We start from the raw sequence: 72,089 nt of genomic DNA on the forward strand, positions 1-72,089 counted from the left end.
GGGTATGGGCTCCCTCTCCTAGCTTGGGGCTCAAGTTAGATCAGTCATCGGCGAGCCATTCTTACAAGCTCAGAACCTCAGGAAGTTTCCTGTTTACTTTTTTCTTTCTTGCGGCCTAGAGAGCAGAAAGCAGGCAAATACCACACCCAAAAAGTGGAAGAGTGACTAGACGGAAAGAACCTGGACACACGGTAAAGCTCCCGGCCACCCACCACTAATCATATGTGTATGTGTGTGTGTGTGTGTGTGTGTGTGTGTGTGTGTATGTATATATGTGTGTGTGTGTCTATGTATATATATGTGTGTGTGCATGTATGTAAATGTGTGTGTGTGTATGTGTGTGTGTAAGGAATAAGCTAGAAATTTTCATAAATTATTCTACTTTGGGATCTCTATACCCTATTGAGGACTCCTAGTAATGAAGAATATGGAACCTGAACCCTGACAAGATTCCCAGTGGTGGGACTGGGACACCAACACAGTCACAAAACCTTCAACCCACAACCTGTCCTGCCTGCAAGAGGTGCTGGGACAATGGCAGCTCAGAGCAATGAGATAGCATGAACCTGGACTCAGGCAAAGCTTCCTGCCACCCATTACCATGTTGTCCAATCTGGCTTGGCAGTTGCTATGGCACCCAGGATAGACTTACTCGAGCTCCCTCTGCCTCTGCCTCTGAAGTACTGAGATTACTGACACGCACATGACTAGCTATGCAGGGCTTCTTTCAACAGCACCTGTCTGATTTTCCTAATGGTGTCTCTGATTTTTATGAAAGACCAAGAGCTAGGAAACAATGGGAGAGAAGGCAGCACCTGTTTGAGAGGGTGACTCCCTCCGAGGAGAGTGACTGATTCACTTTTTGTGTGACGTTAGGTTCCTCCCCAAGAATAATTCGCTGTCAGAAAACTCAGGAGGGAGTTTCCTGTCTCAGGAGCACTGCAGAGGTAATGACATGTGATCTTCACCCTGCCACAGGGCTCTGTGGAGAATCAGTGAGACCATGTGTGTGGACATGCCCTGTGAATGGTTAGCTAGGCCTTGGCACAGATGACCGTGGTCCTGTCCCCCTGGCGCCTTCTTACCATTACAGATCCACGTAGTGCTGGTTTGGCTGCTAGTCACAGCCCTTTCTCAGGACCAAATTAATGAGAAACCAAGCCAGGTTTGGCCAGTGGAGGCTTCATTTTCTCGGTCATGGTGAATTGTCCAAGGAACAACCACAGGACCCACACAAGCTGGGCCAGTGAGAGTTCTTTCTTAGGAAGAACTCTAGGCCTTTTCTCCCCTGATTGGCGAATCAGGATGAAGTCAGCCAAGAGGTCCTTACAGCAATGGGATGTGAACAGAGGAAGAAGAATTCAGAGATGAAGAGGGCTCCTCTGATGTCTATGGCCGAGACCTGCTCAACCTCTGTCCTCCAGACACAGGAGTGCATTATATTTGCTCTGTGAGCACAGTTCCCTTTTTGCAAACTGATCCGAGTTAGGCATTAGTCACATGAAAAAAAAAAAAAGATTTCTAATTAAATAATGTAACTAACATACGATTATCCAAGAGATTCCTTCAATATGAGGTTGGAAAGTCAGGGTGATGCTACTTAAACCCGTTTAATCAAGAATGGACTTTCTGGCCCGAGAGCACAGCTGGCTGGGTAAACCTGAAGATCTCAGACCAGATCCCTGTACCCATGAGAAAATATCATTGCTGGGGGAAGGAGGGGTGGGGCTGAAACAGACATACATAGGGGCATGCACACCCCCACACATGGGCATGCACAGCCACCCCCAATACACACATACACACATAAACACACATTAAACACAAAGAAACAAAGGGAAAAGCTGGCCTTTCTTAGTAAGAAAATGTTCTCTTTGAATAACCGTATGATTTCATAGGAACGCAGTAGTGAAAACAGGTCAAATGAAATCAACCAGCTAGTAAGTACAGCTTTTGCCACTCCTGTGGTCACTAGAATTACAGTTTTTCCCATAATGCAAGTGTTCCCTCCTCACAGAACAGGCCTCCCTCTGCTGGATACTTCTGATTCTTAGAAATGTATGTCAATCTGACCTCTGTACCCATTTCCTTGGTCTCTGTTTTTCTTTTTCTTTTTTATTTTGCTTTATTGATATAAATTTATCAGTCTCTTTTTTTCAATCTTTCCGAAAACATAGGACATTGCCCTGCCACACACGCCGCCACCCTGCACCCTCCTTCTAAGCAGATCACTCCTTGGATAGGGCCCGAGTCTTTTCTTCTCTTTGCCAAGGTAACAAAGCTGCTCTTAACTTTCTGTGTGCACCCACCAATGAGATCACTTCTCTCGTCAACCATGAACCACATCACAGCTGCACTCTATTCTGCCAGGGAGGGGCAGACTACACCAGCCAGCAACCTCTGCACCCAGCACAGATGCCACCTAAGTGCACTTCTTTTTAAGGACTGTTTCTATAGTAGAGACTCATGCAGGGGGGGATGCAAATAAAACTGCACCTTACCTATCATGAAGCACTGTGGACATGTATCTCACCTGTGTGACTTACTATTATTATTGTTATTATTATTATTACTACTATTATTATTACTACTGGTTTTGGTTGTTTCATTTAACCTAATGTACCAGCATAACATTTCAACACAGAGTCAGAATAGAATTGTGAACAAATAGCACGGGCTTTTCAGTACCAAGTTCTGGGGCTCTTGAAAACACAGTGGTTTTCAACTCAGATGTGTTCTTTTGCAGCCAGGGCACCTCAGCCTCTGTCACTCAGACCTGCTCACTTTGGTCCCATGGGGAAGATAAAGTGGGGCAGCCGTGATTTCTCATTGTGCCATGTGGCTTGCTTTTTGAAACCAGTGGTGGTTGTCCTATTGATCTGGCCGTTATCTTGATCTTGTCATTATCTTGATTATATTGAACTTGGTCTGTTATCTTGTGGTTTTTAAGATACTGAGTCTGTCAACACATATATTAGTTCACAAATCAGAAAGGCTTGCGCCGCTGACTTGGTTAAAACATTGGACAGACCAAGGCTATCTAGGAGAAAGGCCAAGGGCTTTTCACTGGGTGAGCTGAATCCGCCTGTAGAACCTCTGTTTGAGTGACAGTTGTCTATCATATTCCAAGATAAAGTTGCTGACCTCCAGAGCTGACCTAGTTAAGTACCAGTTACTATAGCCCTTGCATTGGAGAAAGCGCTAGACCCATGGGTATGTTAGACCAATGGGTATATGGTAGGCTCATTTGCAGGTGTTAGAGTCACACAGAGGTGAGAGAGCACAGTGGCTCTGGTGGCTGGCAGATGGGTGCTTAAGAAAGCTGCAGGAAGCAGTCTCAGACAATCCACCCTGAATCTGCCCCAGAAGTCCTCATAAGCCACCTTTGCTAGATCTGTCTACTGTGAGTGCATGTACACAGTACTCAACTCCCGGTGAGACATTATATAAGCAACAACCTGCAAAGACAGCCCCTCTGCTCCAGGAACCAGGAACAACATATGCTCATGAACCAAGACTCTTGGAGATCTCTCCAGACCTCTCCTAGAGATACCGAGCCCCTGAGCTTGGGTAAGCTCAAACTGGAAATCTAGAGTGTGTTGGGCTCTGCATATCTTAAAAGGACAGTGACTGTCCTGACAGTTCTATCAACTTGACACATTCCAGATTCATCTGAGAGGAACGCCTTGGTGAAGGAATTACCCAGATCAAATTGTGCTGCGAACATGTCTGTCAGAACTGTCTTGATTGTTAATTGTTATGGGAGGACCCAGCCCACTGCAGGCAGCACCATTCTCTGGGCAAGGAGATCCTGACCTATGTAAGAACGCTAGCTAAGCATGAAAGACAGAACCAGGAAGCCACATTCCTCCATGGTGTCTACAAGTTTTTGCTTTCCCAACTTTCCTCAGTTATTTCCTATAACCTATCAGCTGAAATAATCTATTTCTTCCCCTAAGGTGCTTTTGGACAGAGTGTTTAATGAGAGCAACAGAAAAGAAACTAGGGCCGTGCCTGAGGGTCTGCAAGAGGCAGGTCGTTGACCAAGGAATCAAGATGCCAGGAGCCCTGGGCATGTACTGGTAAGAGCCCAGGGAAGCTGGAGAGGCCTTCCAAGGAAATTTTCCAACATTGGACTTTGGATTCTGCTCAGAAACCTTGCAGATTAAATATCTGCATTCGGAATGGTACACATCTCAGCTGCTGAAAGACGGGACTGCCAACTCAGTGACTTCAAATATTAGAAACTCACCTGCCGTCTTTATGTATTTGCAGAGTCACCACGCCCTCCTAGGCCCTGACGAGAGGGAGAGCTAGTCCTTGTTCCTGTCTATCTGCTGGTGCCTGCTGCCCATCCTTGACGTTCCTCACTTGTAAACCCATCCATCCGGTCTCCGTGTATGTCTTCACGTTGCCTTCTCCTTCCCTATGTGTCTTCCCCACCTCCACGCCGTTCTGTTAGAAGGACACATTGTATGGCTCTCGAGTAACCCACAATGATTTCAACCAAGATTCTTAGCATAATTACGCCAATAAAAGCCCTTTCTTCAATAAAGATCATTCACAAATTCCAAGGGTTTGGATGTATCTCTCTCTCTCTCTCTCTCTCTCTCTCAGGATTATGATTCAACCCATTCTAGCTTTCATATGCTACTGCCAAATCCCCCCATCTTGACGCCATTCTAACAGGAGTGAGGGGGGAGAATACAGGGATGACCTTGACCTCTGAAACATTACAAGTCATTTTGTAGGATCCTGTCTTTCCGACTGAGAACATAGAATTCAAAATCCCACTAGTATATCAGCCATTTGGAATATTGTAAATGCCTTACTAGCTTAGCTATCTACATAAGCTACACTCATGAATGCTAACTCCTCAAAACTAATGTTGTCACCTTATTGAGGAGAAAACCGGGGCTAATTTGATCCAGATTCCCACCTAGCTCATGGGCCGCAGAATTAGAACCCAAGTTCAGGTTGCCTCCAGGAAGTCTGAGCTTTCCCACCACACTGTAAAAGGAATGGAGCTGGGCTGAGGCTATTGCTTACTTAGATGCTTGCTTAGCATCCATGGGCCTGGGTTTGACCCCTACCATAGAGAAACAACAACAAAAGACAAAGGAAGCGATGGTGTTCGCCTTTGCTCATTCCTGTCCTGACTTCTACGTCATTTTTAGTCCTTAACTGTAGGACCCCATGCTCTTCAGTGCCTCTGCCTGGCCCCACACCTGAGACTGTGTGGGCTGGCCCCTCTTCGCTCTCCTAGCTGCCTCGTCTCCTAAGCTGATGAATTATGCTAATGGACCAAAATACTTCAAACACAGCAAATTCCCAATTCTATTTTAAATTTGGAGGAGGTGATGCTTTAATGGAAAATGAATACAAAGTCTATTTAATGAACAGGCTGGCCAGAAGACAAGCCACTTTTATCATTATGAAACATTAATGGAGTAAGCACTATCTTGGAGGCCCTGAGCCTGGAAACCCACAGGAGGGGACCGTATAATCGCTTCCCTGGTGCCGTGGTGCAGAGCCTGTAGCTGAGAGCTGGTGGAATACAGCTCAAGTTCTTGCTCTGAGACCCTGAGCATCTAACCAGCTGATCTTAGCTGGGCATTCCAGATGATTCTCCTAAGACTATGATGGACCCTATGGTAGTTTGAAGGTGGTTGGTCCCCATAATCTCATAAGGAGAGACACGATCAGGAGGTATGGCTTTGTTGAAGTGGGTGTGGCCTTGTTGAAGGAAGTGTCTCATTGTAGGGGCGGGCTTTGAGATTTTCTATGCTCAGGATACTACTCAGTGTCTCAGTCCACTTCCTGTTGCCTGCAAGATGTAGGACTCTCGATTATTGCTCCGGCACCACATCTGTCTGCTTGCCATTGCTCCAGCACCACATCTGTCTACATGCCATTGCTCCAGCACCACATCTGTCTACATGCCATCAAGCTCCCAATCATGATGATGATGGACCAAACCTCTGAAACTGTAAGCAAGCCCCCTCAATTAAACATTTTCCTCATATCTTTATTTTTTATTAAATAATTTTTTTCATTTATTTCACATCCTGGCCAAAATTTCCCCTCCCCCCTCCCCTCCCATTCTATCCTCCAACTCCCATCTGCCCCCCAATTCACTCCTCCTCTGTTTCTGTTCAGAAAGAGGCAGGCCTCCTATGGGTGTCAACAAAGCATGACATAGCAAGTTGAGGTGGAACTATGCTCCTCCCTTATCTGCATTCATAGCAGCTCACAGACTCTGGACCGACAGCTAAGAATCCTGCATGAGACCAACCTAGGCCCTCTATTTATGTGTGACAGTTGTGTAGCTTGGTCTATTTGTGAGATTCCTAGCAGCTAGAGCTGACTTTTGAGCACCTATTCTACATACTGGATTGCCTCACTCAGCCTTAACACAAATGTTTTCCTTATAAGAGTTACATGGTCATGGTGTAGAAATCTCTAACTAAGACAGCCCTGGACAGGTACTAGGAATTTGATTTTTTTTTTAAGCCACCTCTTTTCCCTCCCAGGGATCTTAAATTCTATCCAGGGAAGTAGAGTACTAACATGAACTGACTTGAAGTTAACTATTGCTCCAGTAGCTTCAACCTCCTGACCTTTGTAAGAATCACATGCTTTGGGAATTCAAGTAAAAGCCTGTAGGCACAGAGGAGAGTACAGGGTTCAAGAGAGCAGGAGGCAGGCAAGGGAAGCAGAAATGAGAGGGTACACACAAGGCAAGAGCAGGTAGTAAGTCTGTGTGGCCAGGTGGATGGAGTCAAGCACACATGGGCCTGGAGAGCAAGAGAGGGAGAAAGAGAGAGAGAGAGAGACAGACAGAGAGAGAGAGAGAGAGAGAGAGAGAGAGACAGAGAGAGACAGAGAGAGACAGAGAGAGACAGAGAGAGACAGAGAGAGCGGGTGTGTGCCTCTTCTCTCTGGGTGGCTTCACATCTATTCCGCACTCTCTCAAAACATGGGTATTTTTAGTTTGCTTAGTGTTTTGAGACAGGGTCTCTGTCTACAGCCCACACTGGCCTCCTGCTGCGTGTGTCACTGTGCTTGGTTTACAAATGTGTTGTCAGTTACAAAAATGATTTGCACTTGCAAAAAGCTGAACCAATGAAAAGCATTTCTTCGTAAAACATGGATCTGTGGCAAGAGATGCTAGCAGTTTAAGAGGACTTGCTACCGTTCCAGAGGACCAGACTTTACTTCCCAGCACCCACGTCAGTGGCTTACAACCATCTGTAACCCCAGTTCAGGGGGATCTATGCCTCTGGTCTCTGTAGGCACCTGTAATCACCTGTATGTGTATGTGCATGCCGGTGCTTGTACATACACATGTTTTTAAAAACAAGTCTTTACAGTTATTTGTAAAGTATAAGTAACTTGTCTCTTGTACTGTCTCCGTACCCCTGGAAAGTAATAAATAATGTTAACTATTAGGGTCACTACAACTCTAAGGTTTTTTCTTTGTGTTTTGGTTTTGGTTGTGTGTGTGTGTGTGTGTTTGAGACAAGATCTTTCCGCATAGCCCTAGCTGGCTTGGAACTTTCTATGCAGTCCACGATGGCCTTGAACTTGTGATATTTCTGCTTTAGCCTCCTTAATGCTAGGATTACAGACATGTACCACTGTACTTGGCTCATAGATCTATAATAAGCATATACAAAGAGTTAATAAATATATGATAAAGATATACATCTATTTAATAAGACAACTACTTAACCATACCCAAAATTTTTGTAAGAGTCTCAAAAACCAAAACCCATCCCAGAAAACAAACTGACTTTCTTTCCACGCCTTTGTCTCCTCTGTATCAAATGAGTTTTTAATGTTAAATCAATGCTTTGATTGTAAAACAGTGGCTTACCTTAAGAACTGTCCTGTGACTGTCCTTGTGGCTTTTGCTTTTTCACTCTGAATCTGTCACGGCACACGTCTCACACGGGTAGGTACAGATCTGACTTGTTTGAAGGCACTCTATGGTCGTACATAGCATGAATAGATTGTGATGTATGTGACTTGCTCTCAATAATCTGCCTTCAATGCCTATTTATTAGCAATGCTGCATTACCTTCATGGAGCCAGCAAATACAAACTGAGTAGATACTCTGGACTCAGCCCCAAGGTCTCTGTCTTAGAGACACAAAAATGGCAGTGGGGAGGACCATGGTCCAGCCAGTGTGGTGGTGCACATCTGTAATGCCGGTGCCTGGGAGGCTGAGGCAGAAGAATCCCAAGTCTGAGGCTAACCTGGATCATACAATAAGTTAAAAATCAGCTGAAACTAGGGAAAGTGGCCTATTTTGAAACAAAAAGTGTACTTTTGTTTGCTTTTGTTTTGAAACAAGATCCAATATGTAACTCAGGCTGCCCAGACTGGCACCGCAATCCTCCTGCCTCAGCTTCCCAATGCTGGAAAGTCTGGTATAACTGATTCTACACTTTCAACCTTCAAGTTCTCTCTGTGATTCTCAATTACCAGCTGTTGAAGGACTTAATGGGAATATATTCTCACAGTTCTAAAAGTCATTGGTGTAAACTGAGGTCATCCTTCTCTCTCTAACGCCTTTAGGGACAATGATCCTTTGCTTCAGGAGAGGGAAATGCTGTAACTGTTAACTGTTCTTTCTTCTAGCTTCTAGCATTGTGGCTTCCGCCCTGTTTGAGTTTTGTCAACTTAACACACACCTAGACATACCTAGGAAGAAGAAACTTTAACCGAGAAAAGGCCTCCAATCATTTGCCAGTAAGGAAATATGTAGGGAATTTTCTTGACGAATGATGGATATGGGAGGGGCCAATCCAATGTGGGTGGGGCCACCCCAGGCAGGTGGTCCTGGAGTGTTTATCAAAGGTGGCTGAGCAAGCCATTGGGATCAAGCCAGTCAGCAGTGCTCCTCCATGACTTCTGCTTCAGTTTCTGCCTCCAGGTTTAGGCTTTGAGTTCCTGCCCTGACTTCCTTTGTTCATGGACTATGATGTGAAAGTAAATCCTTTCCTCTCCAAGTTGCTTTTAGTCACGGTGTTTTATCACAACAGAAGAAACCTAAGACAGATTCAACCCTAAATTCAGGCTGATACGTTCTTGAGATGTTTAATTTAATTACATCTTGGAGTACTTCTTTGTTCCCAAAGAAGGCCACAGTCTTGGATTCTGAGGGTTCAAAGCTGGGCATATCTTTTGGAGGGAACACAATTACATCCACTAGCCTCCATAAACCCTGGACAGATGGCAGAGCCCATCATAGAAGGGGCTGTACACATTTCATAGTGTTGAAGCAGGGGTTTTCCACCAGGCAGGAGCAAGACGCTCAAAGCCCTATCAGCCCAACTTGGCAGTTAAAAGTCAGATCCTTACAGGGCATTCCGAACACCCACATTCTAGATTTCTGGGTATTTTCCAGGCCTCTTCATCAGTTTTCTCAGGAGAAAGGGTTGATGATTTCAGTGTCTAAAAAAAGGGCCCCCAGATTGCTGCAATGTCACAAATAATGCTCAAGGATGCTGCCAGGGGGAGTACGAAATAGTACAGCCTTTATGGCAACTTTTAAAAAATTTAAGCCCACATCAGGTAGCCGGTACCATGTCTGCACGCCGCCATGCTCCCTGTCAGGATGATAATGGACTGAACCTCTGAAACTGTAAGTGAGCCACCCCAACTAATTCGTTTTATAAGACTTGCCGTGGCCATGGGATGTTGACCCAGGTTTCTGTCCCACCAGGTCCCACATCCATTTAGTCCCAAATAAACACACAGAGGCCTACATTCATTATAAACTGATTGGCCTACTAACTCAGGCTTCTTATTAACTAATTTTTACATCTTACAGTAACTCATAATTCTTGTCTTTTTGTTGGCCACGTGGCTTGGTACCTTTTATGGCAAGGCAGTCACATCTTGTTTGCTCTGTGTCTGGCTTCCTCTCTATCTGGGTGACAATTTGCAGACTGAAATTTCCCTCTTCCCAGAATTCTCATTGCCCCACTTCTTCCTGCCTGGTCACCCCGCCTATACTTCCTGCCTGGCGACTGGCCAATCAACGTTTATTTAAAATACAAGGGACAGGGTACAGGCCATTGTCCTACAGCAATGGGGTCTCGTCACAGCAATAAAAACCCTAAGTAAGACACTGACTCTCTTATAGTCCTGGTAGTTAGGGGCCCAAAACGATTCACTAGGTAGCATAAGGGAGTCGACAGAGCTGTGTTCCTTCTAGAGGATCTAGGGATGAATCAATTTCTCTGATATTTATCTCTCTTCTCTCTGTCTCTACCTGCGTGCCTGCCCCTCCTTCCCTCCCTCTCCCCTCTGTGTGTGTGTGTGTGTGTGTGTGTGTGTGTGTGTATGTATATACGTATATATACATACACATGTATATGTGTGTATACACACACATATGTATATACATACATATATACAGTCTCATGTTGCTTAAGCCTACCTCAACCTCGATAAACTGCTGAAGCTGGCTTTGATCTCCTGATCCTTCAGACTCCTAGATGCTGGGATTATGGGGATGAAACATCACATTCAACTGCAGTCTTTTAGCTTTTAAGCAGTGATTCTTAACCTGTGATTCTCAACTTTGGGGGGAATCAAATGACCCTCTAACGGAGTCACATATCAGATATCCTGCTTCTCAGATATTTACATTACAATCATAAGAGTGGAAAAAGCAATTATAAAGTAGTAATGAAAATTACTTTATGGTTGGGGGTCACCCCAGCATGAGGAATTGTATGAAAGGGTCACAGCACTAGGAAGGTTGAGGACAAGTCTTTTAAAGGATACCTGCATTCTTTGGCTTCTAGTCTCCCCTCCATCTTCAAAGCTGGGCCTGTGACACCTTCAAATATTTCTATCTTACACTTCTGCCTCCTCACGAGAACATTCTGTCAGCACAGTTTTTCATGTACCATACTTTCCCCACTAACCTGCTATGCGTCCTAAATCAGGAAGCTTCCATAAGTATATGAGCCTGGTTCTGGGCTCCCTATTCTTTTCTTCTAATTACTTACTGCCTCGCAATAATCTCTAAGTGTGCTGCATGGACCAGCTGTGCCAGTATTAGCTCATTAGAAATGCAGCCTCAAGCCCAGACCCAGGCTTTCTTAATCAGGATCTGTGATTAATAGGGTTCCCATGGGGCTCCGATGAACACGGAGTCTGAGAAGCCTGGTTTACCCAGTGCTTTTGTATTTATTTATTATGTATGTTCTGCCTGCATGGATGCCTGCAGGCTGGAAGAGGGCACCCAATCTCATTACAGTTGGTTGTGAGCCACCATGTGGGTGCTGGGAATTGAACTCATGTTTGAAAGACCAGCCAGTGCTCTTAACCACTGAGCCATCTCTCCAGCCCCGCTTTTGAACTCTTAATAACTATGGTTTCCTATCAAGTACTGAGGTGCCCTGTGCTAAGCCTACACTTGCTCTTTCTACAAAAATCACAGAGCTTCATTTGAGAAGAGCTGGGACTTATAAGAATCTAAGTCAATACATCAACTTCTTTCACTTCTTCATTTAGTTTTGCCTTTTATGCTTTTTAATAAATTCTGAGTTTTTTCTTTCCTAAATATCTAATATATGTCTTTCTTGTGGATTTTATTCCAAGAAGCTCACAGGTGCTGCTTTATTATCATTCTAATTATTGCAAGCATACTGGAATGCAATATTGTCTGCATATTTATCTAGCAACCAGGGAGAATATTTGCATTAGTGTTCATAATATTTATATACATTCCCTCTACATTTTGTGTTGGTAATAATATTTCCTATAAATAATGGTAGTTTTCTTTCATGTTATCTTGACCTTTTCTTGTGTTAATGCACTACATAAACTTGGTAAAGACCATGGTAAAGACACAATCACAGTCTTGATCCTAAATGAAAGGCAAAGTGAATATAAATTCCTCAACACTTAGATATTTGTAGTTGATTTTTTTTTGATAGATATGCTTTACAAGATTAAGGAACTGGTTTTTCCCCTCTAGCTTGCCAAGTTTTGTAGGAAGACATGGATATCAAATTGTATGATGTGCTTTCTCTTCTGTCAGTGACTCTTCTCACTGTTCTGACAAGACAGCTGAAGGGGGATGGAGGCCTGGTTTGTCTCATGGTTTGAGGGTATGCCCCATCATGGCGGAGAAGGCATGGCAGCAGGTCACACTGAGCAGTCAGGGAGGAGGGGCGGGAGGAAAGTTCAGCTCCCTTCACCCTTTTTATTCAGTCTGGAACCCCAGCCTGTGGAACAGTGCTGCCCACATTCGGTGGATCTTCCTGCTTCAGTTAAGGCTTCCTGGAAACACCCTAATAGACACACCCAGAGGGGTTTCCATGGTGATTCTAAATCCCATCACTTTTGACAATGAAGATTGACGGTCGCAATCCCAGCCTTGTCAGCTTGACCTCCAAACACACAACGCCATCAGAGCATTCATTCCATCCCTTGCCTCAAAGTCCTGTTTTCACCTCCTCTTGTTCCATCTCTAAAAGTTTCATAGCTTTTAGAAGTCCAGATACTTTTGAGACTCGAGAAAAATTCTTAACTTTGAGAGCCTGCAAAATTAAGAAAAACAAACAACGAAACAAGTCATATACTTCTAATGAAAAATGGCAGAGTTCACATTTCCATTGCAAAAGAGGGGAACACAGGCATAGCTAGCAAAGATTGGACCAAACACAACAGGGCAAATACCAAATCCTGTAGACCCATGTCCGCTATCTGTGGCTTATGATGGAATTCTCTGGGCTCCAAAGAACTTGAACAGCCTTGCCCCTTCAGCTCTACTACCTATAAAATGTTGAGTCCTCTCTCCTGGGCTGACTCCACTCAAGGCTGTAGCTTTCCCTGGCAAATGTCACATTGCTCTGGCATCTCTGAACTCGTGGGGTGCCCACTACAACTTAGAGTTCACTTTCACCAATTTGTACACTATATTCTTAGGGATTCCTGGAAGAGACGTCACCCCTGCCAACACATTGCCTGGTCTGAACAATTTTCTGGACCCTTGGCATAAGACTCCAGGTGCTTTTTACCCTTGCAACTTTAACGTCTGAAAAAAAAAATGCCATGCTGGTGATGTGTCAAGTTCTACTGCCAGCTGAGACAGCCTGGCCCTCTTCGATGGCGGTCGCAGTGGTTTCTGTATAACTGGGTGACTGAATCTATAAAAACACTTTCCTAGGTGCTTGCTTTCAGGTGGGGAACCCCTTTTTCTAAAACATTTCGGCTCCAGACTCTCTCAGATGACTGCATAGTCACAGCTGGAGCCCAGGTGTTAAAGGCATGCACACCAGCTGATGTAGATTGGGGAAGTGATTGAACCAAGAGGTCCATGACTTCATCACAGTTCATTGATGAGATAGAAATCTGATGACATCATAGACATATGTAGATACTTAGAAGGGGGAGGTAGGGTGGAGGAACGCTTCAGATTCAAAGTATAACAGTTCAGAGACGTTCAGATGTCACGTAAACTGCGGTCTTCCGATCCTATTCGTTGGGCAACAATTACATTCCAGATACCGTGATAGACATAAAGACTTAAAAACTAAGTAAGAATCTGAGTGTGGTGACACAAAACTATAACGTAAGCATTTGGAAGGCTGAGACAAGAGGATCATCTGGTCTGCAAAGCAAGTTTCAGACTAGCCTAGATTGAAGAATAAGATTTTCGTGGCCCTAGAATCTGGTATTGTTATTTGATAAATGATTGTGCTGTCAAACTGACTCCTAAATATGTTTATACCCATGGATTTGGACTGCTCTCAGCCTCGGTCAGAGAAATGTCCCCATCCACAGTGGGCAGCAGTCAACAGAAAGAGATGCATGACCAACTAGTCAGAGCACTGAGAGTAAGAGACTAAACTCTCTACCCTAAACGGTATGCAAGGCTCAGGAAATGTAGCAGAGGAGGCGGGAAGAACACAGCAATCAGAGGAGGGGGAGGTGTGCTGTAAAATGCTTTCTTCTGCACACGGCCTGGCTGATGAGTTCATGGACTTACAGTCACTGTGGTCACCTGCGCAAGATAAAGCCAGCCAAATTCCCAGCACAGAAGGGATTGATGGTCTCTAGGCCCCACCCCTTTACTGAAGAGCTATTGGCTGTGGACAGTTGCCAGGGAGGAAGACTCATTCTTTTATGAGATGTGGCCGCTGGTAGGTTTCCCATGTTCCGGTGGATGCCCACATTCACGCTCACGTGGGCAGTGCAAACTGCACAAGATTGATTATCAAAAAACAAACAACTCTCTGCCCCTGCTGCCACACCACAGAGCCTGGGTCCCAGGAGGGACCACGGTGTGAAGCTTGACTCACAGGACCTGTGGACATAAAGTCTGTGCGGAACGAGCTGGTGTCTGTGGAGGATCTGAAAAGTTTGAAGGGAAATTTCAGTCTGAGCAGGCAGCTGACTCTGTCTCCAAGAACAAACAGTTTGAGTATGCACGGTGCCTGATATGATGTTATTACAAAGATGGCATCAGCAGAGGAACCACACTGCTGGAGGAGCTGGTGCCCACTGTGGGAAGAGGAACAGGGGTTGTCTTCTTCCTGGCAGTGGACAACAACAGGCTTGGAGAAGATGCTGCAGACTGAGCCCCAGAACCACCAGGGGAACTGGCATGTCTCATTGACAAGACCATGAAGACACGTGGACCAGTAGACATGGCCATCATTGACAGATGGTCATCATGGTGGCATGGCCCTCAATGTGGCTAGTCAGTTGGATTCATTGGACTAGATGTATTCAAGTTCAATCCTGAAGTCGGCCTCACATTCTGTCTACCTAGAAGCACGTGAGAATCTATGGGAGACACAGGAAGAGCATCCCGTGCATCCTTATTAACCCCTTTCCTCTTCTCCCCCAACCTTGTCACCATCCTCTACATCCTCCATGACCTTCAGCTTCCCATCCCTTGAGACCTATTGTTTAGTCCTAAGTCCTGTATTTGAGATGAATGTGAATGAAGTTGGGTTGAGCCTTAGGGTGGGCCATGACTTTGGTGGGATGCTAGAGGGAAGGTAGGGCAGCTGGCAGGGGAGGGGAGTAGTGTGAGCATTTTTCATCATGTGCATGTAAGTGCTTCTCAAATATAGAGAAAGGACGACTGAACACCTTGTCTCTGAACAGCACCAACAAATAATAGCAGTGATTATAAAAATTGTGCAAGATTGAGCCCCTCGCTGTGAGTATGAGCTCTGTGCAATACATAAAAGTCCTGGGGAAGATTAGCTTTCCACAGGCGACTGAACCCGGATAAATTACGGAAATTCGATGAACTTCAATTGCCTGACTTGCAAAATTAATATAAAATATTCTAATGGATTTTGCAGTGATTAAGAGGCCACTAGGTATTTCTGCTTGAAAAATAAAAATGTCTCCTCACATAAAAAAGAACTCCTGATAGGCCTTGGGTGGGTACTTCAGTGAACAATGTACCCAAGGATTCTGTTTTCTTTTTGCATCTCTGCTCTCAGGTTAGTTGCCCCTGCTGTAGTTGAGATGCAAAGCAACCCAGCCACCTTCTGTGTTGGACTCTTGGACCCCGGGTGCTGGCATCGTTTGGAGAGCTTGCTGAAGCAGGTCACTGGGGGCAGGCCTGGAAGGTATAGCCACTTTTGGTTCAAGTCCAAGTATTCTGTGACTTTTCTGACACTGCCGTGGATGGAGCCGTTCTCATAGTGTCTTCCCCTCCTGATGTACCCAAACCTCTGAAAACCTCAGTCATTATAAGCTTTTCTTCCCTTCAATTCTGTCAGCTGGTTTGTCAGCAGTAGGAAAATAACTAACACCCCCCCCAGCAGCCTAATGGCCACAATGCCTGTCATCCAGACCCTTGCAAGAAGTATTCCTCCTCTCCCACCCATTAGGCTTCCCTTCCGCGTTGGCCAGAATTGTATTACAAGTCCATGTCTAAACTAATCACTCCAAGAGAAACGCAATTACAGTAATTGATTTCCACCCCTCCAGAGCGTTCCCGGAGCCTCAGAAGGAGACGGTCGTATACCTGTCCCATTTAGGGCTGAAACCAATCATTCTGAGAAATGGAATTAGAGTAATTGCTTTAGTTTGAGTGGGATGGAGCTTTCCATGAGTTCCTAGGGAAAGCCATCGACAGTCACACAAAATTAGGGCTCTTCCGGTCACAGAGAGGAAATGGATAGCTTGGTAGGGAACAGTCGCATCTGCACAGGGCCACTGCCAAACTAAGAGCTTATTTACAGATAGGGCCCAAAAGGGTGTCTGGTACATAGCAAGCCGTGAAGTAAATATGAGCTACAAATATTTCACAATGAAGCTACAAATGCAAGCCGTTTTTAACATGTATTTTTCTATTGGTGTCCAATGACAGATGCCACCATTCTAAGACATGCATGGGAGCTTCAAGGAGGAGCCAGCCCCTAGCTGGTATGAAGAAAGGAATGGAAAGGTATGGGGGGAGGCAGGAATGGGATGCTTCTATAAAAGACATGGTCTTCACTTGAGTATTGAACAAAAGGGGTCACCTAAGACAGAATGTAAGTATGGGCATGGCACTAGAGGTTGACCAATGCCAATCCTCTGGGCACCTGAAATTTCTGAATAAAGATGGGAGAGGAGGGAGAACCACACACCTGGGTGTCCCAAGCTCCCAAAAGTAGTGAGATACCAGAACACTGCATCTTAGGCACATCAATTCATCTTATGCACATGCTGGAGTTCACTATCTTACTGGGAAGGAATCAGCAAGGTGATAAAACAGTGTGCTGGCTCAGAGGAAGATAATACAGTTGGGGAGTGGGTATGGAGATGCTGTTGATGGGGTGTGCTGATATGTGCCTGTAATCTCTTACTTGGAAGACAGAGGCAGGAGGATTGGGAATTCAAAATCATCCTTGGCTACATAGAGAATTTGGGGACAGCCTAGGCTACATGAGACCCTGTCTCAAAACAAAATAAAAGTTCTGTTCCTATGTAGCCAGCTTTCCTTGTGGATACTGGGGTATCCAGGGCCTTATGCAAAAATGTTAGGCAAGGGCTCTACCATCAATCTACCCGCCGCAACCCCAGCTACATGGAGCCAGTTCTTAAAGTGAGGAAGACTATAAAGATTAGTTTACAAAGTTATAACTGGAAGTTCCTGTTGATTGTACCAGAGGAAGGTAGGATTGAAGTAGGATGGTAGACGCTGTCAGACACAGTGACCACCAGTGAAACCGAGGGAAAAAGGGGAAAAGAGAAAATGAATTATGCATGGTGGCTCATAGCTACAATCTCAGCACTCAGGAGGCCAAGGCAGGAAGATCGTAACTGTGAGACAGCTTGGGATGCAGGGTAAGTGGTTGACTCCAAAAACAAAAGAAAGGAGAGCGAGGGAAAGGAAAGCTAGTGTGTGCTGTGCTTGTCGTGTAGCCCTGGGGCCTGAGTTGGGTCCCTAGCACGGAAGTTTAAAAAAAAAAAAAAGCAGGCCATGGGCATGTAGATATAATCCCAAAGCTGAGGAGGCTGAGACAGGCAGATCCCTGGGGCTCTCTGCAGCCTAGCCTAACTTGTGAGCTTCAAGTCTCAGTGAGATATCCTGTCTCAAAAAAAAAAAACACAAAAAATGATAAGGTTGAGCTAGCAAGTCAGTTGGGTGAGCACAGGTGCTCTCTGCACAAGTCTGACACAAGAGTTTGATCCCCAGAAACCAAGTAAAGATGGAAGACGAGAACCAACCAACCCCACAAAGTGGTCTTTGGACCTCCATACATATGCCATGGCACCCAGGCACCCATATGCATGTATGTTTTACACACACACACACACACACACACACACACACACACACACACACCACACACCATGCTGGGAGAAAGAAGAGGAAGAAAGGGAGGAAGACATACTGAGTAATATGAGTAATGAAAAGAACTCGTTTCTGTCCAGGTTTGGAGACCAGCACACATCTCTAGTAGCTGTGGGAACCAGCCAGCAGGTATATAGGAGCGCCAACTGCCCAGGGCATACTGTGAGGGAAGGTCACTCTAAGGAAGCCACGTCTCTTGTTCCATTCAAGCCATGAGGCTGGGAATGTGGACTCTCAGCTGGGTTTTACACTTTTGTTTGACCACTGAACCTAAAGGCAGGTGGCAGTAAGCCTCCAGATGGGGGAAGGGAGGAAAGCAATTTATTTTAAAAATTGCAGGGTATCATGGTCTATCCTAGGTCTTAGACTCTGAGGTTCTCAACAAGTCTGCTTTAGAGGCTGAACAACCCTTTCATAGGGGTCACATATTATATAGTTACATTACAATTTATAACAGTGAGTCAGGCAGTGGTGATGCACACCCTTAATCCCAGCACTCAGGAGGCAGAGGCAGTTGGATCTCTTTGAGTTTAAAGCCAGCCTAGTCTACAGAGAGATTTCCAGGACAGCCAGGGCTACACAGAGAAACACTGTATCGGAAAAACAAACAAAACAACTCATAAGGAAAGCAAAACTACTGATGGAGAAGAGTGTGTCTTTTAAATCCAACACAGTGTAAACTTTATGCTCTGATGGTAATAAACTGAGCAAAGTATAGGGATTTGGAACAATTGGGCAAATGGATCTACACTCTTGTTCACGTCCCTCAAGTCTTGTACTGGACAATAGTCTTGAGTTCCAGACTTGTGGATAGGCAACGAGGGGGTATTCCAGGCTGATTGGCAAGGAATAAGTATGCCTGCTTCAAGGAGGCACCTGATGTGAATCTTGCCTGGCTTCTGGACTGACGTGGTACTGCTTGACTCGAATGGATGTTGCCCCAGATACTAGCTGCACAATGTTGGGTGCCTCCTGTTTTGCCAAGCCAGGAGGATTGTCCTCTACCCAAACTGTAGGAAATTCCTGGATCAGCAACTTTTCCCATTCTCCCTCCAGGGAGTGGATTGGATTTTGGAGGAGCAGATATCTCTCACTTATTGGGCAGGTTACAGTTACAGCCTTAGCAGGGCCTCCCAATTGCCAACTAGGAGAGTCTCCTGGGAATGATATTGTTCTCCTGGACCTTGTCCAAGAGGTCCCGCCCCAGTAAAGGGTAGGGACATTCAGGAATAACAATAAAAGAATGACTCCATGTCCTAGGTTAACAGTCCAGTCAGTGGTCCATTTGTATTCTTTGACATCTCCTGTGCCCCCTGTACTTCCATTGTTTGGTTGGTACAGATCCCAGGGGTTCCTGTAATAATGAATGAACAGCCCCTATGTCCACCAGAAATTTTATAGGTTTCCCCCTATGGTTACCATAGGCTCCTGGAGGTGAGTCTGAAGGAGCCTCAGCTTCACTAAGCCTCCATAACTTGGATTGGGTTGGGTTTAGGGGCTTCGTGTTACCGGTGTGAACATTCATTTTTCCAAAGACCCATTTCTTTGCAGTAGGCACATTGGTCTTTTGTAAAGGTCTCCTCTTCTTATCATGGTGTACTTGGGCAGAGTTGAGAGTGGCTGGGGCTTGTAGTGCATGGTGACATATCCCATCTTCTTTACCATAAAATCTTCTGTGCTATCTCTGCCATCAAATACTTTCTGGGCTATCTCTAATAGTTCTGACCTGTGGTTTTTTTTTTTCTGCAAACCCATTCATCTTTTGTATCTTTCTACATATGTTAAAGGCTGACTAGGTAACAAAGGCCAGGTTAATCACCTTGAGAGCTGCCAGGTCCACTGGGATTATAGGAGCATATAACCTATAGGAATCCAGGAGGTGCTCCAAGAAAACTGTAGGCAATTCATCTAGGCCCAGTTTCACATCTGTTACCTTAGACACCTTAGGTAGGTTAGCGGGCTTTCAAAATGCCTGTATCATCTCTTCTAGATGAACCTTGTGGTGTTCACATAGTGACCTCCTACCTCTCTCTGTGCTGTAGTCCCATCGGGGTCTCCTTTGCAGAGCACAGTCAATCACCTCTGCCCTCTGGCCATCAACCATTGAGACTAATCCAGGGAGAGCTTCTGTTTCTTTCATGAGAATCCATTCCCTTTCCTTGGTAGTGAAGATGGAATGGAGAATTTACTGACAGTCGTCCCATATGGGGAGATGGTTGAAAAAGATAGAATCAATTAGAGAAGTTAAGGCTTCAGGGCTAGTGTTGAAAGGGTTGTTCTGGCTCTTCCAATTGTAGAGAACAGTGGTGGGAAAAGGGACAGACAGGTAATGATTGTCGGGAAACAGCTGTAGGCAAGCAAGGACTGAAGGCGGTGCCACCCCAGCACCAGAATCAGACTCCCTGGAGGGTGTGGGGAGGAGAAGAAAATGCAGAGGGAAGTAGGTAAGACCTAGCAGGAGAAGATAGGTGGAGGTAGGGAAGAACTAGATAGTAGGGTATGGGTAAATGTGGACAGGGGGGCAGAGTGAGGTCTTGGTGGTGGGGACTAGGGTGGCAAAGGTGGAGGTTGAGGTGACGAAGGAAGAAGAGGATGAAGATGGTTACATGGAGGGAGGAGGGATGCTTCCTTCTGTAAGTTCTGCAGAATGGTCTTCAAAGGGGCTTATTGGTCACTACTACAGGCCCTTGAAAGGCCTGTATGTTGATAACTAAGGCTTGGCCACCTTGCCCATTGTGAACCATACAGGCTTTGATGAAGGGGTGGGGGTAGGTTGGAAATTGCTTCAGCCTAAAGAAAGACGTATCCAATCTGATCCGGCTGGCCAGGTTTACTGAGGATGACATTAACCACTGCCCTGGCTCTCTGAGAATCAGAAGTACCCTTGGAGGGCCAGTCAGCATGAGTGTGTGCCACTCAGTTTCACAGAATGTTGGGAGGTGACGCTTGATGATAGGATAATTATCCTCCTTAATTATAGGTGAGTAAAATCTATCAAAATTCTTTCAGACACAGGTTAGAGGATGGTTAGGTGTGTTAGTTTTATTACCCATGCTGTCTATCTGTTCAGTCATCCCAAGCCCAAAATAAACCAGTAAACACCGAAAGTAGGAATGGCAGAAGGAGGACAATAAAAATGAAGCCTAAGATAAGATCTAAATAGGACATAAAATCAGGCCAGGAACCTCAGGTGGGCAGTGCAATGTCTCACTTTCGGTCCTGGGTGGGAGAATATTGTGGTCCTATCAAACCCCTTCCACATTCTAGGTAGGGATCCCACAAAACAGAACGAGACTGTAACTCTCCAGCAAGCCTCCGTAGACACTTGGTGCTTTTCTCAGCACAAACGTTCACCCTGATAGTCCTCTAACTGAAGGTAGCCCCAGAGCCTTGGAAAATCTTAAGGCACATACCACCTGAGCCAGTCCCCATGCCCCTAGAGTTCCAGAGCAAAGATCTGGGTTTAGAATTTGGACGAGCGATCTGAATCTCACTGGGGCCTCCAGAAGATGTTCATTCTAATGGTGAGACTCAGATCACAATCACAGCTTGAGTCAAATTTGAAGCAAACTTAATTTTTTATTGGGGTGCACCCAAAGCTAGACCGGGACTGACTCCTAAGTAGGGTTAAAGAGAGCAGCTCCAAATTCATCCCGGAGGCCCCTTTTAAGGAGTAAAATCACAAATAGCTTTACAGAAGGGAGACAATGGGACAAAAAGAATATTAAAAAAAAACTTTAAAAATATTATCACTAACCATGTGGTTAGGGAGGGGTGAGGGAAGATCAGGGAGGGTAAGGGTATTCTCCAAAATAAATCAAGGTCATGGTTTTGGGAAGGTCAGTCTCCAGGAAACAGAGAGCAACTCAACTCTCGCAGTAAGTACAAACTTTTTTTTTTAATGCAGCATAATGGCTCCCACCTTCAAATGGAGCCAGGCAGGTTCCCCAGAGGAACTGCATTAAAGAGTTTCAGCATTAGGAAGGTTGAGAACTACTGCTCTGACTTGTAGAAAGAAGACAATCCAAGGTAAGAGCCATGCCTCATGGTACAAGCAACACATCCATGCTTTTATATTTTATGCATATGGATGATTTGTCTACATGTACATCTGCACACTAGAAGAAGGTATCAGATCCCATTATAGACAGTTGTGAGCCCCTATATGAATGCTGGGAATTGAACTCAGGACCTCTGGAAGAGCAGCCAGTACCCTTAACCACTAAGCCATCTCTCCAATACTCTCTGTGCTTTTAAATGCCCAAGTGAAAAAGACTGATGTGCACACACTTGTGTTAATAATACCTTTGCTAATGTTGTCTTTTATTATTTGGTTAGTTACAGACAGATTCTCAATAGTTCAGGCTTCCTTATACCCATATCTTACAGTGACCTTGAACTCTTGATCCTCCTCCCTCAACTTAGTACTGGGGTTTACAGGTAGGCATCCTCAACATCTGGGCTTGGCAAATAGCAATTCTACCTGAACTGGTTTTGTCAAGTCCTAAGCAGGACTTTGCCTGTTCCTGTCAGGACCAGTGACTACCACCTCCCCCTGTGCTCCTCAGCTCCAATCGCCCTCTAAGGGTAGTAACCACGAGAAAGGGCCTGGGTTTCAACAGTATCCGCCTCACATGCTCTGTACTCTAGGCAGCATGGGCAGCACCTTTTGAACTTTCTCCAAAAAGAGGCATCCTGCCAAGACAGAATGTTCTGACCTGCTCCACCCAGAAGATAAAAACCACAAACGTGTTTGCGAGAAGCAGCAAGCAAGGGAGGAAGGTAAATAAGTTTGCGCAGGAGGTGGCTACACGTTGAGAAGGAAGTACAGGGGCTGGCTGCCCTGTGTGGGGCTGTGTGCCTCTGTTCCCACCTTGGGGACATGTCTTTTGAAGTGTCTTATCCCCTGGTGCCAGCCCCCGGTTGCTCCTGGAGGACACCTTCCTTTATATGGAACACTCACGTGGCAGAACTCCATCAGCAAGGCCTTAATGCCTAGCCAAAGGTCACAGTGCAAAGGAAGGCAAGAGAATGAACTATTGGAGTCAGAAGGTACTAACGCCTTGTCCCAAGGTCCTCCGACCCACTGCTGTGCCCTTCTTCCCATCTCATCCTTGGTCAATGCCAAATCCACCCTGCCCTACCCCCAGCCCAAACACTGCACACTGTTTCTCTCTTGGGCTTATCTCCCTGCACTGCCTGGAAACTCTACAATGCACTCTGGGACAGGAGCTCCTCCAGAGCACCATAGTATCTATAGAAAACATTGCCATCATGGAGGGGCTATTGATCATCTGCCACCCCCCAGCACCCACCATCCTGTGACCTTCTCAGAGACAAGGACCCAGTCTCACAATGTTTGTGTTTGCCCATCAATTCCATTCCTAGTTATTTGCCTCCCCCAACACAATAGTAACTTCTTACATTAAATCTCTATACAAACGTTGATGGCATTTTGTCCACAGCAGCAATTCAAATAGCTGAACCATGATACAACCACAGAATGAAATACTACTTAGCAAGGAAAAGGAAGGGACTCCTGAATGTGTCTGATAACCTTGATAAGTCTCTTTGAATTATCAAGTGGAGGACCAGACTGAAATAGCTCTGTGATTCCATTTGTGAGTCTTCCGGAACAAGTAGCGCTAGTGGGTTAGAAGGCAGATAAAGGTTACTGTTATGATGGTCTCTGCATATTAGTGTCAAAACTCTAAGAGAGGAAAACTTACCTGCCTGGAAAAATTTGAGGGGGGGTAAGAGGAAGAAGAAGAGGAGGAGGAGGAAGAGGAGGAGGAAGAGGAGGAGGAGGAGGAGGAGGAGGAGGAGGAGGAGGAGGAGGAGAAGGAGAAGGAGAAGGAGAAGGAGAAGAAGAAGAAGAAGAAGAAGAAGAAGAAGAAGAAGAAGAAGAAGAAGAAGAAGAAGAAGAAGAAGAAGAAGAAGAAGAAGAAAAGAAAGAGAAAGAGAAGGTAGCATACTAGTTGATAACTAATCAAAACACGAATAAACCTCACAGCAGAGGCACAGCAGAGGGAGATGATGTCATTCACTTCACAATGCCCAATGTTTGCCTCAGAGGTCCTGGGAGGCAGGAGGAGCCCGGTTCACTAGATGGCTAACCAGGTGGTCAAATGACTTGCTGCTACTGTAGCGCTGGTGGGTGACACAGCGATTCTGATTCCTGCTCTTTTCTCTTCCAATGTCATTATGCTGTCTGGGAATCTTCAGCCTGTGGATAAAGGCAAACAACAAAACACTGGGGTCTGGCTTTCTTCAGTGCCTCGGGCAGAAAGGCTGCCCGTCTCCTCCCTGGAGACTACAAGGTGACTCAAACTGCAGGAGGGGGCCAGTCTGGCTGTGGGGAAAGAAAAGCAAACAGACTCAAAGGCTTCCAGAAATCAGCCCCCGTGTGGCTCACCAACAGCACCTTCCTTGGCCAGGGGTCATGGCCATGACGGGGATCCAGTGTGGAGAGCTCCAAGCCTGAACACAAAGCAGAGAAAATAGGATAGAGACCTTTCTCAAAAAAGAAAGGACTGGAAGAAGACAGGAATGCTAACTACCTCCTTCCTTATCCAGCCATGTCTGAGGCTCTGCTTCTGTTAGAGGAGCCAAACATTTAAACTACAGGGCAGTCAGCATGAAGTGTCTTCAATCCGGTTAGGTTGTGGCTACTCACTCCAGTGCTGGAACAAAGCTATCCCAGCATCCTTATTTGTAGGGAGAAGATAAACTTCTATGAACCCAAGTTAATTTGACAAGGACACCCAACCAAATAGTGGTGAAAACAGCACTCTGCCCTGCCACCTGCATCCATGGCCCCTGTCACCTGCATCCAGGGTCACTGCCACCTGCATCCAGGGCCCCTGCCACCTGCATCCAGGGCCCCTGCCACCTGCATCCAGGGCCCCTGCCACCTGCATCCAGGGTCCCGGCCACCTGCATCCATGGCCCCTGCCACCTGCATCCAGAGTCCCCTGCCACCTGCATCCAGGGCCCCGGCTACCTGCTCGGCCACCTGCATCCAGGGTCCCGGCCACCTGCATCCATGGCCCCGGCCACCTGCACTCAAGGCCCCTGCCACCTGCTCAGCCACCTGCATCCAGGGTCCCGGCCACCTGCATCCATGGCCCCGGCCACCTGCACTCAAGGCCCCTGCCACCTGCATCCAGGGCCCCTGCCACCTGCATCCAGGTTCCCTGCCACCTGCATCCAGGGCCCCTGCCACCTGCATCCAGGGTCCCTATCACCTGCATCCAGGGTCCCTACCACCTGCATCCAGGGTCCATAGTCGTCTCTGAATTCTCATTTCTCTCCAGCTCTCTTTCTTTCCCACCTGCCTGGCCTTTAGCAAGCCCACAGCCCCAAGGGAGGAATCCTGAGCCTGAGGCCCAGGACAACCAGGGCATGGATGCTTAGGGGAGTGCTACCAAGTACTTCCCCATTATTCATACATCAGTTCATAAAGAAGTAAGGGCCGCCTCACCCTGAACAAAAACAAAACAAGAAGCAAAAGCAACCAAACTCAAACACCCACTTCTCTTGAACTAGCTACCCCAGCTCCTAATACCAACCCTTTAGCCCTACTCTTTCGGATCACGGGGTGTAGCACGGACAATAAAAACCCAGGGACAGAAATTGGGGTTTCACCTGAAAACCAAAAGAGCAAAGCCCTCAAGCCACTAGAAAAATCTTACCTCTACCAACGCTGGGTGACTGCACACTAAGCACTAAGACACTTTCTCCTCCCATTTTGTATGTCCTCCAGTCTGGGATTAAAGGTACATGGCGATTCCCTAGGACTGGGATTAAAGGTGAGAGCCACCATCACCCGGATTTGTTTCTACTTTGAGTTTGTGTAGCCCGGGGGTGGTCTTGAACTCACAGAGACCCATCTGATTCTGTCTCCCAAATCCTGGGATTAAAGATGTGTGACACCATTGCTTGACCTCTAATGGCTTTAGCTTTGCCTCTGGTCTTCAGGCAAGATTTATTTATCAAAATACAAACAATATACCACTACACCAGGGACTCTCTCTGGTCACACTACTCAAGAACCTGGTAGCACATCCTTCTCTGATCTAATTTACTGGGGTTGTGCCCTGGGCCTCTCCAAAGGAGAGACTTCATTTTCAAACAGTCCTCCGGTGTGGACCCCAGTAAGGCTTTGTAGAAGGGGGCAGCTGTGTTAGGGGACAGGAACGACTTTCAATAGGGCAGGGTGTGGCTGAGCAGAACAAAATACAACACTTTCTTCAGAGGAAGGATTTTACCTTCTCAGAGATAGGTTGTTAACCACGAACGATGCTAACCTCTCCATTACTCAGGCCGCTTCCTGGGTGGCACATTTCCTCTAGTTCACTGTTTTCCACCTCACCTCACCCCGAATAACCCTGTCACTAACCCCCCTGAAGGCCAGGGTGGGGCCACCCTGTTCTTCCAGGCACTCCAGCGGCTGGGGCCTAATTACCAGCCAGGAGGTGCCTGTATCCCCAGCTGGAGGCCAGCTGCTGGGGAGAGGAATATTAAGACATTTCCCATTCTTCCGAGCCCTTGTTAGTTCTTCCTGGTGGTGATTAGCCAGTTATTTTTAGCTCCATCTAAGCTCCCTGGTTAGTATTCAGGGCCGCTTTAGACAGGTCCGGGGCGCACTCCTCTCGTCAATGCTTTGTTTCCATTCAGTCCCTGCAGCAGAGGATAAATTAACTGGAGGTCCATTCTGCTGCTCCCTGGGTGCTTGCTTCTCCTGCTGTCCTCAAAGCACTGGCTTGGATCCAAAAGGCCAGCAACAAAGGCTCACTGGAGGGATCTGGGAAATGAGCAATTTGAAGGCCCATTTGAGGAGATGGACAGAGCCCCCCACGGAGGGAAGAAGTCAAGGTTTCCATACGGCTGTGACTAGCTGGTTCTGAGACACCAGGCAAGTGATGTGCTTTCACTGAGATGGAATTGATGTGTCTGGGCCAACTGGCCCATTAATCCCTTTCAGGACCAAGATGCTATAGAATTTGTAAGTCTAAAGCAGAAAGAAGCCCTGCATGAGGGAGGCAGCTCAGCCTGTGGGAGACCATCTTGAAACAGCTGTGGCACCTTTTCATCTCTTCTTGAATTCATGTGGCTTCCAGTTCTGCCCCCAAAGTCATCCAGAAACAAAGCGCCTATTCTTTGTCCCTATCCCCCTCCCTCCCTTCCCCGGGGGTGGGGGATGGTTAAGGAAAAAACACACAAGCAACCTGTCTCTAGTTGAACTCCCACAGGTGCTGAACACGCAGAGGCAGCCCCAAAGCATACTGGGAGATAGAACCACCACAGCACAGCCTGGATAAGGTGGTAATATATAATATATGCATCACTGAGAGTTGCCTTGCTTTTGTTTTGTTATTGAGACAGGGTCTATGTAGCCATGTAGCCCCAGCTGGTCTAGAACTCTCTAGATAGATCAGAATGGTCTTGAACCTACAGAGATCTGCTTGTCTTTGCCTCCTGAGTGCTAGGATTGGTTGGGTGAGCCACCACACCTGGCTAAACCTTGTTTTTATTTTTGTTTTTGTTTTGTTTTAAATATTTCTATCTCTTGCATGTGTATGTGTCTCTATGATCCTATGTGTCATGGTCTGTCCTGTCTCTTTAAGAGACAAGCCCCGCCCACTCCCCACCCCCAGACAAGTGGATCTTCCTTCTACTTCCAGCCTGAGCTCCTTACTTGCTCTCAGTCTCTCTCTCTCTCTCTCTCTCTCTCTCTCTCTCTCTCTCTCTCTCTCTCCTCTTTTCCCTTCTCCCCTTCCCCCTTTCCCTTTCCCCTCCATAACCCACTAAATAAATACTCACTTTCTCTGTATGGTGTGCTTATCTGGCTGTCCATCTTTATCTCTCACCTGCCTAGGACCCTCTGGCCCTCATGGGCCACTTCGGGAATGGCACTGTTTTACTTTTACCATAACACCATGTATATGTGGTACCTGCAGAGACCAGAGGAGGGTATCACATCCAATTGGAGCTGGCATTTTTGTAATGATCTGTCCTGTCCCTTTAAGAAACAAGTCACGCCCACCCCCTTTCACTGAGGCAAGCTGATCTTTAGCTTCCAGTCTGAGTCCCTCCCTTTTCTGTCTCTCTCCCAGAGAGGTAGCTGCTGCTGTGGTTCCCTCCCCCCCTCCATTTATATCTCTCTCTCTTTCTCTCTCTGTGCTCTCCTCCCCTTCTCTACTTTCCCCTCCATAACCCACTAAATAAATATCCAACCTCACTCTGCATGGTGTGCCTATCCATATCTCTGTCTCTGACCTGCTGGGTAGCTCCCTGCCTGGCACCAGCCACCTTTGGAGACCTGCAGCCTGGTCTTGTGATGTGCCCATCCATCTGTCTCTCCTCGTGGGACTGTCTGCCCCATCAACATTTCTCACCCACCATGCACCTCCCTGCCTGGGACTAGCTGCTCTCGGAACCTGCAGCCCACTGCCGCCACTTGGGGACCTGCAGCATTTTACTTAAACCATTACAGTTGTGAGTTGTTCGTGTGTGTGTTGGGATCTGAACTCAGGTCCTTGCAACTGAGCAGTAAGTACTCTTTACTACTGAGCCATCTCTCCAGCCCCATGATACCTGCCTCACTTTTTAAATTCCCATGAGGCATACAAAAGATCTGGCATATTTTATTTATGAATCCGAATTTTGACCACTGTTCTTGTGTCCTCCTTCTTCACTGTCCTTTGCCCACTAAAGCCTATGATGAGTCTTTCCATGTCACCAGCTGCCCTCCCACACAGCTCTGTGTTTTAGCCCATTTAATTTCCAGGCTCTTGGATAGTGAAATCTGCATAATTCTTTCCTAAGCCAAGTCTGCTCTTGCCCTCATAGGTAAAGCTTCCATCAGCACCAAGACCCTAGCAGAAGCTGTCTCTGGTCAAAGCCTCCCCATTGCTTACCCTGGGTTACTGTCAAGAGCTAGGCCCATGGTTGTTCCCCTCCCTGCCTGTTATTGAGGGTCCAGCTCCCACTGGGCTTTACATGTGACAAGCAAGCATGTGACAGACAAGTATAGTTAACCCTGTGACCACAGGGCACCTACTAGAGTTAATGTGTGGGCGCCGCTGATAGGTTCCCAAGGCTTGTATAATGGCTGCATGCCCACTGATCAGCGGTGCCTCAAGGTGCAATTAAGATAACCAGACCTGGGACAAAGGCTTGCCAGTAAAATAGGCATCTGATTCTGCAAGCTGGGTGGATGGGACCGGTCCTGTCCGGCTGGGATCCTGCCAGTCTGACCTGCCTTATCTCCCACAGTACAAAAGGCGGAGTGTCTGAATCTCCCTGCCCAGCTGCTACCAGGAGAAAGTCTTCAAATTACTGCAATTAGTCAAAGATCAGGCAAAAATCCAACCCCCATCATGGCTGGTTTCTTTTCTTTTCTTTTCTTTTCTTTTCTTTTCTTTTCTTTTTTTCTGGCTTTCTCTGAAAGCAAGCTAGACTTGAAAAGACATTAGACACAGGTAGCTACCCCTCCCTCACAGAATTTAGGAGTTGGGGTTAGCCTACTGCTGGGACTGTGCTTTATTGTAACTATAAACAGCACCCAATGCCACAACAGATGCACCTGGGGACTTAGTTAAATAATAAATGAAATCTGCTCTGTTTCCTGTTCAGACAGCTGGTAGCTAGTGGGCAACTGGGGTGAGGGCGAGGCCTCTGGGCAGAGCCTAGGGCTGGAATCTCTTCTACAGAACCCAGAGGGAGTGCTCTCACCTTGGTCCTCTGTACTGTATAGATGTTGAGAGGGCAATATTCAACTCCGATATGGCCTCAGATCCGGTTCAAATGCCACTTCACTAGCTGTGTGCCTGCTGGCCAGGCTACTCAATGCCACATTGCTTTTTGCCTATAAAATTTCCGAATTCAAGAAAATTTTGGTGAGTAAGCGAATTAGGGGATGCATTTAAAAAAATCTGTCCTGGAAGCCTGTCTTTGGTCAGAGGAGCTTCCTGAGAGAGCGACGGGCCACATGGTGCCTATCAAAGTAACTGCTGCCTAAACAAACGGCAACAAAAAACCCCAGAATATAATGTTGACACGAATGTGGAGAAATTCAAACATGGGGCGCTGTTTGTGAAAATATAAAATGTTGCTGTCACCATGGAATAAAATCCAGAGAGTTGAAAGCAGGGTCCCAGGTATGTATGCCTTATATTTGTGGTAACCTCGTCCACAGTAGCCAAAATGAGGAAGCAAGCCATGGGAGCAGTGGGGAAATATAACCAACGTGACAAACAATACATAGAACAATGCTGAGCTTAACGGGACAGGGGAGTCTGCAGTATGCTACAAGACAAACTTTGAAGACATTGCACTAAGTGAAAAAAGCCAATCACAAAGAGACAAATACCAAATACTGTATGAGCTCGTTACTAGGAAACACCTAGAGTAGTCACGCTCATAGAGACAGGTCAGGAGGAGTAGAGCACACCTGTGATCACAGCCCAGGGCAGGCTGAGGCAGAAGTCCGAGGCCAGCATGCAATATTAGCAACTCTTGGACTAGCCTGAACTACACAGTGAGAACTCGAATGGCCGGGATAGGAGCTCATAGAGACAGAATCACAGAACAGTGGTTACCAGGATCTAGGGGGCAGGGAGAAACCAGGAATTGTTGAATGATACAGAGTTTCAGTTGAACAAGGTGGAGATTAGCTACACAATATTGAACGTGTGTTGAGATGGAAATGTATACAATAGGATGTTTTTACTCTTGTTTTTAACGTTTAATGTTTTTAATGTTGGGGAATGTTGCAGAGGAGAAGGGTTGTGCCAGCTTTAGGATTCCTCATGCAGACAGGAGCGGTCATTGGTTCTCTTCTCTTTGCAGACAGACAACCAGGAGACAGCAGCAGTAAGTGCCCCTGAGCACTAGGCAGGCTTCACATAGATCATCCTCAATTTCTGCGACATTTGAATTAAGAGGCACTGTCCTCGGCTTAGAAGAAAGGTCCTCAAAGTTTGTGGATTGAGTGAGAAGCTAACTAGTGTGCCGTTCAGGGACTCTGTGGTGGTGACAACATGGACGAGGCTCTGGGGTACAGGTACCTCTAAAGCAGCAGTACTCAACCTGTGGATGGCGGTCCCTTCCACGGGGGTTGCCTAGGACCATGGAAAACACTGATGTTTATATGACAATTCGTTACAGTGGCAAATTATGAAGTAGCAATGGAAATAATTCTAGCCTTGCAGTCGCTACAGCATGAGGAACTGTATTAAAGGTCACAGCACTGGGAAAGTTGAGAAGCACCGTCCGAAAGCTCTGGAGCAGTGGAGTCTTATGGAACAGGCACTCACCGTAGAAGACGTTTACACTGGAACTGGAGTGGGGGACAGGAAGAAGACTCAGAAATGACTGGAATTGTCAGGAAAGGCGTGTGTGTTCTGGAGGAGCAGACAGTAAACGCTGATGGTGAAACAGTGTTTGTTAGCAGAAGAAGGGTCAGACAGTTACAAATAGGATTCCCTACATGGGTGAAAGGTCTTTAGGCTGGGGAAAGCCTTTAGGGATGACTATTACAAAGACACTTTGCTCCATATGATACCGGCTGAGAATCCTTCTGTTCTAGGCACTGCTTTAAGCTGTACATATTAAATATTAAATTTTAAAAATTAGATTACATATTAAATGTACATACATATGTACATTTAAACTTTATGGCAATCCTACGAGGGACTCTTCATTTATATATAAGGATGCTGAGGCTCAGAGAGGTACATTGATGACATTCTATTATAAAGTAAATGAGCAGTAAAACCTGGGCTAAATGAAGTTGTTCACAGAGCCTAACCGCTCAAACCGTTCTCTGTGATACAGTAACGGTGAAATCTTTGGAACCGTGGGCTTTTAACATACAACCAAAACTATCTGTGCTGGGTTAAGCAGGTTTCCTGGGGAAGTTTTGCAAGTGCCAGAGTGAAAGCACTGCCTAGGTTCCAACCACAACACAGTATGCTGATCTGTCCACTGTCTCTCGAAACCGTGTCCCTTTCCCCTGTGCTTGCGTTTAGAGCCTTTCACAAGGAAACACCCTCCATCGTCTCTCCACTGCCCACACCCATGTTGGCCACTGTAGCAAGCACACAGAACATTCACTGAGGGAAGAGAAGGTTGTACGGACAGGAGCACAGACACAGAGATGTAGTGATGGTTCACAGGGGCGCTGGGACGTGTTTCTCACCAGTTTCCACGCCAGCTCCTAATGGTCCAGGGAGGCTAGAAATCCTTATTTCAATTCTTCAGGCAAGAAAATCAAAAGCCAGAAAGAGGCTGACTGGTTCTTGGTGTACACAGGACATAGAAAAGGACCCCCCCCCCCAGCCCTCGTGGTCCCTCGTGGCTTAACATGCTCCTTCTAACAGGGCAGTGTGAGGCTCCTCAGAAAGGGAGAGGTGGCACATGAGGTCACAGCCGTGGCTGACTGATTCATTCCCAGGCCTCTCTTCCCAGGACTTTCCTTTTATTTTATTTCTTATCTTTTCCTATTTCAGTCCAACAGCTGTTTCCTGTTGACCTTCTTCCAGGGTCAAGTGAGGAAATCAAAGAGAAAGCAAGAAGAGTCCAGATATGCAGAGACCTACAGGCAAGGTCCAATCTGTAGACAAAGAACTTCACACTGCACAGAAATACCCCCGACCTTAGTCTGCGGTGTGCGCCTGAGAGGGGAGCTCCACACATGTCTAGAAGGATGATGATGTCCATGGGTGGATAGCAATGACGTGCGAAGATGCAACAGCCTCTGAGAGCCTTGTCCTTCACAGTGCCCGTATTTCCTTGCTAAGCAGTCATGTTCCCAGCAGTCCCTGGGCGTAAGACAGTGGCACAGAGAAGGGCACGTGCCGTAGAGTTTTCACACAGCGCCCCTTGAGCTGGACAAAGGAGCCGCAATGAGGGAAACCAAGGACTGCGGTTACTGTGGACTCCCGTGCTGTAGGCGGTCAGTACTGAGTTGTTCGGGCCAGGAGGTGAAGAAAGTGACCATGGAAAATGTGACAGGGAGCAATAATTTTAAAAAGCCGAGGCCAGTGGGGGCATTCCTGAGGAGGCAAGAATGAGCATGGCCTGAGGGCAGGATGGAGGGGCAGGGGACATGGTGATATCTGTCTGCTGGGAGGTCAGGCTGCCTCATTCCGCGTGCCATTCTGTGCCTTCCTTTCCTCTCCAATAAAATGGGATGCCACGGTGGTGGTAATAAATATTCTAAAAATAGGCATAAGCTTCCATTTCTGTCTACACCACCAATCCTTGTAGGGTTAAAGTAGCTAATATATGTAAAGAGAGGAAAAAGACAGGCAGAGCCTGTAGCTGCTCTCGTTCAGTCACAGTACCGGCACAGTGCGCAGGCGCCAGGGACAAACCCTTCCTCCCCAAGATTCCTCCGGGAAGAAGAGGGACCAAGCTAGCTAAGAGACTCAGAGCAAAGCCCAGAGATCGTAACCCCACCCAAGGCTGTCGAGAGGCATCCCTAGATGACTTCTCAGAGAAGATGGTAGCTGTGAATCCAAAGGAGGAAGGTTTTAGAGAGGAAGTCACGGGCAGCGGGGGGGATCTCAGAGTTCTACAGTATCAGAGTCAGTAGCAGGGGTTAAGAACTGAGCTTAGAAATTCAGGGAGCTGAGAGGGTAGCCTGGGAACCCTGGGTCAGGTCTAGCCTCTTCTGCAACAACGAGCTAGCACACAAGTTAACTGCAGCAACAAACTCCCATATTTTGTAGGTTTCCAGGCCCCCCAAACAAGATAACAAAATCCCACTCCATAAATGTTTCGAGGCCCACTTGTTGGGCCTTGTCCCTGGAAATGAATGCATTCTTTGTTAATTCATCTAACCCCATTGTCTCCTATTCACACCCCCAGAGTTCCCACAGTCTCCCCGGGTGCTGTCTCTCCGCGTTCTGATACTACAAGGGGGGCTGATGTCATTTGTCCAAGTAGGTAAATCCTAGTGGCAGAACTAGGCTCAGGGTCTGGGGACAGAGACTCCCCATGGGCCAGGCTGTTCCCAGGATTGCTGATGAGAACACACAGCTCCAATTATCAGCAGTTTGCGGCCTCTATTCTTCCATATGATAACTACCTCCTGGGTGTCCGCAGTGTGATCGGACTCTCAAGCTAGCATCCTTCAGTACCTTTAGTCCCCTCCCCAGCTGCCTATGAACCCCAGCCTCAGCATTCACCCGCTGTGTGAGTTGGGGTTGTGTGAAAGGCAGCAATAAGGTCTGCTTCATAGAATTGCTCTGAAGTTCACCTTACGTAGTATACAGAAAGTGCATCGTAGATGCTCAGCCTGCCTTCTGCCAAGCAGTCACTCAGTCAAAAATGGCACTGAGCATCTATGATGTGCCCAGCATTATATTAAGTGCCATGAGACATACAATGAGGATGATGCACACTTCGTTTGGTTTCCCACAGCCCCCCCCCCACCAAACAGAAAACCAATGCAAAAATATGTATCACTAGTCTTCTGCATACCCAGTATCACGCTAGGATAACGACAAAATACTCACAAGGCATGACAGAGTCTCGTTGTGTACCACCTATGCTCTGAAGACAATAAGCAAATATGCACAAAAGAAGTCAAATGCTCATACAAGATGTAGCACTGCCAACGGGACCGATCCCAGAGAAACATAATAAACACAAATGGTGGCTGGGTGGGATGGACAGTCCAGCAGAGTCCAGGAGGCCTTGACAGTCAAGAGACATGGAGAAGACAGGAAGGAGAACGGGGATCTGGCTCCCATTACTGGGGTCTTGCTGGTAGTGGTGGTGGGAGCTGGGTCAACAGAGGAAGCCAATGCCTGAGCCTCCAGTTACCCTAGGTGAGATGGGGAGTGATGGAGTGGATCTGGAACCACAGCTTGGTCAACTATTGTCAAACGCCGGACAGTATACTCTCCCCACCCTGAGCAACCGGAAGCACACCGCTTTCCCAGCTGCATTTTGTCTTTCTGCCTACAGAGCTGGGGTAAACGTGAAATAAGACGGTTTGTAAATGGCTGGATGGTGGTGGTGGCGGTGCACACCTTTAATCCAAGTACTCAGGAGGCAGAGGCAGGCAGATCTCTGTGAGTTTGAGGCCAGCCGGGTCTCCAGAAGGAATTCCATGACAGCCAGAGCTGCTACACAGAGAAACCTGATCTCGAAAAACAAAACAGAACAAACAACAAACAAACAAACAAACAAAGCAACGAAAGCAAAGCAAGTTCATAAATGACAAACACGGCACCTGACAATCTCAGTTCATTTTATTTCTGGTCGTGATCCTAAAAAGTCACAATATCCTTTAAAGAAATCTTTCTTTTGCGAATACAGCCCATCTTTTGCCTTGGAGTACTACAGCCTGTGAATGTTTTTTTCCTGCAGTTCTGGGATTTGAACCCTAAGCATCCCTAAGTATTCTGAAAGGGGTCTCAGTTTGTAATCTCAGCTAGTTTTCACTGGACAGCCAGGCTGACTTTGAACTCCAGCATCCCGCATAGGTCCCCTGAATGCTGACATAGCAGGTGTGTGCCCCCACTCCTGCTTGTGGATTACTGTATTTTGAAAATAAATGTTCGTGTGTTATTTGCTGCCTCATTGAATTGGGAATATAAATCTCCAACCAATCTAGAGAGGAAAACGTGACTGTTCTGTATATCTCAAAACCCCATTTCTAATGTGCTCCATGAAAAATGGTCCTGTAGAGACTCTGGGTAAACTCACACAGGCACCATGAACCTTCAGGACAGGACAGTGCTGTGCTTTTCTTCCCAAGCCCTCTAGCCTCAGCCTAGGCTCTCATTGGCTCTGGCTGTTTGGATTTCAGCCTCAGTTTTCTCCTAAGAAGACGTAGCAAACCACGGGAACTGAGACACTCAGGGAAGTTGTCTTCAGCCATGCTAGGTGGGAATGAAATTCGCAAGAATATGCAAACACATTCACCCTTCACCCAACCTGCTCTTAAAACAAACCCTCTACTGCAATCACTAACAGGCGCCCTAACGTTGACTGATGCCTGTTCCCTCCCTGTTCCTCCTCTGGTGGGTGGATTGAGGAGAGCCAACGGCAGCTGGCAGAGACAGGGGAGTAAAAACCGAAAGAACCAGTAGAGGATCTACAAACTGAGCCATTAGTCCATGAATAATTGAGAGTCGCTTCTGTTCCAAATTGATGAGCTGAGGCCCAGGGGGCTCGATTCTAGTCTTGTCATGGTAACCACAGGGCCCCAAGCCAGACCTTGCAAGGTGCTTCGGTAAACACAGTAGCTATTGCCTTTCCTGGTGGGTTGATAGCCCGCACACAATCCTTTAGCCAGATACCTTGTTGCAGAGAAAGAAAGGCCTGGAGAGCTGAGTCCTGGAGCTTGGGAAGACAGTGCTTTCTGCCAGTTCTGTTTTCCAAGAGCCGGGAGGGACAAGTGAACAAGGCCTTCAGTTTACAGGCCCTGAAATCTGGAAGGCTGGAGGAACTCCTTTGGTTTTTCTTTCAGAGTGATGATAGAGAATTTCATGGGAATTAAGACCGGGGCAAGAATTGTATCTGCCCAGCTGCGGGTAGAAACTTGCCATTTCTGCCTTGTTGGCCCAGAGCTCCCATTGTGAACCACAGTGAGGTTCCTGGCACCAACATGGTAGAAAGTTAAATCTACCTTAACATACACTGTCCTCATTCCCTAACTGAGCAGGTATTTATTTCTTTAGATTATGAGGTCCCCTCATTTGCCCAGGGAGAGGCATCAAGGATGCTGGAGACAGACTTGGACATCATGCTGATTGACCTTAAAAAAAAAACCTGGAATCCCTCTGACCTTCAGTTCTGCCCTCTATGAAAACGAGGAAGAATGCCCACCACTCTGACTTGTTCTAGCTTCTAACAGCACAGAGGACCGACAGCCCAGACAACCGTCTTCTCCCTCACATGCCTGATTACCCCAATACCTGCAGTCCTTACCCTGTGGCGATGGGGGCTGGAATCCCACTTTTCTGCAGATGAGAGTACCCAGACAAGAGTTGCAGGGGGAGAACTTTATATTGTGTTATGGCGCTATGGTGTTCTTCATTGTTCTCTGTTAAAGATTTGGCTTCGAAAGACAACCCGGATGGCTCAAGGCAAGTGAAACCAGAGAGCACAAAAATCTCCCAAGGGCAGCACTCCCCCTGCCCCATTGGCTACTTTGGTGGCTGCTGTGCCCAGATCACGACCCCCAGAGAGAGACCACCAGAGAGGCCCAGACTATAATAAGCAAGGTTTAATCAGCATAATACAAACATGTTTGGAATGCATCTCCATCCCCGTTACAACAAGGTAGAGAGGAGTTGTATCTCCTCTGTGGCGTAAGCTTTTAAAGGCATACCTACAAAGAGAATCTTTGAAGATGCTTTGGCATGGGTGCAAGGACTTTTGCTCCCTCACATTCTGTTAAGTCAGCTTTTTCCTTGTTTTTAGAGTAGGGCTACTGTTCTTGAGTTAGGCCATCTTTATCAGCCTGTACTAGGTGACTGGCTGGGCTGAGCTAAGTGACCTTGTGCTCAGAATATCCTGGGTGGGAGAGGGGAAGGCCACTATCTTCCTGGGAAAACATTCTGCTAAGAAATTTCTTCTTGCCCCTTTGAGAATAAGGGGTGAGGGTCCCACAGTGGCCAAACCAAGAATGGAGATAAGAGAGCACTGCCTTCTATGAACAGGAGCGCCATGCCTGACAGAGCTCCTGAGCCCCAGAAGAGGAATGAGGTTTCCAGCCTGTGCTAAGGTCTAACTCGCGAGAAGCTGTGCTTGGTCTGAGAGGTGGGAGACCCTTCCTCTGACCTTCTCTGTGGAAACACAGAAGGCAATGAGAATACCTCCCACACCAGTTTATTGGCGTGATTGGCTCCCTCTTTCCTGCTTTGGGCTTTTGGAAGTTGCAGACCCCAGTCAAAAACAGGCAGAGGAACCACAGTGGAAGGGATTCTCGAAGGATTCAGAGGAAGAAGTCATTGTCAACAGGGTGGCAGAGGAAAAGGGAGGATGGGAGAGAGGATTCCTCAGGCTTCATGCCAAGGCCTCTTCACTCAGTGGTGCCTGGCCCTCAGCTCATAGTCCCCAAATCCGCTCCCTTGGCAGGGCCATCTGCCTCCCCAAGGCAGCCAAAGGAGATGACTCATTTCCAGACTCCGGAGGTGGCTCTGACCCCTCTTCCCAGGTACCGCCTAAGTGGGCCAGTTGAAGCCAGGCAGGGCTGGCGCTGATGTCCGGCCAACTTTGCCTTAAGCGAATCTGCTGATTCATAGCTCTCTTCTAAACACCCCTCCCCGCTCCCTCTCCCCCGTCCCCGTGAGCTGGCATGCTGGAAGCCGCACAGAGGATCTGGTGGTGGAGGCCACCTGGCAGGAACCAGTCAAAGGGAAGTAGAAGCAGAAGCACCTGCCACCCCAATCCCACATTTACTAACCACACCAAGGCCAAAAGTATGTGCTCACCCGAGGGGTTCAAGGCCACAAGTGGAGACATGCACATCTTAGGGGAAGTGTTGCCCCAGGAGAGATGTAAAGATTCTCATGAGAAGGTGGGTACCGTGACTTGAAGAAGCTTACAAACGTACAGTTGGGTATGGCTCTGCTCAGGGGTCTATTTAAGAAAAAAAATATTTAAAACTGTGCATTAGAGGAGCTGGAGAGAGGGCTTGGAGGCTAAGAGCGCTTGCTGCCCTTGCAGAGAGCTCGGGTTCAGTTCTTAGCACCCACACGGTAGCCAGAACTGTCTGTTGGAACTCCTCAGGAGATCCAATACCCTCTTCTTCCTTCCGAGGTACCAGGCATGAACACAGTGCATGGTACGTACATGCTACCAGCAAGACACATACACACATAAAATGAAAATAATGAATCTTTGAAAAAAATGGAAATAAAGAAGCAGAAATATAACCATGGTCCACATAATCCAGGCTCCACATAATACTTGTAGATGTACAAAAAGTACAAGTATTTGATTAAATAATACATTATTTATATATAAATATATCTTTATAGCTCACATATATACCTTATATATATACATATACTCCATATATATTCATGTACTTATATTCTTTAGTATGTAATGCCACCTGCACAGTCTGTGTGATGTTGCTTCTATGTATGTGATTTCGGGGCTGACACACTGGATAATCAATTGGGGGGCTCTTGAGGAAGACTGTTTCTCACATTCTTAGAATTCCTCGGTTGTCTGTAGCTCTTTGTCTAGGGTCGGGGCCCACGAGAGTTCTCTCTTTCATGATAGTGTGTCTGCCGATGTCATCCTTATTCAGGTCTTGTTTAAGCATTTTTTTTTTAATTTTTAAGGTGTGTGGTGGGGGGGGGCATGTGCACGTTAGGGTGGGTGTTCCCAGAAGTCCAGAAAAGCATGCTAGACATTTATAGCTGGAGTCACAGGCAGTTGGAACCCACCTGATGTTGGCACCAGGGACTGAACCGGGGTCCTCTGCAAGCGTAGTACATATTCTTAACTGCTGAGCCATCTCTTCAGCCCCGTTATTATTTTTATTTTTTATTGTTCTTTAATTATATCATGTGCTTGTGTGTGGGTATGTGCACTGAGCACAGGTTTCCTTTGAGGCTAGAAGAGGGCATTGGATTCTCCTGGATCTATAGCTACAGGCAATTGTGAGCCACCCAGTATGAGTGCTGCCAACTAAACTCTACCAGAGTAGTAAATACTCTTAGCCACGGAGCCGTCTCCACAGCCCTTGCCTATATTTTTGCCTATCCACCTTTGTTTGGTCAGTTTGTACTGAGGGCTGAACATGGGCCTAGACTTGCTAGGCAAACACTCTGTCTTTGAGCTACGTCTCCACTTGTCTTTTTATTTTGAGACAGGGTCTCCCTCACTAAGTTGTCAAACTGTCCTTGAATCCACTCTTTAGCCCAAACCGGCCCCTGAACTTTTTCAATCCTCCTGCTGTAACCTCCCAAATTATACCAGGCCCAAAGGTTTGGGGAGTTATTTGGTACAGTCTTCAAATAAATGTAGGCAGCTTCTCCATCCCCTTAAAGACTTTAGGAAAAGACTCTCTAGCATCTTCTTGCATTTACAAGACTTTGTAGTTTTGGATAAATGCTTTTTTTGGAGGAATATTCAGTGTTCTTAAAATTTTCTTTAAAACCTGAGCTATTCTAGATAGCATCTAGCCAGGGTGGATGTAATGTCTATTGGCTATCACAGGGTCTGCCACAGAGGGGATTAGCCACAATTTATAGCCTTCCTAGGATCTTCCCAAACTACTAAACTCACTAAACTTCCTACATGTAACAACCCCAAGGTACAGGCGGACAATTGGTTTGGCTTCCTAGTTTAGGGCTTTTTAACTGGTCTTGTGCCTTTGTTAATCTGCTGCACACAGATGCCCATCTCCTCTAAGCACAGAGACCCCAAACCTCTAAGCACAGAGACCCCAATCCTCTAAGCACAGAGACCTCCCCACCCTGCCTGCTCTCTAAAGTCTCTAAGTTGTGATTTTCTGTGTTCGTGGGTTGCTGCTGGATCTCAGAGTACTCCAGCTTCCCTCACTGCAGGTTCTGCAGGATGGTATTAAAGGATCCGATCACCTCAGCTTCTGTCTACCGAATCCACACTAGCCGCCCGTTCTCTCCATATAAAGAACCCCTCTCCTGGTCCGTGCACAGCAGCTGACACAGCCCTGACTGCCACCAGTTCCAGTGGGCCGCCCTTCCTAACTGCTCAGGTTGGGTTTCCACCTCATCTTCTATCTCAAAATCTTTCTTCTCTGAGTCTCCCTCTAGGCTTCAACAGGGAGGGACTTTCTGAGCCTCAGGGCCAGGGCTTTGCCAGATCTTTGTTGGATCTCATCCTGTTTATCTCCTTTTATTGTCCCCCTCTGCAATTAGGTCTTTATTACATTCTGAACTTCAGTTATCTCTGCTAGCTTTGGTCATTTCAGGTGACACAAACATGCACAGACAAAGGTAATGACAAAAAACAAGAAAACAGAACATGCACACACTCATATGCACACATGCAAAAATATGCATACACACATACACATATATGCATGTGACATCACACAATACATACATATATATACACGCATGTGTGCACACTCATACACATACACATAGATACATACACACATACATACACACACATATATTCACACACACGTAAATACACACACATACAGGCATACATACACAAATGCATGCACACACATATACACACATACATATGCACATATACATGCACACTCACACACATGCATGCGCACTCACATATACATATACACACATGCATGCACACTCACATACATATATATACACACATGCATGCACACACAGATATTTGAACACACGCACACACACACACATCATTAGCCCAAAATAGGCAAGAAGAAGAAACACCACTGGAGACGGAGTGATCTGCTCAGAAATCCCACCTATGCACAGGGCTCCACCCCTACTTCTCTACTTTTTCCAAGAGGTTTTTTTGTTTGTTTGTTTCCCGGTGCTGGGGTTGAACATACATACTAACAAGTTGCATTATAATGGAACTAAAATATTATCCTTATTTATCCTTTTATTTTGAGGGAGGGTGCCACGAAATTGCCCAGACCGACCTTAATTTATAGTCTTCCTACCTCAGCTTCCAGAGTAGCGCCCGAAGGACCCGCCTCTACAGGGGTTTGTGGAAAGACTCAAGTATGGGGAGAACACTTGCAAGCCTTGTCCACGGATCTACTGTTCTGTGAGACCGTCCCAAAGGAAGAGCGCTCATAGTTCTGTTCCCATTCAGCTACCTGTCCTTTACTGCTCTCTGGTTGTGCTGCGCATTAACTGAGAAGCCTTGGGTATGGTGCTCAAACCCCGTGAGCCTGAACTTCCTTGCCTCTAAGGGGAGCATAATTTCACATACTGCAGAGCTGGCATAGAAACTCAAAGAGTCAAATGACACAGCCAACCCCGGTTGTTTAGTGGATCCTTCCAGCTGACAGTGAGTTCCCCTCTTTCTGGTTCCCGGGGACACACTCCACTCCCCACCGTAACCCTGCGGGCTTCCCTAGAATCTACTGGTCTCCCTTTCTCCCTCCTGTTGATTACTTGAGGTTTTATCACTTTAGTGGAACTTTCAGGCCCTGACAGGTGACATCAGCCCTCTCTGAAGACTTTAGGGTTGGCCCACAGTAGGCCTACTGTCAAGGGGATTATGCAGTTTTTACTGAGACCCCCTGTCAGTCCATGAAGGCGACAATGAGAGGGAGCTGCCTTCAAAGAGAGTGGACATATACATGCACACTCACACACATGCATGCGCACTCACACATACATATACACACATGCATGCACACTCACATACATATATATACACACATGCATGCACACACACATATTTGAACACACGCACACACACACACATCATTGGCCCAAAATAGGCAAGAAGAAGAAACACCACCGGAGACGGAGTGATCTGCCTTCAGATTGCCTCCACCCTCTGGACCCTTCCCCCTCTTATCAGTGAGCTGCTTTACTTCTTTCCCTTTCCTCTTCCACGTAAATGGGCTCCGATTCAGCACACCCTTCCCTGCTGTGCACCCCTGAGCAATTCAGTTATCAAAGGGAAAAGATCCACCTCATCCTAGATTCTGACTCTACCATTTTTTTAAGTTCGCCCAAGGGTCTTCATGACCCTACCCTAGGGGGAGCCCTTTACCTTGACTGCAGCCTAAATTGTTGACTCTTTTGAACTTCAGACAAAAGCACAAGGGCGGTTTCCTAGCTGACTTCAGCTGCCCTCCATGCCTTTCCTCCTGTGGGATCTCAGCTCTTGGTAGATGAAGATGCAGCAAGCTTGGAACACTGTACTGGGTGGAAGGGGGGTGGGTGATTGGGAAGACGCACTCCCAGAATCATCCTGCTGATGCACAGGGTGAGAAAGATAGCACTTAGCAAGTTCAGTGATCAGTGTGGTACCCAGAGGAGCTAAGGGGAGTCCAGAGCCCTGGAGAGACAGAGGCCAGAATGCACTGGGAACCAGTACCACATTGGTCTATACCAGAATTACCCTAGTGTCTGATACATTCCTTCATTCATCCAGATTTGAGGAGGAAACAAAGGCTCAGAGAGTCTCGGCCAGGCCTAAAGCCCAGTAGTTTGAGAGCTAAGATCTTACCCAGTCAGGACTTTTTCTTTAAGACAAGGTCTTGTTATATGACCCAGGCTGGCCTGGTATTCACTATGTTGCCTAAACTGACTCCACAGCTACTGCAATCCTCCTGCCTCAGTCTCCTTCCTAGCAGTCCAGAGGTCTCAAGTAACTTTTGCAGTGTGAGCAAAACTTGAATTTTGATTTGCCAAGGTGTTTTTCATGACAAACCTGCCCTTTTGATCCTGCCACAGTGTTTGGGGAACTGAATGATGAAGGAAATGAGTTTGGAGAGACTGAATAAATTGTCCGTGTCTTTCCAAATTTGAACTCGGGCTTGTCTGACCCCGACATTGCTGCTTGAACCATAGACTGAAATGAGAGATCCTTTTCAAGAACCAGATGCAATCCCCAGGAATGCTACTGGTGGGTACCATCTTGAGAAAGAGCTGCAGTCGGATTCAGCAGACAGAATGACATGGTTAGTCAACAATGCTTGCCGTGGGCACAAGATGGAGGTGATATTCTGCCACCCCTGATAGGTGATATTGAATTACTAGGCTCTGTATCTTGGACCCTCTCAGAACATTGCTTCTGAAGCCATCGTTCCTACAGTTCCTGTTCAGCCATGAGAAGCTTTGGCAAAGCTGCCAAGCACTGACAAGGGATAGGTGAACACTATAAAGAAATAACATATTTTGTCATGCCAGAATCTTCTGTCCATCACACGGGTCTTGACATCACCTCTGTATAGGAAAGACACTTAGTTTTTTTTTAATTTCCAAACTTTTTTGAAAGACAGAATCTCATATAGGGTAAGCTGTCCTTAAACTTGACCACAACCAAGGAGGACCTGAAACTTCAGATCCTCTTGCCTGTACCTCCCAAGTGCTGAGATTACAAGTAGGGTTCTAAAGTGTTAATGACAGGGGGAGACACATAATCTGACCTCATTTTTATCTGTCTTTGAGGCACCATATTACCTTTGGGCTGCAGATCTATCTTCTTAGCTGTGTTTTCTTGGAGAATCGTACCCAAGACTGTCCCAAGAAGACATCCTGAAATGTACCCGTAGGTGGGTAACACAGCCACCAAGAGAACCATTTGCTGCCAGTTTCCCATAAATCAGAGGCATCTGCACAAGATGGAACATAGAGTGTGCACAAAAGGCTTCCCCACCTCATGCTTGCCCTCCCAGGAGCCTTGTCAGTGACCCCAGGAAAGATTACTGAGTCACTGGCTTAGCCCTAAAGTGTGCCTTACATCACCTACGTGTACGCAGGTACAGGGACATGCATTTCCATTTTCTTCACCTCCCTGGACATTTTCTTCAAGGTGTGAAGTAATATGAGTCTAGACATGGACCTTGAGTTTAAGGAAATCATATGCAATAGGAGAGGCAATCTGAACACCCCCTTACCAAGCCAGGAGCCCTTGCCCTGGGCCTCACCAGCTTTCTTTTCCCTCCCCACCCGCCCCCCACCCTCCCGTGTCAGCCTGTCCCCAAGCCGGCACCTCTGTGCCTCTGCCTCTATCCCCAGACTGCCTAGCAGATGGTTCCTGGTGGTTTTGACTCCTGCTTCTGCCTTCACCAGCTGTGAGGTCCTGACAAGTTGTTTCCCCAACCACCTGCTTGTTGCTTCTCTTAAAATAGAGATGATTGCCGCTTTACCTCCTGTGATCGTTGGAAAAATCAAATGAGCTCTGGGAAAAAATTAAATGAGTTAGTATGTAGTCCAACTCTTAGAAGCACGCTCAGCATGTCTGAAGCACACGTAGGTATTAGTAATTAATGTGATTACTCAGCCTTCAAGACTCAACTTGAACATTATCTTCATAAAAACGTGTTGCAAAAAATTTACCATAAACAGAGACAAAGAGAAGGGGTTATCCAGAAAAGATATCTGCAACACATATGACAAAGGATTCGTCTCCTTGATTTACGGGGACCAAGCAGGACACTGTAGAAACACAACTATTCAGTAGGAAAGCACCCAAACCTGCAGTTTACAGACAAGAAATATAAGGGACTAATAAGCAGGAAAAGACATCCAGTGTTGCTCATAAGTAACCAATCAAAGCAGTAATGAAGTCTTGCTTGCCAGCTTTGGGAAAGTTTTCAAGTCTGATTAATACCCATTGATGGCAAGGATGAGAAAAACAAATATTTTTTTGAGACAGGGTTTCTCTGTAGCTTTGGAGTCTGTACGGGAACTATCTCTTGTAGACCAAGGTGGCCTTGAACTCACAGAGATCCAACTGCCTCTGCCTCCCGAGTGCTGGGATTAAAGGCATGCACCACCACCACCCAACCTTATGGGTAATATTTTTATTTCTAGTGCTGGGATTTGAACCCAAGGCCTGACACATGATGGGTGAACACCCTACCACTAAGCTACATCTGCAGCCATGCATACAACGAGTAGAGATTTCTGCAGCCATTTCAATGAACATTGGAAAGATTTCTCAACACTAAAACCATACATTCCCGTGAATCACCACTCCATCCTCTGTGTACTGACACCTCACAAAGAGCAATATATGTTTCTTTTGCAGCTTAGCAATGTGCCTGACAGAAAGGCACTCAGTAAATATTCATTGAATAAATATATAAACAAAAATGTTCACTGAAGTAGTGTTTGTGATAGACAAAAACTGAAAACCCCCTGAATGCCCAGCGACAGGGGAGAATTTAAATAAATCACTGACACTCGTATAATAGAGAGCCCTATGGCTGTTAAGACCTAAGTCATACAACTGTGTGTTTTGATTTCAGATGACTTCTAATGCACAAGACTAAACTAAATTCTACAATATCAAGTTCAGAGCAGTGCACATTGTATGTGATCACTGATAAGCAACAAATGATCACACATGTTCACAAATACAAGAATGTTCTTGTCTTAGTTTGAGTTACTGTTGCTATGAGGAAACATCATGACCAAAAGCAGCTTAGGGAGGAAAGGGTTTATTTGCCTTATATTTCCATAGCACTATTCAGCACTGAAGGAAGCCAAAGGCAGGAACTCAAACAGGGCAAGAACAGGGGCTGATACAAAGGCCATGGAGGGGTGCTGCTTACTGGCTTGCTCACCATAGGTTGTTTAGCCTCTGCTTTCTTATAACACCCAGGACCCCAGCCTAGGGGTGGCCCCACCCACAATGGACTGGGCCCTCCCACATCAATCATTTAATAAAACTGTACAGGTTCACTGCAGCCCAATCTTATCTTTCTCAGTAGAGGCTCCCTCTTCTCAGATGGCTATAGCGTATGTGGAGCTGACCTAAAACTAGGCAGTACACTCTCCTAAGTTCTTTACTACAAACTCTTTACAGTTCCACTATGGGGAAGAGTCTGGGGCAGGGAGATGTGCAGGAGAGAAAACCTTGTTGTTATTACTTGTAGCTTTCTCTTCCCTCCACTTCTCTCTCTCTCCTTCTCCTTCCCTCCCCTTATCTCTCTTCTCCTTCCTTCTCCTTCTCTCCAGTCTCCTCCCATCCCCACTTCTTTTCTTCCTTTTGTCCTGTATGCATGTACTGATTTTATAAGCCAAAAAACAAAGATGCACTTTGCTGTTTAGTAGCTTTCCTGGCTCTGCCCTGGATGCCCCTGAGCCTCCTCCTGGCTGCCTCCTGCCGCTCCTCTCCTTGCTTCCTGTCCCGGCAATGTTGAGTCCCTGGCAGCTCCCCACACACCTGCCGCAGTGGCCCTCTTCCCAGGCCTTGGTGTTTGCTACCTGGACCCTCTGTTTCCATTGTTCTTCTCCATTCTGTAGCGCACCCCCAGGCTAGGCTAGAGTCCCAAGGGTATCCCTGCCACACCCTTGTGCATCTCTGCCCCTGTGCTGCTCCCTGGGATTGATGGGTTTGGAGGCAGCGGTGGTAAACTGGTCTTGGCACAGCTCTGTGCTGTGCTGTGTCTTTGCCCTGAGTTCTCAGCAGAGGGCTTATCATTCAAAAAGCCCTCAGGAAATGGTGGCCGGATGAATATTTGGGAAATACTCCCTCTCCAAGATTATCTAAAGACAAACAAACAGAACCCCACTCCCCATCAAACTCTATTATGATGGATGTTGGTATTCTATGGGTTTTAGGTTTGCTGTTTTTTTGTTTGTTTGTTTGTTTGTTTTTTGACAGAGTCTCACTATATTGCCCAGGCTGGTCTCAAACTCATGATCCCCCTGCCTCAGCCTCCTTAGTCCTGGGGTTGTAGGCCTATACCCTATTACCTAGTGAGACTAATAATCTCACATAAAGAGAACCGCCTACAAAGCTGGATGTTGCGTGGATATCCCCCCACGTCTCCACTAGCAGCTAGCAGCTGGGAGTGACTGGTCCCAGCACCAAACACCTCCATCTTGGAAGGAGCATCCTTTCTGCATTGCTCAGCCTGTAGTGGCATTTGGCCCCAGGTCCATCCACAGCCATCCTAACAAGTGGTGAAGCCCAGGGAAAGGGAAGGGCTTACCTACCCATGTGCCAAGCTCTGGATGTATGCCAGGCACTTCACCAGGCAGTGACTCCCCTGGAGCCACAAAGAGAAAAGATGCTGCCCTCCTTCTTCAGGACTTTCTGTTTCACTGCAAAAGAGGGTAGGGGGAAGAAACCGTGTTGAGGCAGAAGTACTGAGTAAGTAAATACTGGCAATTGAGGGGCCCAAAACATTCAGATCACAGGTTCACCTGGTGATGACATCCCTGCTTAGCAGAGATGCCTGCTTACAAGGTACAAATCATCATTATCACTATCATCATCGCCACCTTTATTACCATTACCACCATCTTCATTGTCATCGCCACCATCTTCATCATGATCAACTATTTTCGTAATCACTGTTGTCCTCATCATCACCATCACCGCCATCATCACCATCACCATCATCTTCATCAACAACTATTGTCATAATCACTGTTGTCCTCATCATTACCACCATCACCACCATCATCATCTTCATCATCATCAACAACTATTTTCATAGTTACTGTTGTCATCATCATTATCACCATCATCATCATCACCATCATCACTATTATCAGCATCACTACCACCATCATCATTGGGTACAAATGGATTTGTAAAGAAGATGGCTAGCTGAGGAAAGGATGGAAAGGAAAGCTGACCAGGAGACCATCAAAAGCTTCAATGGACCAGGCCCAAGTCAGTGACCTCCATGGGAACAAGCCTGAGTGAGTGACCACTGCGGGACCAGGCCTGAGCCAGAGACCTCTGCAGGAGCAGGCCTGAACCAACAACCTCTTCGGAAGCAGGCCTTAGCAAGTGACCTCCATGAGAGCAGGCTTAAACGACCTTCTGAACTACAGAGCGACCTCTGGGAACACCAGCCAACCTCCAGGAACAGCGAGCAACCTACAGGGTGACTGGAACCATGGCCCAGACTCTACCATGAGGAGCAACCCTCTGAGCCTTAGATCCATTGGCACCTGGAAGAGTGATCACTAGAGAGATGACCCCAACTACACCAAGTAGAGGAAAAGATGGCTAGACAAGATAAGAACACACCCAGCACCACAAGGAATCGCCAAAAACTAGTGACTCTGCAACAGTAAGACTTAAACACCCCAATAGAGATGAAGCAGAAGAAAATGACCTAAGAAATAACTTCAGGAGAATGTTTGAAGCCCTTAAAAAAGAATGACAAATTCTCTCAAATAAACAGAGGAAAAGACCAACAAAAAATTGGAAGAAATCAACAAATCCCTTAAAGAAAACCAAGGGGGAAAATAGCAATCAAACACTTTAACATCAAATGAACAAAAATAGTAGAGTCAGTAAAAGGTTCAGGTGGTTCTGGCAGTTCCACAGGACTCGGCTCCTCTGTGAGGGCTAGTCTACCATCTGTGGTGGGGCAGGTGAGGCGTGGGGTCCTTCAGGTGTGGGTACTTACAGGCAGCCGGTGTGGAAGAAGTGTGGGCAGCAGATGAGGTGTGGCAGGCAGAAATGAGTTGGGCAGGCCTGCACACTTGCCTCTCCCCTTCCCCAAGCTATTCCTGCTCTTACCTCAACTCCCTCCTGCCTCTGCTTCTGCCTTGGTCTCTGCAGCCTGGAGGTCACAGTGGCTTTCGCACTGACAGTCAGAGCAGCCTCAGTAACGTGGCCAGGAGCTCAGGTGGGAGACGATGTGTGAAGTCACAGAGGAAAAGGTGCATGATCTGCCAATAGGATCAGCCTCACGTGGTCTGCCATCAGTCCTCCGCATGGCCTTGAGCAGACGACTCCTCTCTGCGGATTCTGTCTGAATGAACGTTCTCCATGAAATTATTGTTACTAAAACAAACAGAAGCTCGCTGTATGTTCTTGGCTGACTTGGTACTCTATACACAGACCAGGCTGGCACTGGGCTCACAGAGATCCTTTGGCCTCTGCCTCAAGGTGCTGGCAAGTGTGCACTATCATGCCTGGCTTCACCATAGAATTCTACATTTCACACATGTCTAGACTCTAAACTTCTAGAAAAACTATAGGTAGCCCAGAGAGCAAAGAGTAGAAAAAAAAAAACAATTCTACATATTTCCCCTTTCACCAGATTCTCTGTAAGCAATAATTGGAACACAGTGCCTGTAGCATTTAATTAATCGTATGGCATTTATTGAAGGTACCATCCATGGTAAGCAATTGGTTTAATATTTTGTAACAATTAGTGTTTATAATATTAACATCGGTATTTTGAACACTCTCATATACATCCCCTCCTTTTTCCTCCTTATTTACATGGTTTCTTTTCAAAGACTCAGAGATTAAGACACATGATCAAAGGTACACAGCGAGGAAACAGTCGAAACAGAATAAAAATTCGTGCCGGTCCGAATGACTCCATGCCTTGACACGCCCCTGCCATGTATGCCTCTTCTGGAAATAATTACAGGCTGCTTCGAAAGAACAAGTAGCGGTTACACTAACTGACCAAAGCTCATCTGCCCATGATCTAAGCAGTGCTTTCTCCTCCACTGGGTCAATTCCCAATGAACCTGGAACTTCCTACACCTATCTTAATCTGGTTGCTCAGGTTCCTAAACCTTACCCTCTTGTTTGGGGTGGAGATGGGGCGGGGGGCTGTCCACACTTCTTATTTCAGGTTAATCTCCTTTGTGCAAATGGTCACCGGCTACTCTTCACAGAAAGGGGAAGTAACCCACTTCTCACTGTTGCCTGCATTGATGGTGTGTGTTCTGGGCTAACAAGGCCCTGGTAGGAGCCGTGAGCGAATTGTGTGATTGTTATTTAAACCCGAGGGCTGTTGAGCTGCCGCAGACAAAGCAGGTAGATGATAGTTTAACTTCTCCAAGAGTAAGTGCCAGGAACCAAAGATCTCTTGCTTTTTAGCTGAGGTCTGGACCTCAGGTAGAAGGTGAATTTCAAGCCATTTTGGTCCTGCGCCTGCTCAACTCTTGGTTCCTGCAGAAGTCCCAAAGCCACGAGGATTGCCCCCAAGAGTCATGAGAAGAAAAACAGTTTGGTTTATTTCTCTAGGTTTGCAAGCAGCTCCTGTGAGGGCCCCAAACAGCATTCTGCACACAGGTTTAGAGAAAAGGAAAGGAATTCAGTCGATATAGCCAGGGAGGTGGTGGGTTAGACATCAAACCTGTACGTAACTCCAGAAGAAGGCAAGGAAGCCTTCAGGAGAAAGTAGGACCACATGCACAGTGGGGGTGGGGGGCAGATACTGAAGGCTGGAAAGGGGCGTGGCCCATGTGTCTCCCAGAGGGTAGTCCCAGGCTGAGATGGGGGTGTGCATGGGAATGCCTCATCTCCTAGAGAGCACCGGGAAGTCTTACTGCCGAAAGGAGTGCAGCCACTTTCATGCTATGGATGGGAAAGCTGAGGCTCAGAGAGTGGACTTACCCAAGGTCACCAGCAGAAAGAGGACCAGAACCCAGCCTCCCTAACTCTCTCAGTACTTCCTCACACAGTCAGCATTAGCTAGTTCTCATTCTTGAAAGATGTGTGTGTGTGTGTGTGTGTGTGTATGTGTTGGGGTGAGTGTACACAGTCTCTGCAAATGTGAGTGTGGAAGGGCAGACACCTGTGTGCATAGTCGGAGGCTGAAGGAGGCCACCGTGTGTCTTGCTCAATTACTCTCTGCCTTACCTCTTGAGACAAGGTCTCTCACTGAACCCGGAACAATGCTGGTTGCCAACAAACCTTAGTGATCTTCCTGTCTCTGTGAGACACCACTGGGGTTCTAGGCACCTTGACAACCACTCCCAACTCCTGACATGTGGCCTGGGGATTTGAACTCAGGGTCTCAGGCTTGCATCTTTTACACACAGGGCCGTCTCCCCTGACCTAAGAAATAGTTTCACTGTTTCTCAAGCTATAGTGAGCATCTTCACGATTACAGATACTGAAGCCTAGTGACTCTGCTCCAGTGGGGTGGCGGTTCGTTACACGTCATAAACAGTGTAATAAAGAAAGGCTCTAGGCTTTGCCTGAAAAATACTTAAGAGGAATACGATACGGATCATCAGAAACCTGAAGAACTGGGTAAGAGGAATTATTGGACTTCCTCTTTGCTGCCAGAGAACTCTGGTTCTCAGAGCTAAGCCCAGGACTGGAGAGTCGGTGTCACCTGGGAACTTGTTAGGAGCGGAAACTCTTGGACTTTACCCCAGACCTCCCATTGAATCAGAATTGCTGGAGCAGGCCCTAGAAACTGTTTTCACAAGCCTGCCTTAGGACTCTGGTGCACACGGTTAAGGACCTCTACTCTCGGGATGGAGTGAGGGCAAGGAAGACAGGAAGACAGAAAGACAGGGAAGGTCTGTGTGACAAGAACGGGCTCTCTGGGGTGGGGCAGTGAGTGCTCGCTCCAGACTGTGAACTCAGAGTAAAGTGAGTTGGGAGGAGGCAGTGCCCTGGGAGGACAGTTCAAATAACCAATTGTATCTCTCCAAGTTTAGGAAAATTTTCCCATGACAGTAGGCTGGTATCTTAGTTACAGTTACTATGGCTACAAGGAAACACCATGACCAAAGATCAAGTCATTGAGCATCACTGAAGAAAGTCAGGACAGGAACTTCAGCAGGGCAGGAACCTGGAGGCAGGAGCTGGTGCAGAGGCCATGGAGGAGAGCTGTTCACTGGCTTGCTCATCATGGCTTGCTCAACCTGCTTTCTTATAACACAGGACCACACGCTTAGGGATGACACCACCCACAGTGGACTGGGCCCTTCCCCATCAATCACTAATTAAGAAAATGCCTTATAGCTGGATCTTAAGGAGACATTTTTCTCTCAGTTGAGGTTCCCTCCCTTCAGATGGCTGTGGCTATGTCAAGCTAATATAAACCTAGCCAGGACAGTCAAGAACGCAATTGTTTTTCTCTTCTGGAATGTCAGCTCCGCAAAGGGAAGGGTGCGTTCTTGTTTTTGCTTTTAGTTTGTAATCGTTGCAACCCTAGTGCTTAGAGCAGGGTATAGCTTATGAGTCAAATCCAGACCACGGCCTGCAGATATAAATAAGAATTGACTGGAACACAAGCACACCCATTTGCACCAGGGCCTTTTCTTTTTTAACTTCAATAGCAAAGGCTGTGATGGACCGAATGGCTGGTGCTTTATACAAAGAAGTTTGGTAACTCCTGATCCGCACTACTGTGTTCGTCGTGGCCAAATGCTCAATAAGCGTTCATTGGAAGGAGGGGCTTCTTTCTCTGTTGGTGACAGAGAGATGCAGGACCTTGGCCCAGGGAAGAGTAAGGAGGACAAGGAATTGAGATCCTCCAAGAGTTGAGGACCTGGACTTGAATTGTGACTCCGCGGTCTATGAGGTTCCGATCTTGGGCAGATACTGAGTATCTCTGTGTTTCATAGCTGCATTTGTAAAACAATAGTAGGAGTGGCCAACTTTGATCAGTTTATCAGGATGAGGAATTGGATTTCACACTATCCAGAGTCTGGTCCAGGCAAGGAGGAAGACACCTACCTCATCAGAGATGTTCAGGGAGAGGGGCAGACATGCAGATTTGGATAGTGGGACAGCCTGGCCTCTCCACGGCTCTATCCCCAAGCCATGAGTTCTGGGTGTGGAGGGGGCAAGTTCACAGCAGATTGTCCTGCAGTTCAGCTTGGACTCGCAGGAGGCCACAGGTCAACCAGTTGACCCCTGATGACCTTGAAGACAGTGAATAACTAGGGAAGATCTAGTTGGCTCCGGACTTTCCGATGTGTTTTGTTTTGAGATAGGGTTTTTCTACACAGCTTGGCCGGCTGTTCAAGCTCACAGAAATTCTCCTCGTGTCCGCCTTCCGAGTGCTGTGGCTACAGGTGTGGGTCACCAAGCTGTGCTGTACAGCCTGGAGAAGGATCCACGATAGCCAGACTTTTGGTTTCGAATGAGTGAGGCTGCTAAGGATACAATGATCCTAAGTGAAAGGAGAGAGGGGAAGCAAGATACCATTAAATCAAATATTGTAAACAGCCTGCAGAAATCAGCTGAGGAAACCTCTTTAAGGTCGCCAACTGGAGTTCCCTGCAGACGGACGCCATCTTGGGCAGAACAGAGTGTCGCCTCTGATGAGGCTTCCAAGTTGAAAAAAAAAAAAGCAAACAACAACAATAAAAATAACAACAGATAAAAATGATGTCATCGGGTCCAGAATTCACAGCATCTGGCTGCCACCAGCTGGGAAAGCTGAGGCAGCCAGCCCAGATTCTCGGGTTAGCTTTCTCTCCACCGCTGAGCTTCTGGGTTCTCAGGTCACTGCAGACATTTTTGTATTCTGGGATAAACAATAGTAGCCATTAGCAATGGTTTACCATATAACTGTCCTCAAGAATGCAACGTTTTTACGTTTTGTTATCCTTTTCCCTCTGTGTCACAGAGTAATTTGAGGGGCATCCCGAGACAAGGGCCCTTTAGGGGACATTTTGAGACCAACATGTTTAGGTCAGGGGAAACCCCACTTTTAGAGTCAATCTCATCGTTAATTCAAATAAATAACTCATGACAATTTTTGAAAATAATGCTCATAGTGCATGCCTGCTAGGCTTCTACATATATTTCCACTAGGGCAAAGCTGTGCGCTTGTGTACTGTGGCCTAGTCCCCGATGATCAACTGTGAATACCTGACTGGGGGTCAGAGCGGAGCAGTCCGAGGTTTGTGAGCCCCTGGGCTCACCCTTGTCGCCAAAGGACTAACTGTGACCCTTGTCACAAGCTCACTAAGTTCTCCAAGAGGAAAGGGTTTTTTTACAATGTGGAGGTGTGGGCCCTGGGTGTTTGTGGTACAGTGAATTACTCTTTTTTTTTCTGTCAGTAGCTCAACATAGCCCAGGTATTCTGGCAGAAGTCTCCAAGCCCTCTTAGTTCCCCAAGGTAAAGCCAGACACAAACTTAATTACAGGCAGATACAATCCACGCTGGCAGGGCTCTCAGAAGCGTGCTTAGGACCTCAAATGCTCCTGATGATCGAATCTTTGCTCCTGAGACTTTGAAATTACCTCCCATTCCTGTTTCCTACCTATCAGTAAATTGAATTTCTCCCTCATGTTGAGAGAGACGCAGTGATTCCCAGAACTCTCCGGGGCAGTGCTGGCAAGTTCATTTTCACATGTGAGAATTGTACCCCGGAAGCTTATTCTTCTCTTTGCTCTCTTACTCCAAGCCCCAGGCCCTGGCCCACAAACCACAGATCTCATTAAGAACCTCTCGCTCCACCGCGTAGAATTCAATTAGCGTTATCTTCAGGGTCCGAGCATCTGCTGTGTTTGTTCCAAGAAACAGAGGCTTAATGAAAAGGAACGTTGAAGAAATATAACCTGGATTTTATTTCTTCAGGCTTCTAGCTTCCTATGTTTCAGGATCCAAGACACTGTACTCTCCCTCTTGGGAGTCAGTCACCACTTCGCCCCAACTCATTCCGCATTACCTCTGAACCAGCTCAGCGCAGGTCAGGACCATTGGCATCATAACCCTTAACAAAGGGTGGCTTGTCTTCAAAAAACAGAAGACAGTTATGCCTGTCTAAAGGCTTAGTGATGCTTCTGTGTGGAATGCAAGGCTCTGCAGGGGCGTCCTGTAATATTGGTACAGAAGTCTCAGAAAGTCTGCACAGTCTTTCTGGGGTAGTGCTGTGCCCAGGTCCCAGGCTGTGCTCCTCAGCTTCCCGGGCCTGGACATTCCAGGTCACCGAGGAATCTTTGGCTCTGTTGGCCAGGATTAGTAGTCTATCTTTTTCTGTGATACTAAGGATGGAGCCCAGGGCTGCCTGCATGCTCAGCAAGTGCTCCACCGCTGAGCTCCACCCCCAGCCCTGTTTTTACCTTCCTTGTTGAAGAAGCAGAAAGTTGATAAGGGAGTGCACCAGAGCTAGGAGGAAGGGTAGAAGCCCAGGGACCCTATGCATAGAAGGTTGGGACTTCATAGGCACTTTATGTGACCATTTCTTGAATTCTCCTGACAGGCTGACTCATGAACTGACACTAGTGGTTATTGGGGTTCAGTGGGACCCCCTGGGATGTCCAGGTTCTTCTGTCCTGGAACAAGGAGCTAGACAGAGACACACAGTGGATGCAGAGGATGCATTTCTGAGGGAGGAAGTAGAACTAGGAGGAGGGCTAAGAGCTCAGTGGCCTTTACATGGTGCTTGGAGACCGGCTCTCACAAAGTTGCTCAGCGTGAGGTCTTAAGTTTGTTATACAGCCAAGGCAGGATATGAACTTTTGATATTCCCGCTTTCAGACTCCCAACGAGTTGGGATTACAACCCTGAGTTACCAGGCCCAACTTTAAAACCATTTCTGGTCTAAATCTTAGCATCCTCCTCTGCCACTGCCTCAGCCAGGGCTGGGGCTCCTCCTCTCTGGACAACTGCAGTCCTTCCAGTCTCTCCCAGGGTCCTCCCCCTGGCCAGCTTCTCCGCTGGCAATCTGTTTCTGAGACCTCAGCCCTCCCAGCTCCCCGCCTGGTTTGATGGTCTTTTTCTCACGCCCCTCCTCATCCCTCCTCACAGCCCATCCTCCACTGAGCATCTTTCTTCCTCTCTCTGGCCATATCCAGAAGCCCTCCTCTTTTAAGACTTTCCTGGGCAAGGGAGAGGGGAGCTGGCATTTGCTTCCTACCCAACCCTAGATGACTTTTCCATCTCCACTCCTAAAACACAAGAACCTAAAGGCAAAGGTGAGGTGGGGGCAGAACTGGAAAGATCATCACAGATTACTCAGCCCTGCTCCTCCCAAACAAGTCTGCAGGACACTGGACCAGAGAGAGAACTTGCTCGACCCCAAGAGAGTGAGGAAGCCCGAGTTCTAAGACTGAAATCCATACACTTCCACTCTATACATTTATTTGCCCAACAGGTACCAGGTCTTTATAGAATGCAGGCTTTATTGCCAAGTTCTGTTTCTGCTTGGCTCTGACCTCTAACCTTGCCATTGCTCTCTCCCTGCCATATGAGTTAATGCGACCTTGGTTTTATGATCCAGGGTTCCTCCTGGAACAAGAGTCCTCTTGATCACATCTCATATTGTCCTTGTTCTTCCATCCAAGCAAATAAACATGAATGACCTCCCAACAACCAGGAACACACACAAGCCAGCAGCTGGGGGCCCACACCAGCAGCACCAGATAAGTACAAAACGAGGTGTGCCGCCACAAAGAATCTCAAGTGTTCCTTCAGGGGAGCCCAAAGAAAACAGGCGGGCATACCTGAGTCCATGCAGAAGCCTCGGGGAGAGGGGAAGTGAGTGGGGGAGAGCAGCGGAGAGGGAGGGCAGGAAAGGGAGGAACAGGAAAGGAGGACCCAGTGGGACTGAGACATGCCACATAGCCAAAGGATCCCCGGGGGGGGGCACTGGTTGGTTGAAAGGATTCTGAACTTGAGGTCTGCCTAGACTGGCTCGCCTTTTGAGACTGCAAACCCCTGGAGTAAAGGCTGAGCCCACATTTGCTGCTCCTTCCATCTAGTATGAAGGGCACAGGTGACAGCAAGAATGGGCAGCACCATGCTACTGGGTTTGTGGCTTGGCTAAAATAATGAACTTCCTGCCTTGAATATGTCCAACGAGGAATAGCAAGAAATATTGTAACATACATGTTCACCATTTTTACTGAACTAGCTTTCTTTGCAGGCTGAAATCTTTCGGTGGCACACACCTGAAAGGCTGTGAACTGTCAGTAACCTCTTCAGCCTCGTAATTGGTGGAAGGGGATTCCTAGAAGCTGACATATTGTTCTTTGGACCGTGTTTCATCAGCGTTTGCAGAAAGAACATAGATCCATGCTGAAAAGTCACAGGCACTCCAGAATTGCTGGTGGAGAGCATGAGGTGATGTGTCAATGAAGGCCTAAAAGTAGAGGCTAGGCCCTCACCTTGGCCCCATGAGGGGAATCCAAGCAGGAAACAGGTCTCTGAGTAGCCAGGCCCACGGAGCTCCTTGTCCCGGCTCCTGTAGGCACGGACCTTCACAGCCTCTGAGCTATACCCTACTAAATCCCATTTCATCACAGTCCTACTTTGTAAAACTGGCACCCATAAGTGTTAGATGTTGTCAGCTCTATGCTGTGAAGCAGGAGTAAGCCTGAACGCTGGTCTTCCAGAGCCCTCATTCCTAACCCCACAGCCTGACCAGTTGCCGGACCATTGCTTTGTCTCTCAGGTGGTCAAGTCTAAGTTTCCTCGCAAAACCTGCTTCACCAGCAACTGATGGGAACAGATGCAGAGACACACAACCAAACACCAGGCAGAGCCAGGGGAGCCCTATAGAAGAGGGGAAGGGAGGACTATAGGAGCCAGAGAACACGGCCTACGGAATCAACTAAGCAGGGTTCGTAGGGGCTCAGAGACTGAAGTGACAATCGCAGACCCTGTGTCAGGTCCTAACATATATGGTTGTGTAGCTTGGTGTTCTTATGGGACTCGTAAAAGTGGGAATGGGTAGGGTGTGTGTGTGTGTGTCTGTGTGTGTCTGTGTGTGTCTGTGTGTGACTCTTTTGCCTGCTCTTGATACCTTTTTCCCTCCTACTGGGTTGCCTGTGATATGAGGGGTTCTGCCTAGTCTTACTGTATAGCTTGTTATGTTTTATTCAGTCCATATGCCTGGGAGGCCTGCTCTCTTTTTAAAGAGAAATGGAGGAGGAGTGGATGAGGGTAGGTGGGAGGGAAAACTGCAGTTGGGATGTAATGTATAAGAGAAGAATAAAAGAAGAAGAAAATCTACTTTAAATCCCTGTGTGAAGTAGGCCATGTGTGTGCGTCAGCAGGGGGACAGCAGGCGTGTCTTCCAAAGGCTTCACTTTATGGTTTGGTGGAAAGAGGCCCATGAGGAGTTGGAACCCTAAAACAGCTTCACTAAGAGGCTAGATTCTCACAGACACCCCATCCCCCGGCTCAAGTCCTCACCTCTTTACCCATCCACTCAGTGAGTGGATGTTATAGGCTGTCCATGAGCCAATAGGTGCCAAGGAACGGGAGAGTCCAGTGGGGACCTAGGCTTTGAGCTGGAGGCTTAGGCTGCTGTCCTTCCTCATTTCCTCTTCGCTGGCTGCGAGACTCAGGGCAGGTCATTAAACCACATGATCCTCAGTCTCCTCACCTGTCACGTGGACATGATAACTTCACCCACACAGCTATGAAGTTTAAATAAGATTTTTGTAGCTAAAGGGCTGGCCTCAGCCCTCAACCCAATACACAAACCTTAAAATCAGAACTCATATCTCCACTGTTGACCTACTGAGGGCCGACCAGGGGTGACCCCGTGGAGCCAACAGACAGGCCCCATTTAGTCCGGCAATTGTTTAAGGTTTAGAATAAAGATTATGTATTGGGAAAGGGCGGAGTGCTTTGGCCGCTGATACTGTAAAGGATTACTACACAATCCTTGAGTAATAACACAAAAAAACAATGGACTTTCAGGCTGTTTTACGATTGTTTTAAATTCCCAGCAACCAAGGCACCCTTCCTGCCTGCACCTGAGGCCGGCCATGCCCCAGGCTAGCCCCTCAGTAAGCGCTGACTTGCACAGGTGTGCTCCGGTACCCAGGCCAATCAGGATCAGCTGGCCCCACTGCCAGCCCCACCTAGAGTAACGCCCTCTAGTATTTACAGGTGAAACCCCGCAGACTTTGCGTGGTATCAGCAAATACCTTCATTAACCCAACAAAAATACAGACTCGCCTTAACTTAAAAAAAAAATACATCATACATCAAACATGCGTGTATTGCAGCTTAATGGATGTTCATGAGTAGAACATACTCAGGGAAGCAGAAGCCGGATACATAATATACAGCAAGAACCCCCGAAGGCCCTTCTTGTCTACGTCCATGTAACCTCTCTCACCCTTTTGTGTAAGTAGTAAGTATGCTGTTGAGTTCGGCTTCTCTCGTTGAACATTATGTTGGTGTGTAATTGGAGATGGTTCATTCCCATTATTGTATAAAGTCCCATTATGGATCTATACCCTACTCTACTCATTCAACAACCAGAGGGCATTTGGGCTGTCTTCATTTTACATATTTCTTTTATCAATAATTCATTGCCCATAATGCAACTGTAAGAACTGACTTTTGGTGAATATGTGAACTGCACATGTTTCTGCCGGGCCTGTAGCTAGGAGTAGAGTCACCAGGTCAAAGGACATGCACAGATTTGTCACTAGTGGACACTGCCAAACACCTCAAAGTGGGTTTTGAGGGGCCCCTGAAAGAACTGTGCTTTCATTTCTAAACGTGAAGTCCTTTGGACTGAGGGGGAGCAGTAGGCTTCTGGGAAAAGCAAGGAGAGACCTTCTGGCCCATAGAGCCCCAAGGCACAGCATTGTCAGCATCAAAATGGCCACCAGGGCTGAGCATGTCAGATACCCCACTGGAGGAACAGGTCTTGGTGTCCCAGTTCCTGCATCAGGTGAGATACTAGGACTTCCCTCACTAAAGGCTCCTAGGGATTGCCAAAGAAGTCAGGAAAGAGGGAGAAACCAAAACTATAAAGAAATCCAGGTTCTACAGGGAAGTTATGAAACCCAGAACCAACACTCAGAAGGAAATGTGCCAGTCACAGAAATGAAGTGTGGCTTCCTCGTCTGAGCCACCCGTGAAGAAGAAAAGGAATGTTCTTAGATGCCCTTCCTGGCTCCTTGCCTCACCCAGCCTTTTTACAGAGCTCTCTGCCACCTCACTTGTCAGCAAGTTACTTCTTCAGTTGAAGCATGAGTCTCTCTCCTCACTTCATCCCCGCACAGCCCTCAGCACCAGTCAGAATGAGTCTCAGTAACTCTCCGCTGCCCCCTCGTCCCTTCCATGGTCCTCATTTACCCAGAGTCCGGAGACAGAGCCCACGAGGCTTTACCTTTCAGAAGCCTGAACCTGTCTTCCCTCATGCCTTTAAATGTATTTCTAAACCAAACATGGCCACGTCAACCCTTAATATAAACCCTTGGAAGCCTTCCCAATATCATCAGAAGCAAGCCAGTTAACATACTTTAACACATTTATTAAGGCCATTTGGCTAGGGAGAGTCATTAGAACCCATCTTATTATTTAATGTGTTCATAAACAATAATAGACTCCGTTACCCAAATTTAGTTCATTAACATTTTAATTTCCTCTGCTGGGGTGAGGCTCGGTAGCAGAGCACTTAGCTAACATGGTAGAGACTCTGAGTTTGAGCCTCAGCCTTGCAAATACAACAAAAGTGTCTTGGTTGAGGGTTTGTTCTGTGTTTGTTTCCCAGCTTTTTACAGGCTAGGTTCATTGGCAGAGGGAGAAAATGCCTCCATAAGATTCGGATTAGCCTGTAGGAGGATCTGTGGGACTATATATTTTTTTTTAATTAGTGATTGATGTAGGAGGGTCCAACTCACTGTGGTTGGTGTCTACTCTGGGCAGGAGGTCCTGGGGTATGAAAGAAAGCAGGCTGAGCCAGTCAAGGGGAGCGAGACAATGAGCAGCATCGCTTCACAGCCTCAACTTCAGTTCCTGCCTCCAGGTTCCTGCCTTGAGTTCCTGCCCTGACTTCCTTCCTTGCTGAGGTATTACCCAAGTGTAAGATGGATTGACCCTTCCCTCCCTAAGTTGCTTTTGATTGTGTTGTTTTTATTCCCACACTAGAAAGTCTGACTAGGACAACAAGTAATGAAAAACAGTATTTCACTAGAATGAATTTCCAATTTCCTGCATAATCTTGCCATTTGAATTTGACTGTTTCATTGAGGGGAAAGTCAGAAGAAGGTGTCAGATTTCCTGGAACTAGAGTTATGGGCAGTTCCAAGCCTTCAAGTGGGTGTTGGGAACTAAATTCAAGTCTTCTGCAAAAGCAGCAAGTGCTCTTAACTGCTGAGCTACCTCTCTGGGCCCCTAAAAATGTATCAATTGAGGCTGGAAATTTCGAGATGGGGCTAATAGAAACCAACCCCGGAAGACAGATGGACAGAAGGACTGGCGGTTTGGAAATAGTGGGGAGCATAGAGGTCTGTCTGAATGAGGATGGGGGAAAAGGCGAAGGAAAAACCAGCTCATCTTGTAAGAGAACTCAAAAGAGACAGGGGCATTTGAACCGATGGTTGAAAGCTGTGTACGGGCGGGAGGCTATTCACCTGGTCCAACCACATGCAATCCTGCGGTCACTTCCACAGAGTTCCATCGCAGGGCAACCCAACCTTGGCTTCAGACAGTGGAGTCTAGACACATGAATGCAGAGGGTGGCTGGGTAGGGGAGGAGTTGGATTCGACAAAGTCCCTTGGTGGTAAAGGGCAGACCTATTTTTCATGGGTCTGATGCAAGACAGGCTGGCAGGAAAGGAGATTTTACCAGGTTTTACCAAGTTTACCAGGACACATTAGCTGGGACCACGTGAATAAAATGAGCACCGTGATGGGAAACCAGTCACACCTGGATTCCAGTGTGGGTCTCACGCGCGTTATCTAATCTCTGTGTGCCTGTTTTATCCTGTATACGTATGAATTAGTACTTGTTTCAGACTTGTGAGGACACTCAGCATGGGTGAGAATCTGGGAACTGTTAGGACATTTTCCTTCCCCCGGTGTATAGCAGCCAGTTTCACCTTCAGATTCCCAGTGGGGTCTGACCTGCATCGCCCGTTGCCCAGACTCAGCTGCCTGAGTTAGCTTACTAACTTCTTATTGTGCTTCACCATGAGCTAAGACCGGTCTCCTTTTGGCCTCACAAAACCCCAGTCAAGTCAGAAGTCTGTTTTACACATGAAGACACAGGCACAAAGATGTGCTGTGGCGTGCCCAGTCTCATACCAAGCAAGTAGCAAAAGTGAAATTCACATCCAGGTCTGGCTGGCATCAGGTCTCTTGTCCGCGTTGTGCCGTTGCTAAGAGAATAGTCAGGGCCATGAGGTTGTGTAAGACTTTAATCCCCAACTACCGATGCTTGCCTGAAGCCTGAGTGTGATACACCTCCGCGGACAATGCATTACACACCTAAATAAACAAAAGCATAAAAGCAGAGCAATGGCTGTCCAAGTAAAAATGCCCAAAAAGAAGGCAATATAAACAAACACAGTAGCAGCAGCAATGTCCTGGGCCCTGGAGACAGTGCCATCCTTCCCAGGCGGTAAAAGGCAGCAACCACAGTGAGGCCGGAGACAGCAGCTCCACCTGGAGGGACGGACGCCACTATTCTCGTCCCCCACCCTGCATCTCCTGCCACTTTGTGTGGTTCTTAGTCAGCATTCGCTTTTACTTTCTGTTTGCTGCCATGACCTTGGGACAGGGTTGGGACTAAGGTCTTCTGTGTTCTCCTAAACCCGAGGCTCAGAGAAGCAAGGTCACTCACTCAAGGTCAAGGATGTAGTAAAACAGAGAATCCGTTCCAAGTCTCATCTTCTCACTCCTTTTCTCATTGTACTTCAGGGTCACGTCTACACCAAGCTCAAGTAAGTGCACGTGTTAACTCATACGTGGAGATCAGAAGAAAATTGGTAGGGGCCAGTTCTTTCTTTCCACCATGTGGGTCCCTGGAATTGAACTCAGGTTGTCAGACTTGGTGGCAAGTCCCTCTACCCACACAGTCATCTGGCCAGCCCTTCCTGGGTGTTGATTTGAGCCTTTTCTCATCTATATTGTATGTGCTTTGCAGATTTAAGGATCACATCCATGCTTCTTCGGTTACATCCACCACAAGGCTCAGAATATCATGGTTTGTGGTTGTTATTGTTTTCATTTATCTGTGACTTATTTTCTGACATCCTTTCTCAATTCTCTTTTTACCTACTGGATAATTAGGAACATGATGCTTAACCTTAGCAAATTAATGAATTTTCCAAGATTCCTTCTATTACTGATTTTCAGTTTCATCCCATTATATTCAGACAAGGTATCTTTGGAGGGTTTCTCTCTGTTGTAAGCATATTGAGGCAAATTTTGAAGCAGGACACATGGTCTAGCCTGTGGACTTGTCAGGAACATGTCTCCTGTGGTTGTCGGATAATGTTTTGTTGGTGTCCACTGATGTCTAACTCAAAACTATCATTTTTTCTTTTTTATTAACTTATGGTTATCGTGCAGAATAATTTATGATATTTTTATTCATGAATATTATTGTATTTTGTTCATCTCACCTCACCTTCTTCTGTCTCAACTACCCCTCTACCTGGTCTCCTTCCTTCCCCAAACAGTCTTCCCTGCTATCAAATAGAAATGTGTGGTTTTCCTATTTCAGTGGTTCCCAACCTTTCTAAAGCTGTGACTGTTTAATACAGTTCCTCATGTTGTGGTGACCCCAAGCACAAAATTATTTGTACTGCTACTCCATAACTTTAATTTTGCTACTGTTATAAATCATAATATAAATATCTAATAATGCAGAGGGTCTTGGGAAACTGCTATGTAAGGTCATTTGACTCCCAAAGGGGCACAACTCACAGGTTGAGAACCAATGTCCTATTTTCGAATATTTCACACATATATAGTTGAATCTAGAATCTACATGAGGAACACTGCGATGTAGTCTTTCTTTCCTTATTACCCTCTCTTGCTTCTCTGCTACTCTTTTTAGACCTCTCCCCCATATAATCTTCCTTCTACTTTATATATTGACCCCCAAAGGGAGTGACACTAATGGAAGATGTGGCTTTGTTGGAGTAGAAGTGGTATGGTGGGTTAGAGGAAGTGTGTCATTGTAGAGGCGGGCTTTAAGGTCTCATATATGCTCAAGCTGCATTCAGTGAGACAGACCACTTCCTGTTGCCTGTGGGATCAAGATGTAGCTCAGCTCCTTCTCCAGCATTATGTCCAACCTTGATGATAATATACTAAACCTCTGAAACTGTAGGCCAGTTCTAATTAAATGTTTTCCTTTATAAGAGTTGCTATGGAGATAGTATCTCTTCACAGCAATAGAAACTCTAAGACAATATATGTGTGTATATATATTATATTATATATTCATGCATATTTGTATTAGTTGCTTTTTTGATGTTATGATAAGACACCACAACCAAGGCAACTAATAGAAAAATGAGTTTACTTGGGTTTATGGTTCCAGAAGGATGAGTCTGTCATGGCAGGGTAGAGATATGGTAGCAAGCAGCAGACATGGTGAGAGCTCACAGCTCAACCACAAGCATGAAGCAGAAAAAGCAAACTAGCAGTGGTTGCAGGATTTTAATTTCAAATCCTCCCCCAGTGATACACTTCCTCCAGCAAGGCCTTGTAGCATCTGTACCTCCCCAAATAGCATCACCAGTTCAGCATCAAGTATTGAAATGCCCAAGACTAGGTAGGCCATTTCTCATTCAAACTACCACAAGTTTTGAAATATAGATTCAATATAAGCCAGGTCTGCATCATTTAATTAGAAAGCTAACATCATTTACATTTAGATTTTTTTTGGAAGACATTTGCTGATTCCTGTAAATTTGTTGGGAATTTAAAGTTGATGACAGCCGCATTACTGTTGCTGTTGTTTTATTTGTTTATTTCTCCCCTTTTCATATTGGGGAAGCACACTGACTGGTTTTGTGTGTCCACTTGACACACGATAGAGTCATCAGAGAGCCAGGAACTTCAGTTGAGGAAATGCCTCCATGAGATCCAGTTGTAAGGCATTTTCTTAATTAGTGATCAATGGGGGAGGGTCCAGCCCATGGTGGGTGTACTGTCTCTGAGCTGATGGTCTTGGGCTTTATACAAAACCTGTCTTAGCAAGGCAGGGGAAGCAAGCCAGTCAGCAGCACCCCTCCGTGGCCTCTGTGTCAGCTGTTGCTTCCAGGATCCTTCCCTGTTTGAGTTCCTGAGCTGACTTCCTTCGGTGATGAACAGTGATGTGGAAGTGTAGGCCAAATAAACCCTTTCCTCCCCAACTTGCTTTCTGGTCATTTTTGTTTGTTTGTTTGTTTTTGTTGTTGTTGTTTTTGTTTTATGTGAGTTTTTTGTGGGGTTTTTGTTTTTTGTTTGTTTGTTTATTTGTTTGTTTGTTTTGTCACAGCAATAGAAAACCTGGCTAGGACAGGGAGTCTGCTGGATAGTTTTATGTCACCTTGACACAAGCTAAAGTCATCTGAGAGAAGGGAACCTCAATGTAAAAACTGTCTCCATCAGCTTGGGCTATAGGCAAACCTGCAAAGCATTTTCTTAATTAGTAATTGATGGGAGAGGGCCCAGTCCACTGTGGGTGGTGCCATTCCTGGGCAGGTGGTTCTGGGTTCTATAAGAAAGCAGGCTGAACAAGCCATGAGGAGCAAGCCAGTAGGCAGCACCCCTCCCTGGCCTCTGCAACAGCTCCTGCCTCCAGGTTCCTGCCCTGTTTGAGATCCTGTCCTGACTTCCGTCAGTGACGAACAGTGATGGGGAAGGGTAAACCAAATAAACCCTTTCCTCCTCAACTTGCTTTTTGGTCATGGTGTTTCATCACAGCAATAGAAATCCTAACTAAGACGGGGGGGGGGGTGCTGGTTTACTGAGCTGGGCAGGACTAACTTCTCTCCTTTGTGTCTCCTTTGTGTCTTCTCATGAAATGCCTTCTCATGTGCTCTCGTGATTGAGACTCTTTCCTTCTGTGTTTAGGACCCTTTAAGCCTCGTCTGCATGGTCTAGTGCTCATGAATTGCTTTAGTTTGTACTAGTCTTGATGTCTTCTTTTCTCTGCAAATGTAGGCTAACGCCACTGGACCTCGCCATCCTGGTTGGCATTTATTTCTTTGAAACACTGCTCTATGTTTGTCTGGCTCTCAGAACCAGGTTTTTCTGGCTCTCAGGTCTGGTGTCATTTGATATATTTTCCTGACAAATGAGTTAACATTTTCTTTTTCAGCTCTTAATTATGCCTCCTTGTTTTGTGACCTTTGTCATCTGTACTATAACGTACCATGAAAAATGTTCCCCTCGGGTCATGCCTGTTTCTCCATGGCTCCAGTTCTTAGATGTCCCTTTCTTACTTAGATTTGGGGAATTTTCTGCCACAGTTTCCTTGACTTTCTGCATCTTTAGTTTTATCTCAGCTCTTTCTGTACCATGAATTCCCAGAGTTGCTCTTACTCACATCCAAGGTGCTGGATGTTTACAGTAAGGGTTAGTTGATTTATTTGTCTGTTTATAGATGTAGTCCATCTCTTGACCATGTCTCTCAGCTCCAGTATTTTTGCTGGGCGTGGTCCAGTCTACTGGTGATTGACAGCTGTCACTGGCCATTCCTTCTGTGTTTTCTCCAAATCATTGCATTTTTCATTTACAATATTTCTTTTTTTCCAAAACCTTTTCTTTGTTTCTTTCCTTCTTTCTCTTTTTCTTTCTTTCTTTTTTTTTTTTTTTTTTTTTTTTTTTTTTTTTTTTTTTTTTTTGCTGGCTTTGTCATCTGTGTTTAGTTTTCTCCTCTGGGTCCTTGATTTATTTCCTTGTTTTCTCCATCAGCTCACTTGCACCCCTCTTTGAGTCACTGCTCATTTTCACAAGGAAGCCTTGGACTCCTTCACCTGGCATCTGCATTCGTTTCAGCATCTTTGGACTCAGTCGCTGAAGAGTTACGATCTTTTGAATGAGCTGTGTGGCTTTGCTTTTTTGTGTTTTGGGGTTGTGATTTGTATATCCGTTGGGGTGAATATCTAAGTGTTAAAAGACATATCCAACATGAATAACCAAGAATACAATCTCGTGGGTAGAGAAGATGAGAAAAGAATGCGAAGAGACATGGAGAGGAAGTGTGATCTTTGTAATGGGACTTACACACCCGGGGCTGTCACATGGAGACAAAGCTTCCCTTGCAACTCTAGCCTCCACAGATGAACCTTGCCCATCTTTAAGAAGCCATGGTGAAATGACTAAGCCAAAGGGCATGGTTCACTCTTGGGCAGCCTGAGGCCCATGACTTGAACCAGCAGAAGAAGAGGAGCTATGTGGACCAAATTCTCTTAGAGAAGCCAAAATGGGAGAACCACCAGCACAGGCAGGTGCCCAAAGACTTGGGGCAGGTGTCTCGTGTGGTAGAAGTGGAACTAGAGGGTCTAAGGCTAGCTGAAGCCACAGAAGCCAACGCTGTTAGGAAACAGAAACTGTAGAGTGGACAGAATCAGCTGGGGAGAAGAGGGGCGGACACGCAGCAAGGGTCATTCATAAGGAAAAGAACAAGAGCCGCCAGGCAGCCTGCACTGGGTCTACTTGGAACTTGATGTCTTGCCAGCTGCAGTCTGAGCCCGCATGTGGTCTGATGGCCACACCTCATTCCTCTTTTCCTGGTGACTGATTGACAGCTAATTGTAGATTCAATTTGACAGAGAAGAGACCAGCATTCCAGAAGTCCTGGTTAGCCTGGATGGTGCCAAGAGGAGGGGGAGGGTCAAAAGAGGCTTTCTTAAAGTAAGAGTTAAAAATGACTGTCACATGTTGGGTTTTTATTAATAATAAGTAAAAAAAATTAAAAAATTATAAAAACAAAAATTAAAAAAACAGGTCCAACTAGTATTTGATACATAAGTAAGTGGATATAGGGCAAGCCAATAAACAAAACTTTGAATAACAGCATCAAGACTTTATGCTTGATAACCATAGGCTACAGGAAACCTCAATAGTTTAGAACAGGAAGGTGAAGCCATCCATCTGGAGTATGAAATCCTGAAGGTGTAGAATATATTCTATTTCAACAGTAGAACAAGCTTGTCCACAGTCAACGGGGACGGGTGAACACATCTGGCTAAGGTATGAGAGCAGTCCATGGCGGGGGGCAGAGCTACATGACAGGATGATTGGGGGGAGATTCCACCCAGAACGCCTAGAAGCTATCCTGGAAGACGCCAAAGACATTATCCAGGCAAGCTACTGTGGAAATGCTGTAACTCCCTGACTGCACGGCAGCAGTTCCAAGATCCTGGGTAGGGCACCATCAGTTTTCAGTGGGTTGGACAGAGCGAAGGGCAGGACTGGGGGGAGGGGGGAAAGCAGGTCAAAGGTATATACTCACAATTAGGAAGAACAAGTTCAAGAGGGCTGTTGAATAGACTCCAATATATTATGCTCTGGAAAAACGGGCAGTGTAGATGTTGAATAGTATCACAAAAATGATATTTGTATGAAGCAATGAATTTTTAATTAGCTAATTCCATGATGTGTAAATGTATTTCAGTATAGTGTTGTACAGCACACACACACACACACACACACTCTCACACACATAAGCAAATAGCATCAAATCTGTGTGCTTTGCTGTACAGCCACTACAGGGTTTCTTTTTTATTTTTATTATTATTATTATGGTTTTTCGAGACAGGGTTTCTCTGTAGAGCCTGTCCTGGAACTAGCTCTTTTAGACCAGGCTGGCCTCGAACTCATAGAGATCCGCCTGCCTCTGCCTCCCAAGTGCTAGGATTAAAGATGTGTGCCACCACCGCCCAGCTCACTACAGGGTTTCTTTTCAACCCAGAGCAGTTTAGCAGTTAAGACAGAGGTTTTCTCTTCCTCCAACAGTTTAGGACCAACCCTCTGCAAAATGACAAATGGATGAAGAATAAAGTTTTTTCTTGTTGAAGGTGGAGCAAGGAGCGCAAGATTCTGATTCTGATTTCCCCTGATATGGCACCAGCTTAGCTTTCTTGGCCCCATCACCAGCTCTCTGGCTCTTGTTTCTTCTAAGTGTGTGGAGGGATGTAAGGGTGTGTAGTGTGTGTGTTCATATGAGTGTTCGTGCATATGAAAGTCAGAGACTGACTTCCTCAGTTGCTCCCCACTTAATTTTTTGAGACAGTCTTTCTGGGAAACTGGCTGGCCAATGACCTCCGGACATCCGTTTGTCTCTGCTAGACATGCCCACCTGGCTTTAGGGCATGTGATGGGGATCTGAGCTCAGGTCTAAGGCTTGTGGCATTACTAGCTGAGCATCTCTTCTGTCCCTCTGCCTCCTGTTTCTTATTCTGTAGTATTAGAGGTGGGGTGGGACAGGTATCGGGGTCAATGCCATCTCCCAGTTTGGACTATACAGAAGGATAAAATGGAGGGAGACAACTGTGGGCAGCCACATAAACCCAAGCTTATGAGCTCGGTGACTGCAAATGGAAAAGGGGATGTTGGGCCACCCAGGGTCCCTGAACAAGGGATATAAATCTTGGGACTTTCCTGTGGTGTGTGGTGTGTGGCCCTGGCTGCCTTTCTAACAAGCCCCAAGCAGCCAGCCTCCAGCGCAGAGCAAGGAGGCCAAGATGACTTTGTCTTTCCAGCCACCCACGCTCCAGTGGCATTAAGGGTCACCGTGAGCCCACAATGACTTTCTGATAAAGTGGACACAGCTCCCTGCAGGGCCAGCAATCCCACGGTCTGAGGGAAGAAGGGAACGCAGACAAAAGCCCAGGAGGCTTCCCATCGGCGGCCATTGTCGGTGTGTGCTTCCTAAAGCTCCCCTACTGGATGCTGTTTTCATTCTAAGCCATCCACAGCTCCCAGCCAACAGCAAGATGTGGGGGGCAGGGACCAGCACAGCCACCGCCAAGGGACCAGTGTCTGTGGGAACACCTATGGATATATGCTGTTCTCAGCGGGAGCAGAACAAAGTCCCTTTTATCTCCTGCTTTCCAAAAGCCTTTGTGTGCTTTAGAAGCTGGGTTTTATTGTATTATTAAAGCCCCAGTGAGCCTGGCCAAGGCCAGAATCCACAGAGCTGTCCCAGGCAGCTTCAGCTGGTTCAGACTTCTCCTGTGACCCCACCTGACTCTTGGCTGGTAGCAGCAGCTGCCCAGGAAGGAACAGGCAGGTAGGGAGAGGCTGGCCCTAGCTGAAAGTGCCCCCAGCTTCTCACTAGACTGGCTCAACCAGTTCCCAGGAGTTGTTCTAAGTAGAACCCTTGTTGCTAATATTGTGTTTCTTAAAGGACCAGCAACAGACTTAGGGAGCCGGTCGGTCGTGTTTGTAATATCTGAAATGAGGTATCTTTGGACTTCGGCAAGGAGGCGCTTGGGGAAATGGGAAGGACCAGGTGGTCAGGTTCTAAGCGTCCTGGGGCTTGGGGATCAGGGCAGTATGGTACAGTTTGCTGCCGTTTATTGTTCTTCTGTCACTCGGTCACCCCAGCATTCACAGAGCAGAGAAGACCACAGAGGGAGGTGACTTGTCCAAGGTCTCACAGTAGCTCGGTGCTGGTGCTTAGTTCAGATAACTACAGTCTGGACTCTGGCTGAGCATTCAGGGTGTCTGTTCCCTGGCTGGCGAGCACAGGCACCCTTTCCATGGCAGTGCTTATCTGGTGTTACTGCGGTGAGGGAACGTCTCGGCAGCAGGACAGATGAACTTGCCAGCAAGAGTGAGGACAAGCAAAATCTTTCTTCTTCTTTCTTCCCTCCCAAACTCAGGGTGGGTCTTCCTGCCTCAAATGATGCAGTCAAGAAGATCCCTCACAGGCCTGTCCAGCTACCTGGGTTTTAGCTGATTCCGGATGTAGTCAAGTTAACAACCAAGATTAGTCGCCACACATGCTATGACACACATACACACACATAGACGTGTGGTTTTTTTATGTGAGTGCTGGGGATCCTGACTCGGGTCTCTGTGCTTTCATGGTTAAACACTTTGCCAACTGAACCATCTCTCTGGATGCTGTAAATCTCTTAAATCACTGATAATCGAAACAAACAAACAAACAAACCAAAGCCAATTCTGAGCTTTACAAACAGGTACATAGAATACAGAGACAAACACTTACCATAATTATTTATTTATTACATTAGCATCCCCTGCTGTATGAGGTTACATTTTAGAACTCACCAGAGACTCACGGAGAAGCAGGAGACACTTGGCTCCTGTCTTCCCTAGCTGGCAGCTGGTGCCCGCTTGTCTAAGCTTGTAGACTCAGTTCATCCCAGGGTTGAAAAATTTCAGGCAGTCTGCTACACCACTGAGCCCACATACCAGAAAAAGGAAGAGACTGGAGGGGAATCTTGAGCCCTCAGATATGCATTGGATAAGGCTTTGCGCACTGAACAAATAGAATGGGTGATCTGATTGGGCACAATAATGGACACCAGCAAGGTTTACCTCCTGAAGAACTTTGCCAGTGAGGAATCAGGAGGTAGACAGATGCAATTAAGCATGTAAAAGTTCAATTTTATGCCAAATCAACATGCCAGCCATTTTGTCTTTTAACTAGCTGACATCCATTCTTGCAAGGTTGTGAAATAAACTGCTTAGATTTCTCTCCTGAGTCTCCAGAATGCTTCTTGTGAAGTGGGGATCCTTGCTTCTCACAGGATCGACAATGACAGAAGAAGGAGGAGGAGGAGGAGGAGGAGGAGGAGGAGGAGGAGGAGAAGAAGAAGAAGAAGAAGAAGAAGAAGAAGAAGAAGAAGAAGAAGAAGAAGAAGAAGAAGAAGCAGCAGCAGCAGCAGCAGCAGCAGCAGCAGCCTGGTTCACATGATTCTTATTTCCTAGCCCCATAATTCTGTAAGTGTGTGTGTCGTTTACTTAATCCAAGCTTCTTGTGAAGTCTGGGTTTGGGACCAGGCTGGGTGAAGTCCAGGAACACTTTCCACATCCCAGGACATCCTCAGGTGGGGCGTTGGCTGGGTTGTTCCCACCCTAACCTATTGAGATACTTGGCAGATTCTTCAGTTACACAAATAACTGTGGTCTGAAGTTCAAAACAATAATACGGCTGTCATAAGTTTTCTGAGAAACAAAAATCCTAACGGTAAACAATCCCATCGGGGGTTCTCCTTCAC

General features: G+C 46.7%; 2 long non-coding RNA genes across 2 annotated transcripts; one reads left to right on the forward strand and one right to left on the reverse strand.

The window, feature by feature from the left end:
- Positions 1-11,965: 11,965 nt before the first annotated feature.
- Positions 11,966-50,265, reverse strand: LOC125405623 (uncharacterized). The gene is made up of 4 exons (XR_015735266.1): positions 50,017-50,265; positions 48,996-49,230; positions 23,855-24,069; positions 11,966-12,570 (listed from the first exon to the last, which is right to left on the reverse strand). It is a non-coding gene; the product is annotated as an uncharacterized LOC125405623 (long non-coding RNA).
- On the forward strand, positions 27,596-33,077 carry LOC146891274 (uncharacterized). The gene is made up of 2 exons (XR_015735353.1): positions 27,596-28,397; positions 30,699-33,077. It is a non-coding gene; the product is annotated as an uncharacterized LOC146891274 (long non-coding RNA).
- Positions 50,266-72,089: the final 21,824 nt, after the last annotated feature.

This window comes from Myodes glareolus, chromosome 17 (genome assembly GCF_982192425.1).
Source record: "Myodes glareolus chromosome 17, mMyoGla1.1, whole genome shotgun sequence".
Classification (NCBI taxonomy): Eukaryota; Metazoa; Chordata; class Mammalia; order Rodentia; family Cricetidae; genus Myodes; species Myodes glareolus.